Source organism: Panthera pardus, unplaced genomic scaffold, assembly GCF_024362965.1.
Source record: "Panthera pardus isolate Hobbes unplaced genomic scaffold, ASM2436296v1 HiC_scaffold_8, whole genome shotgun sequence".
Lineage (NCBI taxonomy): Eukaryota > Metazoa > Chordata > Mammalia > Carnivora > Felidae > Panthera > Panthera pardus.
In genome coordinates, this window is record NW_026527013.1 from 69,385,109 (window position 1) to 69,457,197 (window position 72,089).

The window sequence follows — 72,089 nt, forward strand, 5'->3', positions numbered from 1 at the left end:
CTAAAATTTGTCACTCAATGTCCTTCAAATACCCATGACAACAAATAGGAAAAAGTTTGCAGCAATATTGGAAACTGAGGAAAATAGTAGTCAACATATACTGAAAACTGAAGGCCATTTTATCAAATAAATCACCAGTTGGGCCAAATTTACAAACACAATTAATGGACAACATGTGCTTTCCTTCTTGGGCCAACAGAAATAAGAGAAGCCCTGACTGACCCCACTGCTCCCCATCCCCAGTTCCTGTCTGGGAAGCAGGCAACCTGGGCTTACAAAGGGCCTATTCCAGGGCCCTTGGGGCTTCTTTTTGTCTCTGCAAGCTAGTGATATGAAAAGCTTGCTGTCAGTATAGATGTAGAAGTTTTTAAATTTATGGAGCTCCCTTAAACACAAGAGCTGAAGAAATCTGAGGACTAGGCGGTGGGTCTAAGGAAAGACCCAAGATTCGATTATTGGAGCTGAACTAACTCGGAAAGTGGACAGAGGGCGTGGGAGGTAGGTGAGGGTGAGGAGGGGGGAAGATCCAGGGAAATCCTGTAAAGCTCACCGTTGCCTTTGTGAATCTGGGTGCTGGTGTGGGGGTGGCGGAGGTTAGGCTCTTGTTATCTAACCAGGATGTAGCCTGGATAACATGTTTCCCGGCCTTTTGTATCTCTGAACCATAGCCCAACTGCAGTGAACTCCCTCGTTTCTCTGCTTAGACCTGAGTGGACTTGTCTGCAAGCCTTAAGGAATCCTTTGACATTTGATTAACACTTGCCAGGGCTTGCCACACCCAAGTGGTCTGTGAGGGAGCGAAGGAAACTCAGTGTACGGTTGACTCTTAAAACAAACAAAATTGTTCAGGAAGAGTTTCTCTTCATTCTAGGATAAATAAACCTCAACAATCCACATGCATGTCTAGACCAGACTGGTATTCCTAATTGCTCCCTTCCTGCCCATGCCAAGGCTGCCAGCCCTGTATGAAAAGTCACTGTTGACAAACTCCTTGGCTCAGGAGAACTCTCCAGACTGCCTCCCACTGTGTTGCTCTTTCCTCTGGTTTCTCTGGTTTCTGCCCCATAGGCTCATAATCAGATAGTCTTCCCTCCTCACCCGTGGTATAAGGGACTGCTTCATTATTTGACTTCTCACATATTTCCTCCCAGATGGCTTCCTTTGGCTTCATGAACTACAGTCTAGAACAAGAGGGGCTTCATCTTAGAGACGCCCCCAGACTGCCTGCCTTCAGCCTCCATCCAAAGTGGGGCTCAATTTCTGGGAAGGCAGGGGCAGGACAATACAGAGCAAGTCAACGAAGAAAAGTCTGAGACACAAGAGAAGGGGGAAAGTGCTTAAGGACTTAAAGGGAAATTTTTCCTAAAATAGATTTGCTGTAGGAAATGGAAGAATATTTTAAAATATATTTGTTCCCTCCTCTTAAAAAAAGACAAATTTGAGCTGAGGCAGGGAGAGACTGCATGGAAACCAAAATCACAAGAGCCACGTTGAAATGTTTGTTGGAGAGAAAGACTGATAAACTAGATACTGCAGATTATCAGACTGTTGATACAGGGAAGACATTTGAGAAGTAATCCGGAATATGGAACAAAGGAATAGAAATGAAAGAGAATGATATTAGGGAGGGAGTGAGTTCATACAAACCCGCATTGTGATAATCAGTCTTCCTAAACTTCCTGAGCAAAAGGAACAAAATAAATAATCCAAAGGAATATAGAGGAAAGTAACTGTGTACAAGAAAAATCTTTCCCCAATATTAAAAAACGATCTGACTCTGGAGATTTAAGAAGTAGAACTCTCTTGTTATGCCTGAATGGAAGAAGACATCAATCTGGGATTCCCTATCCGATGCCTCTTCCTCCTCCCACCACTACTCCTGGCAAAACCATGTCACAAAGCCCGATTCAACTCCAACCTCTGCCAAGAAGCGATTTCCTGATTTGCTTAACTGTTACATCTCTCTCTTAAATTCCCAAAGAAGTTTTATTCTCTTGGCCTGTATAAACTATAATAATGAAAGCCCCATATGTTACTTTGGGTCCTCTAAGAAGCAGATGCTAAGAAGGAACTAAATGTGCAAGAGTTTTCTTGTGGGGCAACACCTGTGACAGAAATGAAGGAGGGGGCCGGGCAGGTGGGGAGTGTGGGCAGATCACGATGCAAGTCTTACGCGGAGGGTAAGAAGGGGTTGGAATCACCCTAAAATGCTGTGCAGTCTTTGCAAGTTTGTGTAAGGTCTTTGGGGAGTCCTAGAATCAACAGCGGTTGGCCTACACCTCCCAGGAGCCGGCCTGCCTTAGTATCCTTTCTGTACTAAGTCATTGGCTGGGGACAGCGTATGGCAGGTATGCCTCTGTGTAAACTCAGCAATGAATTTCACATCACAACCACTAAAGTCCTTGGGTCAATTATGCGTTCTGCAGTGGGTCTGTCAGACACATTCTCATGGCCATCACGGGGTCCAGTAAATACGAATTCAATGATCAATTACTGAGCAACGAGATACCACATACAGGGTCAGTGTGCAAGAAAGTCCTCATGCTTAGAATGCAAAAATGGTAAGGGCTGCCCTCATACATTTGCCAAGCTCAAAATCTAATGGGGAAGGGAAACATGGAAATATGCACGCAACATACATGGGTTAGTGCGGCATGTCCCAAATGCTCCAGGAACACGGAGGAATGAATCTACTGGCAGAGTCCGTAGAAGTGAAGTGAAGGTGAAGATATCCCGTAAGGAGTGCCTCGGGATGCACCAGGCAGGGATTCCAGTCAGAATGAAATCACCAATGAGTGACAGGCTATTATGACTTATCTCAAATACTTTCTGCCCCTCCCTAGCTCATCAACATTAGACTTGACCACATGGAATGTGAACAGAAATGGCACGCAGCACTTCTGGAGCACTTTTGCAGCCAGCCTGTGGTTTGCGATGCTTTCTATTTTCTCGGACCAGAAAGGCAATTCCATTAGCCTGCCTTCCAGAGTGAGGCTGACATAAATCAGAGCAGCAGCTGACCCATGAGGAACACGTAGCATGAGTGAGAGAGAAATAAGCCTTTGTTTTTATAACCCATTGAGATTTGTGACCACAGCAGAACCTAGCACTCCAGCCTACTCTGACTAACACGCCAGGCCGACAGAAGGCATAGACATGACAGAGTGTCAGGTTTTCAGGGAATTCCCTACCCCACACCTACGGCTGGAGGGTAGGCTCTTGGATGGGAACTGATGGAGACAGAGTAGAATCATATAGTAACAGAGGGGTTTTTTTTACATGTTAAACATATGGTAAATAGTCCACAGACAATGGAGTCCCATTGAGGGCTTTTAACTATGAAAGAGACATGAGTAAATCTGGTTTATAAAGGGTGGTTAAGAAGCCTATATAAATACTTTCCAGTCATCCAGAAAAGAGTCTCTTCGGGCTAGTTCCATGAGGCACAGTGGATAGAGGAGGGGGATGGCCTCCTGTGACCTCTCTCAGGTAAAGTGCAGGCAGGAAAGGAGGAGCTGCAAGTGAGGGAAGGGGCATCCCAATGCATGAAAGGGAGAGCAGCTCTCAAGACAGGAAATGATGTGTTTGACTTTGGGAACATTGAATTTGAAATTCCTTCAGGACATCCATGTGACGACATCCAGTAGGTTCTTGGGAATACACGTTTGGAATCAGACAGCACTGAATTGAATCTTAAACACTTTTAATCTCCTCCTCCCACTTCCCCAAATCTGGCCTCATTTATGAACTTTTTGTTAGCTTTTTCTTGAATTAATACAGATGTGAAGAGATGATTTAACATCACCATGAGGATCAATCCTTGAAAGTCCTCTTCTGTGTTTCTGAAAATTTCTTTTGTGTACATTCTCCCCTGCTAGCTGCTAGTTGCCCACAATCATTCCAACTTGTTTAATGTATACATTTTTATTTGTATGTATTCTCACAGAATGTGCATGGAGGGCCAGGGGCCCATGATTTTTTGTTTTGGAAAGCAGTATTGTGTTATATTTCACTGTGATTCACGTTTGACTCTCCCTGGCCGCAGTTCTCTTGTCTACATTTGGTGGTGTCATCCAGGTTGACTGCTATTTCTTGCCATCACAGTGATGCTGCGGTGAACATCGCCACAATTTACCTTATTCTCTTCTGCAGCAATTTTTTGGAATGTATACGTAGAAGCATATAGTAGCCATCTTAACAGTTGGCTTCAGAATGGCTGCACCAGTCCAGCTGCCAATCACTGATGCAGGACCATTTGTAATCCCCACATCTCTGAACATTGGTATTAGGAAGGTTCTAATTTCTGACACTCTAGAAAGCTTATACTAATGTCTCAATTTTTTTAAAAAAAATTTAATTCCAGTGTAGTTAACACACAGTGTTATATTTGTTTCAGGTGTACAATATAGTGATTCGACAATTCCACACATTACTCAGTGCTCATCAAGATAAGTCTATTCTCAATCCCCATCATCTATTTCAACCACCCAACACCCAGCTCCCCTCTGGTAAACATCTGTTTGTTCTATATTTCCATAGGGATTGCACTGAATCTGTAGACGACTTTAGATAGTACTGACATTCTGACAAAGTTCTTCCAATCCCATGAGCACAGAATGTCTTTCCACTTGTTTTTTGTTGTCTTCAATTTCTTTCATCAGTATTTTATGGTTTTCAGGGTACAGGTCTTTCACTTCCTTGCTTAAGTTTAGTCCTAAATATTTTATTATTTTTGGTGCAATTGTAAATGGCATTGTTTTCTTAATTTCTCTGCTACTGTTCATATCAGCGTATAAAAATGCAAGATTTCTGTAGGTTGATTTTGGATCCTACAACTTTACTGAATTCGTTCTAGTAGCTTTGTGGTGGAGTCTTATATAGTATCGTGTCATTTGCAAATAGTAAAAGTTTTACTTCTTCCTTGCCAGTTTAGATGCCTTTATTCCTTTTTTGTGTCTAATTTCTGTGACTAGAACTTCTAGTACTATGTTGAGTAAGAGTGATGAGAGTGGACATCCTTGCCTTGTTCCTGACCTTAGGGGAAAAGTTCTCAGTTTTTTCCACTGTGTATGATGTTTGCTGGGGGTTTTTCACATAAAGCCTTTTTATGTTAAGGAATGTTCCCCATAAACCTATTTTTTGAGAGGTTTTATCATAAATAGACATTGTACTTTGTCAAATGCTTTTTCTACATCTATTGAAATGATTATATGGTTTTTATCTTTTCTTTTATTGGTGTGATGCATCATGATGATTGCTTTGTGAATATTGGACCGTCCTTACATGCTGGGAATAAATCCCACTTGATCACAGAGAATGACTTTTTTAATATATTGTGGATTCAGTTTGTTAATATCTTGTTGAGGATTTTTGCATATATGTTCATCAGAGATACTGACGTGTAGTTCTCTTTTTTGTTGTGTCTTTATATGCTTTTGGAATCAAGGTAATGCTGCCTTCGTAGAATGAATGTGGAAGTTTTTCTTCCTTTTATATTTTTTTTTTTTTTGGAAAAGTTTGAGAATAGGTATTGACTCATCTTTAAATGTTTAGTAGAAGTCACCTGTGAAGCTGTCTGGTCCTGGACTTTTGTTTGTCGGGAGTTTTTGATTCCTGACTCAATTTCTTTGCTGGTAATTGGTCTGTTCAAATTTTCTATTTCTTCCTGTTTCAGTTTTGATAGGTTATATGTTCCTAAGAATTTATCCATTTCTTCTGGGTTGTCCAGTTTGATGGCATATAATTTTTCATAATATTCTTTTACAATCCTTTGTATTTATGTGGTGTTGGTTGTTGTTTCTTCTCTTTCATTTCTGCTCGTTTGTCTGAGCCCGCTCTTTCATTCTTTCTCTCTCTTTGATGAGTCAGGTTAGAGATTTATCAATTTTGTTGATCTTTTCAAAGAACCAGCTCTTGATTTCACTGATCTCTTCTATTGTTCTTGTTGCTGCTGCTGCTGCTGTTGTTGTTGTTATTTCCGTAGCATTTATTTCTGCTCCAATCTTTATTATATCCTTTCTTCTACTAGTTCGGGATTTTGTTTGTTCTTTTTCTCGCTTCTTTAGGTATAAGGTTACATTGTTTATTTTCTTCTTGAGGTAGACCTGTATTACTTCCCTCCTAGAACCACATTGGCTGCATCCCAAAGATTTTGGACCATTTTATTTTTATTTTTATTTGTCTCCATGTATTATTTTTTATATTTTCTCTTTGATTTCTTGGCTACTCCTTTTTTTGTTGTAGTTGTTATTTGGTGGTATTTTATTTAACCTCTATGTATTTGTCTCCTTCCAGATTTTTTCTTGTGGTTGATATCCAGTTTTATTGCATTGTGGTCAGAAAAGATGCATAGTATGACTTTCATCTTTTTGAAATTGTTGAGACTTCTTTTGTGGCCTAATATGTGATCTATTCTGGAGAATGTTCCACTTACACTTAAAAAGAATGTGTATTCTGCTGTTTTAAGATGGAATGTTCTGAATATATCTATTAAATCCATCTGGTCCAGTGTATCATTAAAAGCCACGGTTGCATTGTTGATTTTCTGTTTGGATGATCTGTCTATTGATGTAAGTGAGGTGTTAACATCCCCTACTATTATTGTATCACTATTAATTAGTTCTTATATATTTGTTATTATGTTTTATATATTTGAGTGCTCCCATATTGGATGAATACATATTTACAATTCATATATCTTCTTGTTGGACTGTCCTCTTAATGATTATATAGTCTCCTTCCTTGTCTCTTGTTACTGTCTTTATTTTAGAGTCAATTTTGTCTAATAAGTATTGCTACCTGAGCTTTCTTTTCACATCTATTTGCATGATAAATGTTTCTCTATTCCCTCACTTTCAATCATGTGTCTTCAGGTCTGAAATGCATCTCTTGTAGGCAGCACAGAGATAGGTCTTGCTTTTTTATCCATTCTGTCACCCTATGTCTTTTGATTAGAGATTTAGTCCATTTACATTCAAGATAATCATGAGTAGATATGTACTTATTGCCATTTGGTTATTTGTTTTATGTTTGGTTTTGTGGATTTTCTCTGTTACTTTCTTTTCTTGCTCTCCTCTCTCACCCTAAATTGGCTTTCTTTAGTGATATAATTGGATTTGTTTCTCTTTATTTTTCGCATTTCTATTACTGGTGTTTGACTTGCAGTTACCATTAGGTTTGTTTATAACATCTTCTGTATATGTCAGTCTATCTGAAGTTAATGGTCATTGAAGTTTGAACCCAGTCTTTACTTCTCCCCCTCCCCATGTTTTAAGTATGTGGTATTGCATTTTACTTCCTTTTATTATGTGAGTCCCTTGACAGATTTCTACAGATATACTTATTTTTACTGCTTTTGTGCTTCTTATCTTTCTTACTCTTATTTATGGTCTTTCCTTCCCACTAAAAAAGCCCCCTTTATCATTTTTTGTATGGCTGGTTTAGTGGTCATGAACTCCTTTAACTTTTGTTTGGGAATCTCTTCATTTCTCCTTCTGCTCTGAATGATAGCCTTGCTGGATAGAGCATTCTTAAGGGTAGATTTTTTTTTCCTTTCAGCACTTTGAATATATCATGCCACTCTTTTCTGGCCTAGAAATTTCTGCTGAAAAATCTGCTGATAGCCTTATGGAGGTTTTCTTGTACATAATTGTTTCCTTTTCTCTTGTTGCTTTTAAAATTCTTTCTTTGGGATGCCTGGGGGGCTCAATTGGTTAAACATCGGACTCTTGATTTCAGCTTTGTCATGATTTCATGGTTTGTGAGTTTGAGCCCCACATTCAGCTCTGCACTATCACAGCTTGGGATTCTCTCTCTCTTTCTCTGTCTCTCTGCCCCTCCCTCACTCACACTGTCCCTCTCAAAATAAATACATTTCAAAAAAAATAAAAATATTAGTAGAATTTTTTCTTTATCATGCTTTTTTGCCATTTTAATTACTATGTGTCTTGATGTGGACCTCCTTAGGTTGATTTTGTTGAGGGATCTCTGTGCCTCATGGATTTGAATTTCTGTTTCTTTCCCCAAATTCAAGAAGTTTTCAGCTATTATTTCTTCAAATACATTTTCTGACCCCTCCCCCTTTTCTCCCTTCTTCTTCTGGGATCCCTATAATGTAATTGTTATTATACCTGATGGAATCATTGAGTTTCTCAGTCTATTCTCAATTTGCATAATTTTTTCTCTCAACTATTTAGCTTGATAACCTTCCATTACTTTGTCCTCCAGGTCACTGATTTGTTCTGTTTCTTCTAGCCTGCTATTTCTTCCATCTAGTGTATTTTTTTAATGTTTATTTATTTTTGAGAAAGAGAGGCAGAGTGAGTGGAGGAGAGCACAGAGAGAGCGAGACACAAAATCCAAAGCAGTCTCCAGGCTCCGAGCCGTCAGCACAGAGCCCGACGCAGGGCTCAAACTCACTGAACCAAAGTCAGACGCTCAACCGACTGAGCCATCCAGGCGCCCCCCCCATCAAGTGTGTTTTTTATCTCAATTATTGTCTTCTTCATCTTGGATTATTTTTTTATCTCTATGTTAAGGACCTCACTGATGTCCTCCATTCTTTTTTCACATCAAGTGAATATCTTTATGATAATTACTTTAAATTCTCTACCAAGCATATTACTCACCTCCATTTTGCTTAGGTCCCTCTCTCTTTTCTTTTAATATATACATTTTTTTTTTTATTTTTAAGTAATCTCTCCACCCAACATAGGGCTTGAACTCACAACCCTGAGATCAAGAGCTGCATGCCCTTCTGACTGAGGCAGTCAAGTGTCCTTTGCTTAGGTCTCTTGCTGTGATTTTGTCCTATTCTTTCATTTGGGACATACTCTTCCGTCTCTTCACGTTGCTTAACTCTTCGTGTATGTTCCTGTGTGCTAGGAAAGTCAGCTATGCCTCTTGCTCTTGAAAGTAGTGTGCAGGGCATGCACTTATAACAAGGTGGCTTTTGTCCTCTGCCACAGGTAATGTGCAGTCACTGCAGAGAACAGAGCATACAGAGCCACTCCACAAAGTGCATGCAGGTGAGTGTGTGGTGCCTGCAAACTGTGAGCACCAGGCTGCTTCTACTGGGGACGCATGGCCACTGTGGAGACCAGGGTAACCAGGGCCACTCCACACGGCAAGCTTGGGCAGGGGATGCAGTTTTAACAAGGTGCATGTGTCTTTTGCAATAGTTGACAGCATCCACCCCTGGACTGAAGCCCTGCAAAATGAGCACTTGTGAGATGGAGTGTTGGCAAGGTTTGCACCAGTGTTCTGGGAGAGAGGCCCTGCAGTGCCAGGACTGAGGCAAGGCCAGTGGGAGGGGGCAGGGTGTGGTGTTAGCACACTAGGTAGTGAGTGCCTGCACTGTGTTTATGCTGATGGGCAGGGGAGAGAAATGGCAACTCCCAGCTCCATTGTTCTTGGAAAAGTCCCTCAAGAAACTCTGAGATTAGTAACTACCTCTCTCTCCTGTAAGCCCCAGGCAGTTTTCAAACCGCCACTTCTTTTTTTTTTTTTAATTTTTTTTTTTTTTAACGTTTATTTATTTTTGAGACAGAGAGAGACAGAGCATGAACAGGGGAGGGTCAGAGAGAGGGAGACACAGAACCTGAAACAGGCTCCAGGCTCTGAGCTGTCAGCACAGAGCCCGACACGGGGCTCGAACTCACGGACCGTGAGATCATGACCTGAGCCGAAGTCGGACGCTTAACCGACTGAACCACCCAGGCGCCCCTCAAACCACCACTTCTAAGCTGTGCCTCCTATAGGGTTTTGTTATGTGTTCTCTTTAAGGGCAGGGACTCAGCTTCCTATCACCCTCTCAGCTTTCCCAGAGCAGAGTCCACTGACTTTTAAAGTTCAAGGCTTTAAGTCCTGCAGGCTGTAAGAACTCTTGAAATTTTGTTCCTCTGATTTTCAAAGCCAAGTGCTGCGGGGATTCATCTTCCCTGTGCAGTCTCCCTGGCTTGATAGTTTTTCTCAAGCCTCTGTGTCTGTGGCTCCCTCCCTCTGGTGGCCATATGCACATATGGGGTTTAGCTTCCCACTGTGTCTTCACCCTTCCTACCTTTGTTGATGTGGCCTTTTCTCTACGTATAGTTGTAGTCTTTGGGTAATTTTCCAGGTTACTTACATTGATGTGAACCTATATAGTATCCATGATGCAAGGTGAGTTTAGGCTCCATCTTTCTCACTCATTCCCAATGTCTCCATTTTTTAAATCTCTATTTTAGTGATTACTACTGAGGTTTGAACATCTCTTTGTGTACTTAATTGGTTTTGTTTTCTTCTTCCTCCATTTCCAGTTCCTAGAATTTAATGGTTTCTTGAACATAGAGATTCGTATTTTGTTATTATTGTTGTTTTTACTAATTGACAGGATTTTCTTTTGTATTCTAGATAACAGTTGCGGCTCACTTTTACATATTCTGTAATTTGCCCATGGTTATCTTGGATATTCTGTTCTGTGTGTGTGTGTGTGTGTGTGCCTATTTTTCAGTTGGGGAAATTTCCATTGCACTGATACTTTCCTCAGATATGTGGAGTCTATTGATGAGCCCACAAAAGACACTTTTTAATTTCTGGTACACTGTTTTTGATTCCAATATAGTTTTAATCCTTTCTAAACATTTCCATCTCTCTACTTATAAAATTCACCCATTTGTGCATGTAGACAATTTTTTTTTCGTTTAGAGCTCTTAGCATATTGATTATAAGCATTTTAAATTCTCATGAAAGAAATTGAAGGTGATGCAAAAAATGTAAATATTATCCCATGCTCAGGGATTGAAAGAATTAATATTATCAAAATGTCCATATTGCCCAAAGCATTCTAGGGATTCAATGCAATCCCTATCAAAACACCAACAGCATTTTTCACAAAACTAGAAAAAAATAATACCAAAATTTGTAGAAGACCCTGAATAGCCAAAGAAGTTCTGAGAAACAAAATCAAAGCTGGAGGTATCACAAATCCAGATTTCGAGATATTGTAATAATCAAACAGTATAGTACTGACATAAAAATAGACACATATATCAAAAGAACAGAATAGAAAGTCTAAACCCACAATTATATGGTCAATCAAAGAAAGCAAAAATATAGAATGGGAAAAAGACAGTCTTTAAATATATGGTATTAGAAAAACTGGACAGTTACGCATAAAAGAATGAAACTGGACCACTTTCTAACACTATACACAAAAATAAACTCAAAATGGATTAAAGACCTAAATACAACACTTGAAACCATAAAAATCCTAGGAGAGAACACAAGCAGTAATTTCTCTGACATTGGCTATAGCAACATTTTCTAACTATGTCTAACTAGGTCAAGAGAAACAAAAGCAAAAAAAATAAACCATTGGGACTACATCAAAATAAAAAGCTTTTGCACAGCAAAGGAAATCATCAAGGAAACAAAAAGACAACCTACTGAATGGAAGAAGATATTGGCAAATTATGTATCTGTTAAGGGATTAATATCCAAAATATATAAAGAACTTACACAACTCAACATGAAAAAACACACACTATCTGATTACAAAATTAGCAGAGGGGGGCACCTGGGTGGCTCAGTTGGTTGAGCCTCTGACTTCAGCTCAGGTCATGATCTCACGGTCCGTGAGTTCGAGCCCCGCGTCGGGCTCTGTGCTGACAGCTCAGAGCCTGGAGCCTGTTTCAGATTCTATGCCTCCCTCTTCCTCTGACCCTCCCCTGTTCATGCTCTCTCTCTCTCTGTCTCAAAAATAAATAAATGTTAAAAAAATTTTTTTTTAAATAAAAAATGAGCAGAGGACCTGAACAGACAATTTTCCAAAGAAGATCTGCAGATTGCCAAAAGATACATGAAAAGATGATCAACATAAAAAATCCTCAGGAAATATGAATCAAAACTACAGTCAGAATGGCTAAAAAATAAAAAACACAAAAAACAACAAGTGTTGATGAGGATATAGAGAAAAAGGAACCCTCATGTACTCTTGGTGGGAAACTAAATTGATACAGCCACTGTGGAAAACAGCATGATGGTTCCTCAAAAAATTTTTAAAAGCTAGAAATACCATATGATCCAATAATTCCATTATTGGGTATTTACCCAAGGAAAATGCAAACATTAATTCAAAAAGATATATGCATCCCTATGTTTATTGCAACATTACTTATTAATTTTTTAACATTTATTTATTTTTGAGAAACAAAGAAAGACAAAATGCAATGGGGAGGAGCAGAGAGAAAGGGAGACACAGAATCTGAAAGAGCCTCCAGGCTCTGAGCTGTCAGCACAGAGCCCAATGCAGGGCTTGAACTCATGAACCATAAGATTATGACCTGAGCTAAAGTTGGACGCTTAACTGACTGAACAACCCAAGCTCCCCTGCAGCATTATTTACGGTAATCAAGACATGTAAGCAACCTACATGTCCATCAGTAGACAAATGGATAAGAAAAATATGGTGTATATATATTTAATGGGATATCACACAGCCATAAAAAGGATGAGATCGTGCCATTTGAGACAACATGGATGGATCTAGAGGACATTTTGCTAAATGAAATAAGTCGGACTGAGAAAGACAAATACCATATGAGTCCACTCATAAATGAAACATAAAAAGAATGAATAAATGAACAAAAAGCAGAATCAGAACTAAAGATACAGAGAACAAATTGATTGTTGCTGGGTAAGGAGAGGTGGTGGAGTAAAATGGATGAAAGGGAGATACAAGTCTCCAGATATGGAATAAGTGAGCCATGAGAATAAAAAGCAGAGCGTAAGAAATACCAATCAAAGCTACTGAGATAGCAATGTAATGATACAGATGGTACCTCTATTTGTGATGAACATAGCATCATGCATAAACTTGTCGAATTGCTAAGTTGCACACCTGAAACTAATATAACATTGCGTCTCAACTATACTCAAATAAGATAAACAAAAGAATAAACAAATAAATTCTCAGTCTGATAATTCTAAACTCCCTGCCATGCCTAAGTCTGGTTCAGATGCTTACTTTGTCTCTTTGATCTGTGTTTTTTGCCTTTTAGCATGCTGTGTGATTTTTTTGTTGTTGTTGAAAGCTGGACATAAAGAAAGCTGGGTAAAAGGAACTAAGGTATATAGGCCTGCAGGGTGAAGTTTTATATTTGTCTAGGAGTTGTGCTGTGTTTATTGTTTGCTATCGCTGTAGAAGCTAGAGGCTCCAACGTGTTTGCTTTTGTCTCCCCCTTTTGTCTTTGGGTTTTCCTAGAGATTCCTTCTTAAATGGAATTGGAGTCTTGCGGTTGTTTCAGGAATCCCGTTTTATTATGGTAGCATGGTGTAGAGAGAAGAGAAGCATTCTATAACTGTATTATATTTTCATCTTTTAATAAACCTGTGCTCCTGAGCTGTGTCTTTCACCAATGTTTCTCCGTTTCTTTTCCCCTACTGCCCTTAAGACCTTATGTAAGACAGGAAGGCTAGAGGATGGAATTGGGTATTTTCCTCCCCCCAAACACTGGTTAGGCTCTAGTAAAACCCATGTTGTTTAGGCTTGGTCAAAATAGTTTTCCTTGAGGATATGTTTTTGCCAAGGAGAACAGTGTGTTTCAAAATACTAACTCCTCCCCACCCCTGTACCCCCACTGCCAGAAGCATAAGGGGGATTTTTCTCCTATCTTTACTGAGAACTGCTAGGGGTTTCTGGAAGCAAACTTAAGTCTGGGTTTCCAGGTGTTCTCGCTCTCAAGCTGTCTTGTACTCATGTCCTGGTCTGCACTGCAGCCTTTGCTCCCAGTAGGCTGTTAAGTGTGCATCTGTCTAGATATCTCCCCAGTTTGCGGAAACTAGTTTACCCTGCGACCTCAATTCTCTGAAATATCTAAGAAAAGCTGTTGCTTTTTTGTTTGTTCTGCTCTTTTTCTTATTCTGAGGACACAAGTTATATCTTCTTTATATGTTGGGCTAGAAATCAGAAGTTACATGTCACTTAGATATCATACATATCTTTTCTCATGTTTCAATTACCCATAGTTACCCTTCATGGAACAGAAATTCTTAATTTGTCTATTAAAGCATCACTGGTTTTTCTTTTGGCTTTGTCCTTTTAAATTTTTGTTCAAAAAGACTTTTTCTGTCCCTAGTTAAAAAGATATTCTTCTATTCTTTTTTCTATTTTTCTATTGACTTTTTATTTTATTTTTTTTTTTTAATTTTTTTTTTTTCAACGTTTTTTATTTTTTTGGGGACAGAGAGAGACAGACAGAGCATGAACGGGGGAGGGGCAGAGAGAGGGAGACACAGAATCGGAAACAGGCTCCAGGCTCTGAGCCATCAGCCCAGAGCCTGACGCGGGGCTCGAACTCACGGACCGCGAGATCGTGACCTGGCTGAAGTCGGACGCTTAACCGACTGCGCCACCCAGGCACCCCTCTATTGACTTTTTAATTTCACCTTTACCACTTGGATCTTTAATTCATCTGGATTTGCCTTTTCATATGGTGTTAAGGAATGATTAAGTTTTATTTTTCTTCATATAACAAGCCAGTTTTCCCAATAGAATCTACGAAACAACTCATTCTTTTCCATTTGATTTATGTTATATTAAGTTCCCATTTATACAACCTCCTTTCTCCTAGGTCTTTATTCAATTCCATTGGTCTGCTTGTCTGTTCTTGTGCCAGTACAGCAGTGCTTTAATACTATGTCAATATCTAGTAGAACAAATCCTTTTTCTTTCTTCTTCTTCTTCTTTTTTAAGTTGAATACGTTATTCAAAAATGTACCCTTGAAGTGAATTTCTTCTGGGTTTATCTTTGTGCCTTGTTTCTCCCATCTTTAATACAGAAAGAACACAAAGACACCTCTAAAGTAGTGTTTCCAACAAACAAACAAACAGACCCTTTCCTTTGTACTTAAGCTATTAATCGTGATGTTGTTAGGACCTTTTCTGCATTATCAGACTGTCACTCCCTCTCCTCTGGCTCCCCTCATAGCCAGGGGTGTGCACTCTTGACAGAGCTAACTGACGTGGCTGATACTAAAAAGGACCTTCTTTGGGGGACCACATCTTGGATTCATAGGCACCAGTCTTTACAAAAAGCCAGCCAGCCTAAAAACACTACTCAGAGAAGCCATCTAGTGTAGCCAGCTTGTTTTCTAGATGAAGATACTGAGGGCCAATGAGGGGAGGTTGTTCACCATAACCTAGCAGCACCCTCTTCACAGACCAAGAACCAGACCTTCTCCTTGATGCTTAGTTCATTGTTTCATTTGCTACACCACATGGCTTCCTTCAGCCAACAGGGCAGATAGAGTTTCAATGTGGTAAGTTCTGACAAAGATCTAAAAATAAGTGTACTGTTCATTTTATATATGTCTGATGGGTGGATGGGAATGCAACACATTCTTTGAGTGAGTCTTCAAAAATCAATCAGGACCGGTCACAAGCTGGAATTTCTTTTCTTGTTTACTGACAAATTCAGGCATCTTGGGTTTCAGCAATTCAGATTTTTTTTTAAAGGTAGATTTCAAAGCCTACTGCAAATATTTTGAGGACAGCAAATCTCTGACAGCAGGAAAGGGACTGAATTAGAAGCTACAGTGAACTAGCTGCCTTACCATTGACAAATGACTAATCAATTCTGTATACACAGCTGCTAGAACTGAGGCATGGGGCCATGGCTGGCCCATATTGCTAATATAAACCACATATCATTAAAAGTTAATGTGTGATTTCCTTTAAACTAAGATGCTACTCTTGGATGACAGAGATATTTACCAACTGGCAGTTGCAACAGGAAATAGAGACTATCACATAGGTTTCTATTAGGAAAGAAAAGTAGTTTACTAAGAATTAACAGCACATCAAGATAATGTCTATTATGAGAAGTAATATTAGACCATTTTAAAGTTTTATGATTCCTCTACCTTAAGAAATAGCCATCTATATCTTTCAATCTTTCCTTACTGTAGGAATACATATTTTAGACGGTATCAAACAATATTGTAAGCAAATATATTGTTTTATGATTTAATTTTAGATTTGTGTGTGTGTGTTCGAATGCCACTTCAAGTGTCCTGAGATAATTCTTTTACAACCACATTAGACATAACCAGTATCACAGACAGGACTGTAGAGTTGACTTTGGCTGGACAAGGAAGTCTTGGCCTCAGGCAACCTTCCCTTTCAGGCAGACAACTTTCAAGCTAGCGGACACAAAATCGGTGCATTTCACTTTGTTGGTTCAGATGACGTGAAATTACACAGAGAGACTATGTTGAGACTCTGTAAGGCAGTGTGTAGAGAGCAGCGTGAAGATTTTTTATCAGTCTAAATCTGCTCCATGAGAAAAGTCTTCAAATTTAAATTCTGATCTCAAGGATGTAGCAAGATCTGTGTACCAAAATCTTCATGACAGCATCATTTATAGGAAAGAATCATTGAAGACAACTTAAATATCCAGCCATCAGAACATATTATTACATCAATATGATATTTTAAGCAGCTACATAAAAGGCTGTTCTTAAATACAAACAATGACATATGGAAGGAAATATTTCTATGGAAAAAGTGAAGACATTTGGATATAAAGCTCCATAACTAAGAAAAGATTATATTACATGGCAGATTCAATATACAACACATTTTTATTGTGGAAGAGGTGGCCAATGTGTTTATGCTTTATATGTATAGGTACAGGAAAATAATCCTTAAAAGAAAATACCTGAAGTTTCACGTCGTCTGGATTGTGAATTTGTGAACTATTTTAACTTGTTTCTCTCTATATGTTTGTGAAATTCAAGGCTAATTACGATTGGTATGTGTTACTTTTACAACTAAAATAAAAAAGAGAGAGATGTTTAAGATGCCTTTTCAGGCCTTTTCTGCTAAAGGTGAGTAGGATAAGTTAGTCCAGTAAACGTGTTTCTTTATAAGCAGGGTCCAGTTTCACTAGAAAGGCTCACAGTAGAGACGAGCTCCACCAACGTGGTTCCTGCTCAGTACAATGACTGCAGCTGACAAACTCAAGCGGCAACGTTTATTTTACTTTGAGATTTATTTTTGTCGGATTATGGGATCACCTATAACAAGGCCTGGGGCAAAAGTCACATGGAGCAGCACATGGCATGCGTCTTAATGCTTTAAAGTGATGAATCAAGCTAACAATTAAATACCATATGTTCTATTCTCCTATATATTCACAGCCGTATCTCCCTAGTTATCTGAAGGCCAGGATAGAATTGAGAATTTGAGAATTCCTCAGGATCCTGAGCTTGCATGGGAATTGGCAGCATAGGAAGAAACGGGCCTTGGTCTGTGACCTATCCTCCACTCACCCCAGCCCCTTCCTCCAGACTCATAAACAAGCCTTGCTACACTATGGGGACAGCAAGCCTGAAGTTCCAAGCTCTGTGCCTGTCCCTGTACGTGGTCACTCTTGGCAAACCCTGGCCCTAAGGGTGCACAACTATTGGGGGGTGGGCCCGCGATGGACCTGCCCACGCCCTGGAATTGGTATCCTGGGTACCTAGGGCCTTAGCTTCTCAAGAATAGTCTGGAAGGTAAGCATGCCTTCTTAGCCCTATCTATCCCTGATCCCAATATAGAGAAATGCTGGAAGAGAAATGCTCACGTCGGCCATCACAGAAACTCCATCCATCTTTAACTATCCAATTTAATGACTGGATAATATCTCAAACATTATTCTCCAACAAGCATCATAATGCTCACAGACCTCCTCATGCACTATAAGGTTTTGTTGCTTGCCTTCATTCATGATACCTACCCTGCCTTTTGCCTCATCTCCTTTCTCCACTCTCCCTAGCACATTCTCCAAAAGTGATAAAATTTCAAACAAACTTTTATTTTCATGACTTTAGCAAATGTATTTATTATTTCCCAAAGCAAAATATTAGATACAGTCCAGTACCAGGATTTAATGAATCTGCGATCATGGACCCAGACACCTTCTGTCTTTCCTCCACTGTTTTGGCTCTATATTCCCTCAAGGTTATAAACCAGCTCTAGCAGCTGCAGGCAGCTTACGCAGACATGATTGCACCAGGATCAGCAGAAGGAATTTCTTCCCATGCACCTCTTTGTATTTTGAAGAATGTGTTTCTTCTGTTGTATCAGTTAGTCACTGTAAAAAATTTACATGCAATAAAACTGCTATTTTGGGTATACATTTGTATAGGTTGACACAAATGTATAGTCATACGATCGCTATCACTATCAAGATAGCTCCATTACCCCCCAAACTCCCCACGTGCTGCCCCTTCATAATTGACCTCCAGCCAAACTCCTAGCAATCCCTTACCAATCTGTTTTCTGTTTCTATACTTTTTATTTTTCCAAAATGCCATATAAATGGAGTTGTAATTTGTAGCTTTTTAAGTCTGGCTTCTTTAACTTTGTACAAATCATTTGAGATTCACCCCTTTGTTTTGTGTCGCAGTGATTCATTCCTTTTTTCTGTTTTGTTTTGTTTTTTTCTTGTTGTTGGTAAATAGTATTCTATTGTAAAGATGCAACAATTTCTTTATTCAATCAATGATTTCATTTAATTCTATGATTTATTTTAAGTTAATTTCTAAATAAGGTTGAAGTACTTTTTTTCCCTTGAATTGTTTCCGTACTTGGCTTAGCAGTCAATTGATTCTGTTCCACTGATCTATGTGTCTACCCTTTTGTCAGTAGCCCTCTGTACTGATTATTTGTAGGTTTATAGTACTCCCTGAAATCAGGTACAGTGAATCCTCAAACTCTGTTCTTTTTCAAAACAATTTTGGTTATTTTAGTTCCTTTTACTTGTCAAGTAAATTTTAGAATAAGCTTTTCAATAGCTACAAAAAATTCTTGCTATAATTTTGATTGTAATAATGTGGAGTCTAAAGGTCAGTTTGAGTAAAATTGACATCACAAAAAATATTGATTCTTCCAATACATAACAATCGCACATCTATCCACTTATTTACATTTTTTTAAATTTTTTCCATCAGTGCACAAAGATTCCGCACATTTTGTTACATTTATAACCTAAGTATTTAAACAATTTTGTTTCTATTTGAAAAGAGGCCTTTAAGATTTTTCAATTCATTGTTTTCCATTGTTACTTGTGGCTTTAAAATATTCCAATGAGAGGGGGGTCAAGATGGTGGAGGAGTAGGGCAACCCTAAGCTTGTCTGCTTCTTAGAACACAGCAAGATAAATATCAAATCACTCTGAACATCCAAGAAATTAATCTGAGGACTGAGAGAACAAAGCTACACATCTACAAGCAGATAAAATGACCACCTTGTGGAAGGTAGGAGCTGCATAGAGTTGATTTGGGGGAGAAAAGAACCACAGGCACTGTGGAAAAGAGGGAGCCCTGATCATGGAGAGAGGAGTGAGAGAGAAAGAGTGAAAAAAAGAGTAAAAATACATGCAGGGGATTTCCACAAGAAAACTTCCCCAAAACCATTGAGTGGGGAAAGAAGGGGGTTTAAATACTGCAAGTTTTTAATATAAACAGCAGAGCACAGAGTCTGAAGATTTGGAGGTCAGTGCATTCACCAAGGTCACACCTGGCAACATTAGTGGTTCCCCGGTGGGGAAGGAAGGCGAAGACCCAGGAGCGGGCAATATTGTTTGAGGATCCCCTGGGTTGCATGGGGAGAAATAGTTCCCCTGCTTGGAGTTCACTTGGTAGAAGTGATACAGCCTTTATGGAGGCAGAAGACCTTGCGGGCACCATTGAGCTGCCCTGTTCACTAGCATAGGAACAAAGACACCAGCTGAGGGCAGCTAACCTTGGTGCTGGTTTTTTGTTGCACTCTACCATAAACTCTGAAACACTGGGTGGTCGCCCAACCATTTTCTGGGACAAGAAAACAGCTGCACCAGCAACAGTGCCGTGAGAATCTCCCTAGAGGATTAGAGTGAGTCTGTGTTGTGGGGGTCTCTGAAGTCTGGAGTTTTAAAACTCAGCCACATCTGAGATAAAACACAGGAAGTCTGTGCCATCTGACAGGCAGACAGCTCGGACACAGATAGGGTATAACAGGGATCTGACAGAAGTCAGGGACACAGAAAGGGTGATTGCTGGTCTGAGAGGGCTTCCTGAGGAGTGGCGGGCTCAGGCTGTCCACTCCAGAGACCAGAGAGTGTAGGGCGAAGCCATACTCCCCCACCACCTATCAACTCTGATGAAGTTCAGTGAGCAAAACAATACCACGAAGTGGAAGCCAGAGCTACTTTACCAAGCCCTCACAAAGTAGGGATAGATGGAACATGCCTCAACATTATCAAGACTGTATATGAAAGACCAACAGCTAATATCATCCTCAATGGGGAAAAACTGAGAGCCTTTCCTCTATGGTCAGGTAGAAGACAAGGATGTCTTCTCTCACTATTACTATATAGCATAGTACTGGAAGTCTTAGCCTCAGCAGACAACAAAAAGAAACAAAAGGCATGACATTCTAGGTAGAAAACCCGAAAGACTCCTCCAAAAAACTGCTAGGACTAATACATGATTTCAGCAAAGTCAAAGGACATAAAATCCTCACACAGAAATCTGTTGTATTTCTACACACCAGCAATGAAGCAGCAGAAAAATAATTCAAGGAATTGATCCCAATTGCAATGGCATCAAAAACAACAAGATACCTAGGAATAAATGTAACCAAAGAAGTAAAAGATCTATACTCTGAAAACTATAGAACACTAATGAAAGGAGTTGAAGAGGACACAAAGAAATGGGAAAACATGCCATTCACATGGATTGGAAGAGAAAACATTGTTAAAATGTCTATACTACCCAAAGCAATCCAAACATTCAATGCAGTCCATATCAAAATACCACCTGCATTTTTTGCAGAGCTAGAACAAACAATCCTAAAATTTGTATGGAACAACAAAAGATCCTGAATAGCCAAAGTAATCCTGAAAGAGAAAAGCAAAGCTGGAGGCATAATGATTCCAGAGTTCAAGCTACTTGCAAAGCTGTAGTCATCAAGACAGTATGGTACTGGCACAAAAACAGACACAAAGACCAATGGAACAGAAGAGAAAACCCAGAAATGGACCAACTCTATGGTCAACTAATCTTTGTCAAAGCAGGGAAGAATGTCCAAGGAAAGATACACATGGTGTTGGGAAAACTGAACAGCAACATGCAGAACAAAACTGGACCACTTTCTATAGCATACAAGCCTCTTTCCAATCTTTATTGCACTCCTCATCTCTGATTCTTTTGAATCAGATTCTCTTGAATCCCACCGCACTGGGACTGAGGCAAGCTTGACTGAGAGACACAGTCTTGCCAGATTGCAGGGGCTTGGGGTTTCGTGTAAGCGAGTTAGGCAGCCAGTGTTGGTGCTGTGCTGCTTCCCACAGATGGCTCTATTTAAAAAAAAAAAAAAAGATTTTATTTTTAAGTATTCACTACACCCAGTGCGGAGCTCAAACTCACAACCCCAAGATCAAGATCAAGTTCCATGCTCCAACGACTGAGCGAGCAATGTGCTTCAGGTAGTTCTGTGTTTATGCTGAGGGGCTGGAGAGGGAAATGGTACCAGCCAACTCCTTTCTTCCCAGAGATGCATCTCCCTGAATTCTGCCTTTCAGGAAAGCACTCTGAGAAGAGTGAATAATCTCACCACTGTGTTCCCCAGGTGTTTTTCAGATCTAAGTCTCCTTGCTCTCCACCCTTGGGTTGTGTGCCTGCCTTCTCTCCAGGAGCAGGGCTGTGCCCTCAGGGTTCTATCCCAGTCAAACCTGCTGCCCTTTAAATTCCAGGTATTAAGCCTTGCCGGTTGCAAGAATTCAGGAAATTCAGCCCTTCTCATTTTTCCAAGCCAATGACTCTGGAGACTCCTTCTCCTTGGGCATTCTCCTGTGTGCTCTTCTCTCTTGACCTTCTCTGTGACCCTGGCTCCCTCCCATCCATAGCACCCATGATCGATTTTTCCTCTAAACCACATTTCTGTACTTCCTACCTTCTTCCATGTGGCCTCTTCTCTCCCACTACTTATGGACTTGTTCTGTCAGTCTTCAGGTTGATTTCTGGGGTAATTAGGGTAATTTGATTGGTATCTAGTTGTGTTCAGGAGACAAGATGAGTGTAGGGCCCTCATCCTACTCTACCATCTTCATATATCTCAATACTATTTACTTTTGTGTTTACCATTCTACACACAACGTTAATCATCCACTCAAAAATTATGAGGTACATCAAATGCAAATAAAACAATTTGTTCTTAAGAGGAAAAAGAACTAAGAGAATCAGAACCACAAATGACCTAGATGTTGTAAGTTCCAGGTAGAACTTTCAAAAAACTCTGACATACGTGCTAAAGGATCTAACTGAAAAGATAGATAACAAAGAGAAAATAGGAAAAATTTTAGAGAATAAATAGAAATTATAAAGAATTCAAATATAAGTGGTAGAAATAAAAAATACATTCATAAATTTTTTTAAATGAAGGATCCCTTTAATGGGCTTATCAGCAGATAAGACACAGCTCAAGTAAGAATCTGTGAACAAACTAAGCCAATGGCAACTATCCAAACTGGAACAGAAAATGAAGAGTGAGAAATTATCCAAACTTAAACACACACATACAAAAAAAAAATGAGTGTAAAAATAGAAAGAGTATCCAAAGGTTGCGAGACAATATCAAACTGTCTAAAACACAATGAATTTACATCTTCAAAAGAGAAGAGAAAATATTGCAAAGGAGATATTTTAATAAATAATGGACAAAGATTTTCTAAAATTAAAGAATAAAACATGTAAATTCAAGACATCCAGAGAACACTAGTTTGGATACACACACACGCACATACACACATGTACATCATAGTCAAATTGCTGAAAACAAGAGATAAAGAATGAATCTTGAAGATATGAGAGAAAAAAGTCACAATACATTGAGAAAATCAAATACAAGGATGACAGCAGACATTCAAAAAAAATGCAACCCAGAAGACAGTGGACCAACAACTTTTTCTGAAAAGTGCTTTCTTTATTTTAAAAAGCATGCACAATTTCCTACAAAAGACCTATTACCTTTTATAGCTTATTTTTATTTTTTAAAAATTTTTTTAACGTTTATTTTTGAGACAGAGAGAGACAGAGCATGAGTGGGGGAGGGTCAGAGAGAGGGAGACACAGAATCTGAAGCAGGCTCCAGGCTCTGAGCTGTCAGCACAGAGCCCGACGCGGGGCTCGAACTCACGGACCGCGAGATCATGACCTGAGCTGAAGTCGGCCGCTTAACCGACTGAGCCACCCAGACACCCCTATAGTTTATTTTTAAAGGAGCTTTAGATTTGGTATAAAACTGGGAGGGAGATTTAGAGATTTCCCATATACCCACTACTCCTACACATGCATAGCCTCCCCTATCATCACCATCATTCACCAGAATGGTACTTAAAAAAAAAAAAAAAAAAAAAAAAAAACCAAGAATGGACCTACCCTGATGCATCAGAAGCATCTGAAGTCCATAGTTTACCTAAAGGGTTCTCTTGGTTTTGTACATTCAACGGGTTTAGGCAAAAATATGTTTTTTTTAAATATACTTTTAAAAATTAAATTTATAATTTAAAAAATATAGTTTTATTTTCTCTGTTCTTTGTACTATATTTGTGGGAGCTCTCAGTACTTGGCCTGACTTTGGGGAATCAAGAGAAAACATACAATCTTAAGAATTCTCCAATTGGAACAAGACATGTGGACTGTGTGCATCCATAGAAAAGGTCTGAGAAACTCTCAGAGTTCTTAGCCAGGCTTACTGGTGAATATGTTTTTCTCCTGAAGCTAGTCAGTAAAAACTGGAAGAAGGAACTTTCTCGTCAAATGTGAAGACAGCAAGACCAGATTTCAAGGAAGATGAAAAAATCAAACAAGACAATAATATTCCAATAACCAACCCAAAGAAATGAATATCTATGAATGGTTTGACAAAGAATGCCAGTGAATTCTTTTAAGGAAGCTCAGTGACCCACAAGAGAGCAAAAAATCAGAACAAATTCTCAACAAGATACTAGTAAATCAGATCCAACAGTTCTTTAAAAAACTTATTCACCATGATCAAGTGGGATTTATTCCTGAACTACAGGGCTGGTTCAGTATTCATAACTCAATCAATCTGATACACCACACTAATAAAAGAAAGGATAAGAACCATACGATGCTCTCAACAGATGCAGAAAAATCATTTGACAGAATATAGCATCCTTTCTTGATAAAAACTCTCAAGAAAGTAGGGATAGAAGGAACATAACTCAACATCATAACAGCTATATATGAAAGACCCACAGCTAATCATTCTCAGTGGAGAAAAACTGAGAACTTTGCCCTAAGGTCAGGAGCACTACAGGGATGTCCACTCTCACCGCTGTTGTTCAACACAGTGCTGGAAGTCCTAGCCTCAGCAATCAGACAAAAAAAGAAATCGAAGGCATACAAATTATCAAGAAAGAAGTCAAACTTTCACTCTTTGCAGATGACATGATACCCTATGTGGAAAACCTAAAAGACTCCACCCAAAAACTGCTAGAACTGATACATGAATTCAGCAAAGCTGCAGGATATAAGATTAATGTAGAGAAATAGTTTGCATTTCTACACACCAGAAATGGAGAAGAAGAAAAAGAAATCAAGGAGGGGCTCCTGGGTGGCTCAGTCAGCTAAGCATCTGACTCTTGGTTTCAGCTCAGGTCATGATCTCATGGTTTCATGAGTTTATCACATAAAAAAGGGAAGACAAAAGAGTGGAAGAAGAAAAAATTACAAAACAGCCATTAAAAAATGAACAAAATGGCTAGAGTAGTCCATACTTATCAGTAATTACTTTAAATGTAAATGATTAAATTCTCCTACCAAAGTGTGATAACAGCTAATTTGAGTTGGTGCTTAAGTGTTTTATAGTATGACATCTCTACTCCCACCCAGAGGCTAGACATTTAAATAAGGACCTGAGCTTAGGATTCCTGCCCCAAGTTCCCACTTTGCTTTCTTTAGGCACTTGTTACAATAACCACTTAGAGTTGAGCCCGTGAAAATTTAGTGACCTCCACCTAACCACCTTATGAGTAATAGGTGCTTGCTACCCTGTTCTCTATGTCCTGCACACTCGTAATCTGGGACAGAGGACTGTCCTTCCTCCCATTCATTGCACACTTTCCCCAACTCCCATTCTGGGATTATTAAGCAATAATAAATCTAGTGGCTTTACTTTACTTCCTTTGTATTAAATGTATTAAAATGTATTAAAACTCTGCCTTCAAACAAAATAATATCAGGGTTTTCACATCCCCAAATTGGGAGCGTGGATGTAGAGGGAGCTACCTGCCACCCCCATGTTGTGGTTTCTGCCTCTCCATTCAGCGTTTCATAAATTGTAAATTCTTAATTCAACATACTAGCTACATGTCCCCCAACACACAGACATAGAGTGGTGAACTGGGTTCGAAAACCCAAGACTCAGGGCATCTGGGTGGCTCAGTCGGGTAAGCATCTGACTTCAGCTCAGGTCATGATCTCATGGTTCCTGAGTTCTAGTCCCCCATCGGGCTCTGGGCTGACAGCTCAGAGCCTGGAGCCTGCTTTGGATTCTGTGTGTGTGTCTCTCTCTCTGCCCCAGCCCTGCTCATGCTCTGTCTCTCTCTCTCTCTCAAAAATAAATATTAAAAAAAAAAAAAACAAGATTCAACTATCCACAGCCCACATGAGGCTCACTTCAACTTTGAGAATTCACATAAACTGAAAGTGAAGGGATGGAAAAAGATCACCACGCAAATGAAAACCAAAGAGAGGAAGAGTAGCTCTACTTATAGGAGACAAAATAGACTTTAAGTCACAATTTGTCACAAAAAGACAAAGAAAATCATTATTTAATGATAAAGGAGTCCATTGCTTTCAAGAAAACTTAGCAATTGTAGGTATTTATGCACTAAAATTGGACTATCTAAATATAAACAGCAAAACCTATAGATCTGAAGAGAGAAATTCAAAGTACTATAAAAATAGTATGGGACTCCAATACCTCATGTTCAACAATCAGTATACAATCCAGACAGAAAATCAATAATAAAATTGTGGACTTGAACTATACACATTAGACCAAATAAAATAATAGACATATACAGAACATCCCATCTAATAGCAGCCATATACAAATCTTTCTAAAGTGTGCTCAGAAAATTCTCCAGGATAGATTATATGTCAAGCTACAGTACAAATCTTAACAAATATAAGAAGGTTGAGATCATATAAAACATTTTTTCCAGCCACAATGGTATGAAATTAGAAGTCAATAGCAGAAGAAAAACTGAAAATTCACAAATATATGGTAACCAAATAATATGCTCTTGAACAACTAATGGTCAATATGATCAAAGAAATAAGAAAGGAAATTTAAAAAATCTTGAAATAAACAGAATGAGAACATACCAACACTTATGGGAGGCAGTAAAAGAAAAAAAAAGTTGTAGGAAAAAAGTTTAGAGTGGTAGCATTTGGGTGGCTCATTGAGTGTCAGACTTCAGCTCAGGTCATGATCTCACAGTTCATGAATTCGAGGACCACATCAGGCTGTCTGCTGTCAGGGCAGAACCCACTCCAGATCGTCTGTCTCCTTCTATCTCTCTGCTTGTACTCTCTCTCCCTCTCTCAAAAATAAATAAATATTTTTAAAGAAAAGTTTAGAGTGATAAATGCATCATTAGAAAAAAAAAAGATCTAAAATAAGCAACCTAGGTTTATAATTCTAGAAAAGGAACAAACTAAGGCTAAAGGTAGTATAAAAAAGAAAATAATCAGAGAAGAAGTAGGTGATATGGAAACTAGAAAGATAAAAGTTCAAAGAAATTAAGAGTTGATTTATTAAGAAGATAAATCGGCAAAGCTATAGTAAGACTGGAAAAAATAAGAGAGGACTCAAAATCAAAATTGAAAGAGGAGAATACAACTGATACCACAGAAATAAAAATAATCAGAAAAGACTACTGTGAGCAATTATACAGCAACACAATGAATAACCTAGAAGAAACAGATAAATTTCTAAGAACATACAACCTACCAAGAGTGAATCATGATGAAATAGAAAACCTGAACAGGCAATAACAAGAGAGGCAATTGAATTACAAGACCGAAAAATCTCCCGAAAAGAAAAATCAAGAACATGATGGCATCACTCATGAGTTCTATCAGACATTTAAAGAATGAATCCTCTCAAACTGTCCAAAAAAAAAAAAAAAATAGGAAAGGAGGGAACACTTCTAAACTCACATTACAAGGTTAGCATTAACCTGATACCAAGACCAGGTAGTGACACTAGAAGAAAAGAAAATTACAGGTCGTTGCGCCTGGGTGGCTCAGTAAGTTAAGTGTCCGACTCCAGATCAGGTCATGATCTTTCTGAGCTCCACATTGGGCTCTGTGCTGACAACTCAGAGCCTGAAGCTTGTTTCAGATTCTGTGTCTCCCTCTCTCTCTGCCCCTCCCCTGCTCACATTCTGTCTCTTTGTCTGAAAAATAAATATCAAAGAAAAAAAAAGAAAATTAAAAAAAAAGAAAATTACAGGTCAATATCCCTGATAAACTTAGATGTAAAAATTATCAAAAAATACTAGCAAACCAAATTCAACAGCACATTAAAAAGATCATATACCGTGATCAAATTGGACTTTTCTCTGGGACATAATGGTTCAATATATGCAAATCAAACAATGTGATACACCACATTAACAAAGTGAAAGGTAAAAATCACATGATCCTCTCAATGGATGTAGAAAAAGCATTGACAAAATGTAACATCTTTTCATGATGAAAGCTCTCAACAAATTGAGTATAAAAGGAAGTACTTCAACATAATAAAGGCTTTATATAACACTCCCACAGCTAATATTACACTCAACCGTGAAAAACTGAAAGCTGTTCCTCTAAAACCAAGGAAAAGACATTCTTGGTATTAGAGGATTGCCTATTCTCATCACTTTTATTTAGTATAGTGCTGAACGTGCCAACCAGAGAAATTAGTCATAAACACATACATACATACGCACATACATACATACACACATACATACAAATTGGAAAGAAAGAAGTAAAATTGCCTCTATTTGCAGATGACATCTTAAATATAGATGAACCTTGAGATCATGACCTGAGCTGAAGTTGGAAGCTTAACCGACTGCGCCTCTTAATGTTTTATATTTAGATACCTGGGTTTGCAACACAATCTATTGAAAACCTTTTTCCCTATTGAATTGTTTTGGCATACTTGTTGAAAATCAATTAATGTAAGGGTTATTCTCAATTCTAGTCCATGGATCTATATTTTTATCCTTATGCTAATACCACACTGTTTCATTTAATTTGTACTGAGTGTTAAAACTGAGAAATTTGGGGACCTCCAGTTTTGTTCCTTTTCAAGATAATTTGGATAATCTGGGCCCATCAAATTTCCATATTGATTTGAATATCATCTTATCAATTGATGCATAAACAGGCAGCTATGACTTTAATAAAGATTGTAGTCCATCTGTGCATCAATTTGGGGAACATTGTGGTCTTAACAATATTAATATTCTCACCTATAATTATGGTATGGCTCACCATTAACTTAGGTCCTCCTTAATTTCTTTTGAAGATGTTTTGTGTTGTTAAGTATAAAAACCTTAGAGTATTATGGTAATTTTATTCTTAAGTATTTGATTTGATGCTCCTGCCAATGGAATTGTTTTCTTAATTTCATTTTCCAATCGTTCTGCTGTGTAGAAATACAAGTGATTTCTGCATATAGATCATGTACACTTAACCTTCCTGTTTAAACTCTTTGTCAGGTTTACAAAGTCCTCTCAGATTTTTAGTTTGTTGAGTGCTTTTTGTCATGAAAGTGTGTTGTATTTTCTTAAATGATTTTGTTTTATCTGTTGAGATGAGCCTGTGGGTTTTGTTGTCCTTTATTTTATTGATATGGTTTTATTAATTGATTTTGGGCTATTAAAAAAACTTTGTATTCTGGTGACAAATGTATACCTGATCATAGTAAATAATCCTTTTTATAAGTTGCTTGAACTCAGTTTGCTGGTATTTTGTTAAAAACTTTTTGCCCAGGGGCCCCTGGGTGGCTCAGTTCATTAAGTACCTGACTCTTGGTTTTGGCTTAAGTCATGATCTCGCAGTTCGTGATTTCAAGCCCCAAGTCAGGCTCCGTTCTGACAGAATGGAGCCTGCTTGGGATTGTCTCTCTCCCTGTCTCTGGCACTGCCCCCCCCAACTCTCTCTTTCTCAAAATAAATAAATTAACTTAAAAAGTGTTGCACAGATGTTCATCAGAAATATGTATTTGTAATTTTCTTTTCTGTCATGTCTTAGTCTGGTTTCACTACCACAGTACTATTGACATCATGGAAGGAGTTTCCAAGCGTTCCCTCTTCTTCTGTTTTTCAAAACATGAAGAATTGATACTGATTCTTCTTTCGGTGTTTGGTAGAATTTACCCTTGAAATCATCTGATCTTGGACTTGATTTTTGGGAAATTTTTAGATTACTCTTTCAATCTCTTTACCTGTTATAGCTCTATTTACATGTTCTTTTCTTAAGACAGTTTTGATAGTTTGTGTCTTTTTGGAGTTATTCTATTTCATCTAAATTATCTAATTTTTTGGCATAGAGTTGTTCATAATATTCCCTCTTATCTTTTTTATTTCCATAAGGCTGGTAGTAATTTCTTCTCTTACATCCTTGATTTTAGTAACTTCTTTTTTCTTTGGCCAGTCTAACTACTGATTTGTCATTAGTGTTGATCTTTTCAATGAATCTATTTTGCTTTTTAAAATATTCTCTATGGCTTTCTATTTTCTAAATAATAAATTTCAATCCTAATTTTTAAAAATTCCCTTTCCTTCTTCTTCCATTGGGTTTAGATCGCTCTTCTTTTTCCTGTTTTCAAGGTGGAAGATAGGTTATTGACTTGAAACCTTTCTTTTTGACGTAGTAATTTATAGGTATAAATTTTGCTGTAAGTACTGTTGTAGTTATATTTCATTGTTATGGTATTTTGAGTCTTCATTTTCAATCATCTCCAAATATTTTTAAATTTCCTTTGTTTTTTTTTGATTCATTGTTTATTTGGAGTGTGTTGATTAATATCCACATATTTATGAATTTTCCAAATTTCTTCCCATTCTTGATTTTTTTTTTTAGTAAGAAAACATACTTGTTTTATTTCAGTCTTTTTATTTTATTGAGGCTTGTTTTATGGGCTAGAATGTCTGTCTGTCATGGAGAACATTCCAGGTACGCTTAAGAAATATCTGTATTCTGTTATTGTTAGGTCTTCTACAGATGCCTCTTTGGTCTAGCTGATTTGACTTGAAATATATATTTTCTTGCCGTTCTTTTACTTAGTTCTATCATTATTAAGAGTGGAGTATTGGGGCAATTAGGAGGCTCAGTCTATTAAGCATCAGACTCCTTTTTTTTGGCTCAGGTCATGATCTCGCAGTTCATGAATTCAAGTCGTGCATTGGGCTCTGTGCTGACAGCTCAGAGCATGCTTAGGATTCTCTCTTTCTCTCTCTCTCTTCCCCTCCCCTACTCATGCTGTCTCTGTCTCTCTCAAAATAAAAAAAATAAACTTAAAAAAAAGAGTGGACTATTAAAGTCTCAAATTATTATTGAATTGTTGATTTCTCCCATCAGTTTGGTTATTAATTTTGTTTTATATATTTTTGCACTCTATTGTTAGATGCACATGTGTTTATAGCTGTTATATCTTCTTGTTGGATTAGCCTCTCTTTATGTCTAGTAATATTTTTTGTTGTTTTAAAGTCTATTTTTCTTAACCACTCCAACTTTCTTAAGGTTGCTGTTATAAATGTTTTCCTACTTTTTTACCGTCATATAATTTCATCTTTGAATCTAAAATATGTTTCCTGGATACAGAATAAAATTTAATATTTTTTCTTTTTTTTAATTTTTTTTAATGTTTATTCACTTTTGAGAGACAGAGAGTGAGTGGGGGAGGGGCAGAGAGAGAGGGAAACACAGGATCCAAAGCAGGCACCAGGCTCTGAGCTGTCAGCACAGAGCCCAATGTGGGGCTTGAACTCACAAGCTATGAGATCATGACCTGAGCCGAAGTTGGACGCCCAACCAACTGAGCCACCCAGGTGCCCCTAATATTGTTTCTTTATCCAGATTTCCAGTCTCTGCCTTTTGAGTGCATTGTTTAATCTATTTATATTTAATGTTATTATTGATATAGTTACATTTATATCTGGCATTTCACTTTTTCTTTTCTATACATATCTTGCCATTTTTGCTCTGCTGTTTCTTATTTATTGCTTTTTGGTTTTTTTGCATTAATGTAAATTTTTTTGCATTAATGTATCTTTTAATTCCTTTTTCTAATGTTTATTTATTTTGAGAGTGTCAGAGAGAGAGGGAGAGAGAGAATCCCAAGCAGGCTCTGTGCTGTCAGTGCAGAGCCTAAGGTGGGGCTCAATCTCATGAAACATGAGATCATGACCTGAGCTGAAATTTAGTCAGACACTTAACCAACTGAGCCACCCAGGCACCCCATAATGTATCTTTTAATCCCCTTAACGAACCTGTGTAATCTTTAATTCCTTTTTATAATATTTTTATTTAGTTATTTTATGTACGTTGGGCTTACCACATATTTCTTAAGTTGTCAGAACGTACTTCAGATGTATACTAACTTAATTCTAGTGGGATATGGAAGGATATTTCTGTTTACCTTTTCCTCTTCCTTTTTTTGTGCCATTATTACTTCTATAGACGCTATAGACTTTGCATTACATTGTTATAATTAAATTAATTTGAATTACCCTCTGCTGTCATTTCCTTACACCAGCATAGCTTTGCTTCCATCGATCTCTTTTCTGCTAATATTGTCAAATATATTACATTTTTATGTTTTATGTCCACAATACAATACATGCACATTGTTTTATATAGCTGATTTTATATGAGTTAAGAGAGGAAAAGAAAAGAAATATGTATTTAAACTATCACAGTTGCATTGTTATCTTTACTGGTGTCCTTGTTTTTTGGTATAAATTTTAGTTACCATCTGAAGTCACTTGCTTTAGTTCTGAAGAGCTTCTCTTAATATTTCTTATGAGTCAGTTCTGCTAGCAATAAATTTTTCCCTTGTATATCTTGGAATATCTTTATTTCATCTTCATTTATGAAACATAGTTTTGGTGAGCAACAGACACTTGATTGGCAATTTAGAACTCTGAATATGTCATGTCACTTTCTTCTGGCCTCCATTGTTTCTAATGAGAATTCAGCTATTAATCTTATTGAGGTTCCCGAAAATATGGATCTTGCTACTTTTAAGAGTTTTTCTTTGTCCTGGCATTTAAGATTTTTGCTATGATGTGTTCGGGTGTAGAACTCTGCGTTTTCCTACTTTCAGTTGATTGGGCTTCCTGGATTTGTAAATTAACGTTTGTCATCAAATTTTGGGAGCTTTCAGCCATTACTTCTTTGAAAGTTTTTTCTGCTCCATTCTCTCTTTCCTCTCGGTTATCCCATTACACATATGGTGGTGTAGTTAATGGTATCTCACTTTTTTGTGAAGTGCTTTTTGTTTCATTCTGTTCTTTCTTTCTTTCTTTCTTTCTTTCTTTCTTTCTTCAGATTACAAAATCTATCACTCTATCTTAAATTCAACATTTCTTTGTTCTGCCAGCTCACATCTATTATTGAGTCCATTTAATGATTTCTTCATTTTGATTATTGTGGTTTTCAAGTTCAGAATTTCCCTTTGATTCTTTTAAAAATAGTCTGTACCTCTTACTTGATATGCTGTATTTTATTATACATTGTCATTATACCTTCCTTTATTCTCTAAGTATTGTTTACTTTCTTTAGTTGAACATATTTGTAATAACTTATTTGAAATCTTTGTCTGCTAACTTTGAAATCAGGGCTCTCTCAAAGGCAGTTCCTGTTGCCTGCTTTTTAAAATTATATATGGGTCACAGTTTCCTTTTTCTTTGCAAACCTTGTAAATATTTCGTTCAAAACTAGTCATTTTAGACATATCATTGTAAAATAGTGGATATTGATACCTGTCCCCAGCACACACACATGCGTGCACGTTCACACACACACACACACACACACACACACACACACACACTTTATAGGCCTTCTTGTTGCTTGTTGCTTTGTTTTATTTTTATTTTTTTTATTTCACTTTTTTGAAATGTTTAATAAAGTCTGCCATGTGCAACTTCTGTTGAAACTCTTCATAAGGTAGAGTCTTGGGCATGACAGTGAGTTTACCAGCATTCTCTTTAACTTTCTCTTTCCCTGTGTTTATGTTAAAAAATGTCTGCCAACCTTGTATCACATCCAGCTGTTGGCCTCTATTACTTGCTGATTGATGGCTTTATTATTTTCAAAAATGCCCTGGGGCATACACTGTTACCTAGTCTGATCCAAATCCTTGAGGTCATTTGTTCAGATTTGTTCTAGCCACAGGAGGGCTCTTTTTAGCAGCCTCTTTCCTTAGTTTTCTCTGATAAGCTTTTAGCTTGTTTACACTGTAGCTTATTGGCCTCTTGGAGCTACCAGCCTCCTCTTAACTGCTTATCTTCATTATTTATTTCTATTGTTTTCCAGAGCACACTTGGACTTGAATTTTCCCACACTCTGTTCCAAATAGTTCCCTTGGGTAGAGTTTTGAAGCTCTATGTTCTTATGACCTACATATCCTGCTAGGCAAAACCTCTGTGCTATTGCTCTGTAGGTGAGGACTGGGGCAGTGGCCCATTTTCTTAGAATGACACTTCTGCTCCACAAACTGGGCACTGGATTTGGGCAGCAGCCTCTGATCTTCTTGTCTTGCCTCCCGTGGTGTAGAGCCTCTGGTTTATGAGCTGCAGGTGATTGGGGCCCCAGTATTCTTGGCCTTCTATGCTTGGGGTAGAATTTCTGCTCTATGAGTAGGGTTTAGGTGGAGGAAGAGGTCCCCAGAGATCTATTGCTCTTGCTTTGAATACAGCCTCTGCAACACTAGGGCCTTCTTTTCCTACAGAGATAACATAACCCTTGGCTGGGAGCAGATAGGAAAGGGGGCTTTATGTTCTTGGCTACATCTATGTAGACTGAAGCTTCCATTTTTGCTGAGCTAGAGTAGGGAAAGAATAAGTCATAGTTCAAATGCCACAGACTCTTACCATTCTTACCAAGATTTAGTTGATTTCCTTAAATAACTCTTCTTTCCTATATGTTCTTAGAATTATTTTCAAAGATTTAAAATTTTTGAGTTTCTTTTCTAACTTTTACCAGGTAGTTTACTTCAGCGGAGAGAGGGTCCACAGAGGTCCTTATGACACTGTTCTGGAAATTGCCTCCCAATGTCATACAATTTTAAATAAAAAACTTCAAAATCAATCAATCAATCAAAAGACATATATATTTCTCTCAATAAAAAACATAGATATGCAATAATAGCTCTGGGAAGTAGTATTCGTTACCTATTGGTGCATTAAAATCACAACTTAATGCCTTATAACAATGTTCATTCTGCTTATGAATCTGCAACTTGGGAGGGCCCCATAGGGACTCATCTTTGTGTTATTCCATGTCAACCAGGGTTACTTGAAAGTTGGGAACTGGAATAATCTAAGGGTAACTCATTCATATTTCTGATGGACGGTGTTGGGTTGGGGTTCCTTGGGTTTCTATAACTTTTTGTGGCCTATTCATATATGCTTCAGTCTGCTACAGAGTAGCAGACCTTTTAAATGTCACCTAAGAATTTCCAAGACAGATGTCTTAAAAGAGAAAGCAAGGTGAAAGCTCTATGGCCTTCTATGATCAAGCCTTGAAAGTCATGCATGTTATTTACGCTATGGGCAGAGACTCACCACATTCAATAAGGAAAAACCTAGATTTCTCTTCTCCTGGTAGGAGTGTCAGAAATACCACTGAAGAAGAATGCATGGGATGGAATGTATTGGGGTGGCTACTGCTGGAAAAAAACTAACTACAACAAAAGTAAAAGCTAAAATGTTGCTACTTATTGTTAGGAAATACAAAAAGTTTAAATAATTTAAAATACAATTTAGTTTGCTTTTTTCAATTCTATGTATGTTTTATAATTGTATAATTCAGCAGAATATGCACGTAGTTTATAAATAAACAGTGATGTATTGGGATTGTGTTTAAATTGGTTCTAATAATGACTTGTATAATCAAAAAATTATAAAATTCGGGTATAGACGGGCTCCTGTGTGGCTCAGTCGGTTTAGCGTCTGACTTCGGCTCAGGTCATGAGCTCACAGTTTGTGGATTCAGGCCCCACTTCGGGATCTGTGCTGACAGCTCGGAGCCTGCAGCTTGCTTCGGATTCTGTGTCTCATTCGCTCTCTGCCCCTCTCCCACTTGTGCTCTGTCTCTCTCTGTCTCTCTAAAATAAATAAAATGTAAAAAAAATTAAAATTCTGGTATAGAAATTAAAAATCAGGTTGACTGATTTTCTCAGGATTACACCAATATTTGTATTGTGATAAAATTATCTTGTGATGACTTCCAAATGAGTATAAAACACAAACTTTTGGAAGAGAATTATACTAATTAGCGTATGTTAACATTCTATGTCTTACTATATTTTGAATAATGCCACCATAAACATTGGTGTAGAAATATCTCTTTGAGTATCTACTTTCAATTCTCCTGAATACATAACCAGAAGTGGAAATGCAGGATCCCATTTTAATTCCATGCTTAATTTTTGTTTGAGTTTTTTTTTTTATTTTTTTGTTTGTTTTTTTTTTTGTTGTTGTTGTTTTTTGAAGAAGCACCTTACTGTTTTCTATAGCTCTGTTCTTTAATTTTCATCTGTTTGTTTCAGTTTTCCGTCACTCTATGTTCTGCCATTATTCTGGGAAACTTCGCCACTCTAACATCTCCTTGGCTCCCATCCATGCTGTGATAATACCTTATAGTTCATCCATTAATTTCTCAAACTTTTACTATTCTTTCTGTGACTATGAACTTGATTTACCAAGCACAGCAGTGGCAGAGCAGTGATTGAAAAATAACTCTGATAATATTCCAAAAAAGTCATTGTGATAACAGATTAACATTTTGATATAAAAACAAATTTATACCTTATGAACAAGAAACAAACCTTCCTTTCCAGAGACAGACCGTGAGCCAGCAGGAAACACAAATCACAGTACAAATTAGAAATCACAATAATGCTCCGTGATGTGTACACTTCACCAGCAGGAGATGCAAAGTTTCAAGGGAAGCTAAAAGATGGGGCAATTTACCCACAGAGATAACATAACCCTTGGCTAGGAGCAGATAGGAAAGGGGGCTTTATGTTCTTGGCTACATCTATGTAGACTGAAGCTTCACCATAGAGGTCTCCTTAGAGACCTCCCTGAGAGGTAACATTTGAATTGAGCCTTATTAGATCTTCAGTGATAGTTTGTAACTAAAGAAGGGAGATGAGAGCAACTCAGGCCCGTAGAACAAAGCTGAGGGGCATGGAACTGGTGGACTGGGTGGGGAGGTTCAGGGAAGGTTGGGCATTAATGTATAACTGTGGGGTACAATGCAGCAGGTGTAGAAGAGGTGAATGTAGTATCAGGAGACGAGCTTGAGCCTAGGTTGTGCATGATTTTGAACGACGTACAAAGGAGTTGTTACCACTGATGAAGAGTCGCAGTAGTTTGTAAGTAGAGGAATGACATAGTAAATTCTGCATTTAGAAAACCCACTTCATTGATTATATAGAGAATTAACTGAAGAGATTCATGACTGGGGAATAAGACACCAGATAGGAGAATAATATAATCGTGCTCTGATGCTGAGAATGACATTGGAGGGATCCTTTGGTGTTTTTATTTCAATCTCGTTCTTGTAAATTTGTCATCTGAAAGACTGATACAGAAAGTCTCACGCAACAGAAAATATCTAAGTAGAGGTGTCAACTTTTATCAAATGACATTTTAGCAAAATTTTAGGAGTAACTTTTCTAGCATTAAGGAAAGAAGGAAATCCCCATTTAGGATTTACATGGCTTTTATTCGATTCCTTTTATGCTTTTGCTGTAATAGGATTTGTCTCTGTGGAGCAAATGTGTCTCTGTGTTTCTGTGACCCAGTGGTGTCTCCAAACTTCTGTTTTATAGCTTTTACATTGAGGCCAACACATCTTTAGTATGATATTTTCTATATTCACAGTATCTTGTTTACAGAATGTTTGTTATCAGAACCAAAGACAATGTCCGTCAGCCAGTGTTAGGAAAGACAAAGCTCATACAAGCCACCTTGCTTATGCTACCCTGATCACATTAAAATTTGGAACTAACAGCCAGGATTCAAATCAGCGCAGGTATTTCCTTAATATATCTTTTGGGATGGAATTTTTAATAGGGTCTATTCCTTGTCTGAAACCTTCAAACACATGTTACTATTAGTGCTGTCAATGGCATGAATTGCAAATAGAGATAAATGGTGATGAACAAAATACTTCTTTTTGTGAATCTTTTGCTTTTACCTCTAAAAATGAAAATAGTCTCATACTATAATCTGATCATAGTCACTGAGCAAAGTTACAATAAGAACATTAATAGTATTAGTTGCAACTTGAGATAAGTAAACTTCAAATAAATCCTCTCAAGTGGAAAAATATTCGCTGTGGGTGTCTTTCATTTTCAGTCATTAAAAACAAAGTTCTGGGGCCAAGTACCACATTTGTTGTTTAGTTCCTTTATGCACTCAAAAGATTCAAAAAGAACTTGACATTAGCATTCTAATCACCCTCTTTCAGTAAAGGCTGACACACACAATCTATTTTGAATAGGCCTAAACGTCAATCACTGCGACAGCAATGCAAAGGGAGAAACAGGTTTGGAGGGAAAACAATGAGTTGCAATTCCAACAAGTTGAGCGCAGATTCCTGTAGGGCATTCAAGTGAAGATGAGCATCACACAGTTGAATAAATGGTTCTAAAAGGTCAGAAGAAAATTCTGGGCTGGAAATACAAATGCAACTGGAAAATATGCCTAAAAATTAAGGTTGCATCCTCCCTCTCTATACAAATACATTAAATTCTTTCAAATGTACCCAAGGGTCTCCTCTCTTTGTCACTCACTGCCACATGCCCAAAAAGTGAGTCTATTGAGTGAAAACAGAAACAAGAGTCTGACTGAGATGCATAACTGGAGAGTAAAGTTTCTTCTCAGTGTCAGAGATGAGATCAAAGCCAGAGGAGAGAGATAAAAGAGGGAATCAGAGACTATGAAGGTTATGGGAATAAAGGAATGGAGACACCTTCAGTGTTGGAATTTGGTCAAGAACATTTATTAGAAGGGCACAGGGGAAAACTCAGTGCTTAGTTACCATTCTTCTCACCATCTTGGAGGACTATCAGCAACTCAATCACTGATCCACTGAGCATCTCGTTTGGAGTTACACTGGTCAGTGTTTGGGAGACAGCACAACCTCCTCTCCTGTAGATAAACACAAGCCAAGTATTGACTCTTAGACCCAAACTCAAGACTCCTGGACTACTTGGAAGGTGGTAGTGTTGAGCCTGCACCCTTGGGCCAAAGGAGGAATCAATTGAATAATTTCATCATTGTCTAACTTACATAATTTATGTCTACTATTTTTGGGAATTTATCTGAGATACTGTTAGATTCAGGGTCTCAGTCTTGGATTGTTTTTGCAAACACAACAGTGACACTAGATGAAGCCAAGTATCTCTTTCAAGAATTACAAAAAGGTCTGAGAATTTGCCCTGCTTGCAGACTAATAAATTATCTAGCCACAGTTGCATGGATGCTGGCAGAGGACATGAGACTCTTGGGTCAGAGACAACTTTATTACTCAGGGCACAGCAGCACCATGAGCTTCATGTTTGCATCAGTTCCCCTTGTTCCCCAAGTCCCACCGGGTAAGGAAGAGGGAGTCAGGAGGATGTTGTATTTGCTGTGAGTTTGTATCATTGCCAAAGAACCCCAAGCTTAGGATATCCCAATCTTTTATAAGGGGCTGCAGGCAAACCTGTCTGCCTTTTTCCCCCCCAGGGGGACATTACTATATTGGATGGTAAACAAATATGCCCTTTGCTCCAGAGAGAGATAATATCTCTACCCAGTCTGGCTGTTTGCTATACAAATATTCTTGAGAAAATAGTTGAGGGCTAGAATGATCCCCAAGTGCCAACAGGAATACATCTGATTTGTACTAACTAGCTATTGTAACCAAATTACAATCTGTGGGGTCATTCATCAACCGAATAATATCTCTCATGCAAGTTTATGTGAACCACAAGAAATTATTTCCTATAAAAGTTAAACCGTCACCTTTGACTAGATGGGACTAAAGAATCATTCTATATGCTCATTTTATACCTGTTGCACAGACTTTGACATGTAGCCAGTGGTTGAAACCATACACTTGGGTGAGGTTACCCATGGGGTGTAAGTAAAGACTGAAGAAAGGAAGGCCAAGATGGGAAACTAACTGCATAAATTTCAGGCACTTATCCATATCCTGGCTCATCATCCTGAAATTGTGGCCAGTATTACACTTATACATTTAATAAAGATTTCTTAGTGACAAGATCTGACTGAGCTTGAAACTAGTTCTACACCCCAGTGTTTAAGTTTTATACACCAGTAAATTACTCCTTTTCTTTCCTGTTTTAGCAACACTTTTCTGAAGTACAACATACATTCAGAAAAGAAAATTATATATGTGCACAGGTTGATAAAATTGGCATAAAAGAACACATCATGAAATCAGAACCCAGGTCAAGAGTTAGGACATGCCAGAATCTCAGGTGTCCCTTGACCCCTTGCAATCAGTACTTCTATACTCGTTTCCAAAGGTGTCTACTATTCTGATTTCTGATATTAGATTAGGTTTATACGTATTTGAATTTCATGTAATGGCATCATATAGTATACATTTCTTGCATCTAGCTTCTTTCTCTCAACATCATGTTTACAAGATCTATAGTATTATAATGTGTATAGCCACAATTAGTTCATCCTAATTACTGGATAGTATTCTACTGTATGAATGTATCGCAACTTACTTATTCATTATTATGTTCATGAAATTTTTCTTTTCAGTTTTTGGCCATTAAGTTAATATTGCTATAAACATTCTTGCACACAATTTTGACATATGTATACATTTCTGCTGGGTTTAAATCTAGAAGTGGAATTGCAGAGATTCAGGATATGCATACCTTCAACTCTAATAGATGGTGGAAAACAGTTTTCCAAAGTGACTGTACCTGTTTGTACTCCAACCTCAGTGTAGGAGAGTTCCACATTCTTAGAAGCACTTAGTATTGTCAACCTATTTAATCCTAGCCATTCTGGTGGGTGTATAGCTGAATCTCAACACAGTTTTCATTTGGATTTCCCTGATGACTGATGAGTGTGAGTACTTTTTCATACGTTTACTGGTCAGTTGTATACCCTTTAAGTGAAGTTGGTATTAAAGTCTCTTGCCCATTCTCCTACCTGGTCATTTGTCATTTTCTTGATTTTTAGGGTTTTTTTTGTTGTGGTGGTTGTGGTTGTTTGATACACTTTTCAGTCATACATTTCACAAATATTCTCTTAGATACAATGGCTTGCATCTCACTCGCTTAATATCACTCTCTTAATACAAGCTTTAATGTATTCTTTCCATAACCTTGTTTTTCTTATTGGTTAATAGTTCTGATATTTAAGAAAACTTCCCCTACTCCTAAAGACACATGCATCCTTCTGTTATCTCCTTAGACATTTTATTGATTTACTTTTCACAATTAGATCTATAGTCTTCTTGGATTTCATTTTTGTGTAGAGTGTATGTCTATAGGAAAAAAAAACTCACTGTATTTTCTTTTACTCTAACACTTGCAATACTTCTGACACCAGATGCATGACACCAAGCAATTCTCCAACACCAGAGGGCTATCTCACAATTCAGTTCAACTCTGACACTAACTGGAGTTTGTGCAGACCCCACAACTTAAGGGCTTAGTCCCACAAGACTGCCCTCTTCCTCAGACGCCAGATGCAAGTAGTAGGTGCCTAGATTACCTCACAACTTCTATCTAATCTGGTTACAAATTAGAGGATCCCACCACCTCCTCCACAAGTTGCATTATTTTTCAGAATGGTTCACAGAACTCAGGGAAATGCTTACTTATGTTTACCAGTTCATTATACACAGAAACACCCAGATGAAGCGATACATAGGCAAGATCTGGAAGGGTCTTGAGCAGAAGAACTTCTGCCCCTGTGGAGTTGGGGTATACCACCCTCTTGGCATGTAGATATGTTTACCAATCCAGAAGTACCAGGAACTGCATGCCGTTGATATTTCACAGAAGCTTAATCACATAAACATGATCAATTATTTATTCCAATTCCAGCCCCTCTCTTCTCCCTGGAGGATGAGATCCATTGTTTGGTCTCTCCTCCAGCTGGGAGCCCACGAAGAGTTATCTCATTAGAACAAAAGATGTTCCTTTCAACCCAGGAAAATCTAAGGGATTTAGGAGCGCTGTGTTAGGAACCAGTGTCAAATGCCAAGTATTAGAACAAAAATGCTCCTGGTGGAGCATTATAAGGGTTTTAGAAGGTCTGGGCTGGGAACCAGAGGCAGACACACACATGCGTACACATGCGCACACGCACACACACACGCACACACACACACAAACACACACACACACACTCTATTATTTCACAGTGTGAGTTACAGATTAAGATTAAATTTTTTCTCATAGATATTCAGTTAATTCGGCACCATTTATTAATTGTCCTTTCCCAACTGCTCTTCAATAGTATCTTTGTCATGAATCAGGTGAGTGTATATATTGTGTTTGCTTCTGTGCTTTACATTCTGTTCACCTGGTTGATCTTTTTTTTTTTCTTTGAGGGGTGTAGGGGCAGAGGGAGAGGGCAAGAGAATCTTAATCAGGCTCCACGCAGCGCAGGGCTGGAACTCACAGGGCTCGATCTCACGACTGCAAGATCATGACCTGAGCTGAAACCAAGAGTCAGATGCTCAACCACCTGAGCCACCCAGGCACCCCGATCTATCTTTGTACCAATGGCATAATCTTAATTACTCTAGCTTAATTATAAGCCTTGATATCTAGAGTATAAGTCCTTTAACTTTTGAAATTCTTCTTCTAGTTTATCTTGGGACTAAAATTCTGCATCAATTTTTAAATTAGCCATTCAGTTTATACATATGCATATACAAAGCTGCTGGGGTTTTTTTTTTATTTTATTTTTTAATTTTTAAAATTTACATCCAAATTAGTTCGCATATAGTGCAACAGTGATTTCAGGGGTGGGTTCCTTAATGCCCCTTACCCAAAGCTGCTGGTTTTTAAAAAATACTGATTTTATCAATTTACAAAAAGAAATTGGCATCTTAATATAATGACATTCAGTATTCTAATCCAAGAAGAAGATATATAGCTTTGCTTATTTATGTCTTCTTTAATTTCTCTCAGTGCTGTTTCAAAGTTGTCAGCGTAGAAGGCTTGTTTCTTTTATGTTAGATTTATTCCTAGGCACTTGATGTCATTGTGAGTTAGCTTCACCTTTAACTTTATTTTTTGGTTGTTGATGGTATATAGGAGTAAAATTGTGCTTTGTATATTTAATTCTATCCAGCAATTTCACTACATTCACTCATTAGTTCTAATAGTTTATATAGTTTTTAGGTTTTCTACATCCATACACCTGTTGTCTGCAAATAATGACAATTTTACTTCTTCTCTTCCAATTTCTGTATATTTTATGTCTTTATTGTGCCTTATTTTCCTAGCTAAGGACCTCTAGTAATGGGCATCCAATTTAAAGGGAGAAACTTCCATAATTTTACCAATAAATATGTTCATTGCTATAGGTTCTATTTTATTCCTAGTTTGCTAAGGAATATTGAATTTTATCACATGATATTTCTTCTTCATTTATTGAGATGATCATGTGATTTTATTTTGTCGTAATTTAAATTTGTTTGTTTTTTGAACTTCATATACATAGAACAATTTAAATGTATTCTTTGTGTTTGATTTCTTTTGATCAATATTAAGTTTGCCCTTTCATGTTATTGCATGTAGTTGGGGTTGCTCATTTTCTTTCTTTTTTAAAAAATTTTTTAACATTTATTTATTTTTGAGAGAGAGAGAGAGAGACAGGGTGTGAACAGGGAAGAGGCAGAGAGAGAGGGAGACACAGAATCCAAAGCAAGCTCCAGGCTCCGAGCTGTCAGCACAGAGCCCAGTGTGGGGCTCGAACCCATTAACTGCGAGATCATGAGCAGAGCTGAAGTCGGATGCTCAACAAACAGACTGTGCCACCTAGGCGCCCCAGGGTTGTTCACTTTCAGTGCTGAAGAGAATTCCATTATATGATTATACCACCAGTTATTCATCCATTTGACATTTGTTGGGTATTTGGTGTGTTTTCTTGTTTGGATAAAATAAAGTAACATCCTAGAAATCTATGCACCTACCTCACTCCTCAGAACATATCCTTGTCCTCAAGGCACCTAAATTACACTGCAGCATTCTGCTAATTATTGTCATTAGTGTGGTGATAGCCACTGTGTCTCTGATGGCCAAGTGCCACCTCCTGACACTACCATTCCACAGTCCCATCATCCCCATCGATACTATAAGCCTCTGTCTATGGCAGTATATACTTACCATAAATTCCAAAGAACAATCATCACAGGAGTTCCTAAAGATGCTCTTGCCTTCCCCTGGCAGTATATTCCTTACTGCCTCAGTGATCTGAACATCCTCAGGGCACCCCTGGGAAGCCTAGTGAGATCCTATGTCTTCTGGTTTCACATAATAGATACATTTTATCATTTCCACCTCCCTGAGATGTTTGATCCCTTCTTCAATACCATGCTGAAGCCGTGTGGAAGCTCCATCTCACTTGCCATATCCAAGCTTCAGGAACCATTCTGGGGGTGTATTCAGAATGACTCTGGTTGTCCTTAGAAGGTTGTTACACTCAAGTCATGGTTGAGTTGCTGCCATGCAAGTGAATTTTCCCCCAGTGAGTCTGTGTTCCCATTTGACTCTCTCAAAATCCACTCTAACATGTGCTAGATGATATTCCCTATCATGTGCTTAAAATTGATAATGTCCCTGTTCTAGCCAGTTTATGTAACTCAGGGGCAGGTTTTTTTGTTTGTTTGTTTACAAGTTATTTCCTCCTCGAGCAGAGATTGGATTTTCTTGCTTAGACCGTGCTGAGATTTGGTTGTAATTATCAGCGGCAATGAGGGTGTTGGGAGTGGATCCAAAATAGGACAAATGTCCTCTAGTGAGGCACCTCTCAGGTGAGGTCTTTGCAGGGTCTGTCTGCAAGCAAAGGGAGTCAGTGCTTCTAGAAAGAGGGAGGATGCTGCTTCTGTTGGCCCAGAGGGTTCAGGGGTCAATGTTCTGAGCGCATCCATGTACATATCTCCATTCCAGGTGTCAGATTCCATTATTTTCCTATCAGGGCCCTCGCTGTAGGAGATCTGGTAAGTCTGTGTGTTCATTTATTCTCCTTTGCAGCTCTGCAAATGTAGCAGTTAGATGCTGGGCCCTTGTGCCTGTAGGAGATGAGGGGCTGCACAAACACTGCCTTAAGTGACCCTCTGAATTTCATAGAGTGCTTAGAATTGATAAGCTGTACAAACATGTCATGGTATTGTTTTTGAGGCTTTCAAAGCAGTTCGCAAAAGCCAGATTTTAATTACCTTTTTTCCCCATACCATTTAAAGGCCACAGCAAGCATATAACCCACTACTTTCCTTTTCAGTGATACCTCAACCCCACCTTTTCTGCTTCCGTGACAGCACTAATTGTAATGTGACTCCATGCCAGGGCAATCACTGCTCCATTCACTACCAGAAATGGTGTCCTTATTTCTGTCTGACCAGTAACTGATCCCGCTGTACAATCCCACCCTGAGGATGTGTTTTCTGAGGTTCTTTTTGTATTAGTTTGGGTTCTTTCCAAAGCAGAACATGAGACTAAAGCTTTCATAGGCTAGCGCTTTATTTGGAAAGTGATCCCAGGAAATAGGAGTGAGGGATAGGAGGAGTGAACCAAGGAAAGAGGGCAAGCCAGTGCAAGGAAGAAGCTATGTCAAGTTGGCACCAGATACGGACTTTTGGCACGTAGGCCCATCAGATCTCCAAAGGAGCTTTATGAAATGCATTCCCGAGGGAAGAAAGTGGGGTCGGTATCCATTTCCATCACCCACGTCCAAAGGGGATTCTCGCAGGTATTAACTCCTTACGATTCTGAATTGCGCGTGGTGACTAGTGGCTTGGGTTGGGCATCCCATGCCAGTGGAGAAGCAGTGGAGAAGCCCAGGTGGGAGGTGAGAAGAATTTCGTGGTGCAAAGCTGGTGTGGTAGCCCACGTGGGACTGACTGCTCTGTCTGCGGCTCAAGTAAGAGGTGAGCCTGGGAAAAATTTGAGCGACATAAAAGAAATATCCAATCAGTATCCAATCAGGGTACCTGGGTGGCTCAGTCGGTTGAGCGTCTGACTGTTGATTTCAGCTCAGGTTATGATCCAAGGTCATGGGATTAAGCCCTGCATCAAGCTCTCAGCATGGAGCCTGCTTAAGATTCTCTCTCTTCCTCTGTCTGTCTTCCCAGCTTGCTATCTCTCTCTTTCTCTCCCTCTCCCTCTCTCTTTCTCTCTGTCTCAAATTTTATTTTTTTTTAACGTTTATTTATTTTTGAGACCGAGAGAGACAGAACATGAACGGGGGAGGGGCAGAGAGAGAGGGAGACACAGAATCGGAAGCAGGCTCCAGGCTCTGAGCCATCAGCCCAGAACCCGACGCGGGGCTCGAACTCACGGACCGCTAGATCGTGACCTGAGCTGAAGTCGGACGCTTAACCAACTGAGCCACCCAGGCGCCCCATCTCTGTCTCAAATTTAAAAAAAAAAAAGTGTCCAATACATTGTGTTTGGGCAATTGTTTGTAGAAATAAGGCCAGAGTCAGGATAATTTACATTTTTTTTACAAGATGGCTGGGGAGGGGCAGGCACAAGCATCTGATGACCTTGATTCATTGTCAATAATTAAGGTGATTCTCAGCTGAACTTCAGTCCCTAGTAAGTACTATAGACTTTTCGTTCACTGCTTGGGAGCAGCTTTTCAGGGTCCCAGTTAAAGTGATGGAGATTTACCAGATTCACCCTTCCCCTCAATAGATGTCGAATCCCCTGTCTTCATGACTTTCCCAAATGACAGTTCAACCTCTCAGTTCCCCCATGAAACCAGCAAAAGATTCCTGAGATAAAGACCCTTAAATCCCCGCTTACCTCACTTCCCCCCTGGCTCCTGGCTCAGTGGTTCACTGAAATATTAGCTCTCTGATACTACTACCTACCAGATATTTTGCGAGGTTTCCTGGCTGCTGTTAGTGAATAAGTTGGTCCACATTACTCACCTGTCCATTTTACCTAAACAAAGTCACCTTTCAAAAAAAGTCATGAGCTACTCATACACAACATAAAATAAATTATAAACAGTTAATATCTAGCATTTGAAAGATATCAGCTTCCTAATTATAAAAAAATTCCAATTAAAAATGAGATTATTTCAAATGTTAAAGCACGAAGATTGAAGAAATGAGGAATATAGATAGAGGTTATTGAGCCACTCAGATACAACTAGTGAAAGTGAACTTGAAACTTTCTGAAAAGAATTTTGGTGGTATTAACAAGAGTGGCTTCATTTTTCAATACATAGGGACACATTATTTTTTAATGAAGTAAACATTAAAACTTTCCTATAATATGATCATAGACAATTCATATCGATAAAATAGATACTATACAACTTTATAAAAATTTTTAAGTTTATTAACTTATTTTGAGAAAGACAGAGACAGCACAAGCAGGGGAGGTGCAGAGAGAGAGAGAGAGAGAGAGAGAGAGAGAGAGAGAAACCCAAGCAGGCTCCTTGCTGTCAGCTTAGAGCCTGATGTGGGGCTCAAACTCACAAAACGTGCGATCATGACATGAGCTGAAACAGAGAGTCGGATGCTCAACCGACAGAGCCACCCAGGGGTCCCAGATATTATACAACTTTAAACTTACACTTATCAACCATCTCTCTCTGCCAGGGGAAAATGCTTTTAAATAACACTAAATCTCAAAATCAAAATTTGAAGTATTCTCGTATGAATTCGATCGCTCTAAAAAATGCATAGGGAAAACTTTTGCAATTGGTTTCCTAGGTGTGGAGTTATAGATACCTTTTCTCTGTATTGTTACAGTTTCAGCTGCTTCCCAAATTTTCTACTGAGTATGCAACTCTTTTATAATCAGAAATAACCAGTAAAATGAAAGGATGCAGCTTTTATATTAGAATTAGTAGTAGTAAATTATTTATCTAGAATAAGACAGAGAATGCTGGTTAGTTTAATTTTCAGATAATTAAATATTTATGATATGGTATATACTCCACATAGAGAGCCTGTCAGGAATACATAATGAAATGAACCTAACAAAAACTACACAAACAGAAATCAGCTTTTCTCTTACAATTTACAAGGCATTTCAACTGTCATACCTTTTGAGGATCACAATTACCAACACCAATGATCTTCCATCAAAATGTTTTAATCTCTTAATCTCTTAATTAACTTTCTCTTCTTTTCCTAAGGGAGTTTCTGCCTGTTCCTTCCGCCCCCAAGAGTTTACATCGGATTTTTCTCATCAGTGTTCTCCACACTGCACTTAAGGCTAACATTATTTTCTGTGCTTTACAAATGTGTCGCAGCTTCACAGAAAAGCACGCCGCTTTGCCAAATTTTGCATCAACCCTTAGAACTGAGCCTTGAACCCCAGTCTGCAATCGGGTTCCCCCCTCGCCCGCTCCCCAGCTGCCTCTCCAGCTTCCAGCACTGGGCACTGCAAATACAGAGGACCGGTAATTATTTGTTGGTTTAATATAATTTGTTTAGTCCCTGGAGGACGACTGATTTGCATTTTCTCTTTTTTATATTGATCCGTAACGCAGTCTGTCTTCTCCCCAATGGGTATTTGGGCACGAACTTGTTAGTGTCACTTTCCTGTGCTTTCAGGCAGGATTTCGCCCCGCAGGGTTCTCTGGCAGCCAGCTCCCATCACTATGGTGTCCTCGCTTCAGTTTTGACACGACATCATTAGCAGCTGCACCGCAGTCCTTGTTCGGGCTCAATGAGAGCGCACAAACGGACTTGGCACTGGGCACAGCCAGGAGGGACCCACGGTGGAGCCGCCTAACGGACCAGCTCTCTTCCGAGCCCTGGACTTGATTTCTTATTTCACTGTGGAAGAGAAACAAAACAAAACAAAACACCCATCAGCACACACTGGTGTAGCGGTGTCTCCTGATATCTTGGAAACATTTCAGCAGGATTTACGGTCTTTCCTTTCCAGGGCCAGGCCCGGAGCACCGACTGGGATTAAAACCCCGCGGGGGCTTGAGGGGGTGAGGGAGTGGGGGGGGGGGGTGTCTCATAACTCCATCAGATCAGTATAGCATGGAACGCAGCACTGCAATATTATGGGTTTTAAAATCATACAGGAACATGTAAATAGGTGCTTATGATGTGCAAATTCGGAAACTAAGGTATAAAATTATACGCACACACCGAATACCCCTAAATGCAAATAAGAGTTAAAAATGTTCACCAACAGGATTAATGGGGGCTGTATGTTAGGTGGTAGAGAGGGGCAGATTATTTAGTATTGCACTTAAGCTGCGTACGATATTTTTAAAAACATATATTACAATTTTTATAAAATTGCAGTAGGCTGTCTTCAGAAAGAAAAGAAATATTTCTTTTAAGGCAATAAATAAAGGAGATGGAAAAATGTTCACTCGTTGCATTATGAAGCATACGATCGTATTTCAAAACAAAATACCTTTGCATTATTGTTTGCACAAGAAAAGCATGTTTCATTTCCTTTAAGAGTGAATGTTCCTCACTAGGCACCTCATCCTCCCCCTCACTCCCAGGCAGCCTCAGTCCACAGATGATGTATACTGGAGCCCAAGCTGGTCACTGCACAAACCAGGTCCATAACAAAGGTCCGTACCATTGTTTTCTCTTGTCATAGGAACCCTTCTTTGCATCTATCTTACAGAAGATATTTTTTAAATCATATCTTATAAATCTTCCAACTAAAATTTATATATATCATTACATAGAAAGAAAAGGGAAATAGCCTTTCACAACTATTGACTACCATTCAACAAACTTCAATACATATTCTCTCATCTAATCCTCACAGCAATCCTCATGAGGTAGATACTATTATCCTTATTTTACAGTTCAACACAAGACCAGAGAGGTGAAATAACTTGCCCAAAGTCACACAGCCTCTGCGGGGTGGATTCATGTCCTTGACAGGACTCTGGCTCCCTTCTCTTCATCCTCTTTCATCCTTCTACACACACACACACACACACACACACACACACACGTTTTTTCTATATAAATGTGCTTCTGCAATACTTACCATTTTTATTGTTTTGCAGATTTTCTTTTTTATCTTTCATTCTCTTTTATTTTTTTACTTAAGAGATTTATCTGAGCCTAGAAGAACGCTGACTATCCAAGCAGTTACCCAGTCCCCAGATCTGAGTGCGCCCTGTTGAGACTGAGCATGCCCTGTCCTGGTTCTGACGTGCACACATGACCTGAGTTGGCCCAGGCATACTGAAAGGAAAAACTTAGATGCCGTGGTCAAGGGGGGAGGTTTATGCCTTCCTCACAGTGGACGGTCCGTCGCATAATCAAAAGGGAAACCAGCCTTAAGATGAAGTAAATTCTATAAACAATAGAACAATGAAAGGAACTTGGGTCATTAATGACACCATCGTGAGCCACGGAGTCAATCAATTCATGCCTGCTTCTGAACTCCTATTATGTGAAATAATAAATGTCCTTACAATGTAAGTCGATTTGATTTGGGAATTCTGTTACTTTCAATGGATGGCTGAGAAGTTCTATAGGATGCATTAATATGAATAGAGTTATTTATTTATTTATTTAAAATGTTTATATATTTTTGAGAGAGAAAAAACATGAGTGGAGGAGGGGACAGAGAATTTGAAGCCAGTTCTGTGCCTGACGCGGGGCTTGAACTCACAAACCATGAGATCATGGCCTGAACCAAAGTCGGACGCTTAACCAACTGAGCCACCCAGGTGCCTCAAATAGAGTTGTGTTTTTTAAAGGGCAGTGTGCTCATAAATAATTAACTATTTCACAGGGGCAGAGGTGCCATGGGGGAAATACTGAAGGGGAATTCCTAATTTGTAGCATTTGTTTAATTTCTGTAATGTAACTATACTCACCACAGCTGTTTTCATGCTACCAACATGGTGTCACGAAAGACAGCTGGGGAGAGTTTGATTTCATTTGATTAATTTTGATTCACATTTTAGTTGAATCAATTTTGTCATTTTACTTCCTCTCGGTTTATTTTTGTTTTTCTTTTGATACTTATTTTCTAAATTATTGTTTTCTTAAAAATACATATATGGCAATAAATTTTTCTCTGAGTATAGCTTAAAATATATTTTATAGGTTTTGGCTATGAAGTTTCCATGTTTGTTTATTCTTAGTTTCCAACTTCTGTTTGATTTCCTCTTTAAACTGAGTCAATATACCATATTTTAATCTCCAGTTGGGCAGATTTTTGTTACTGTTCATATTATATATACAGTTCAGTTTAGGTAATACGGTCTCTATTATTTATATATCTTTTTATGTATATGGAAATTATACATAGCCTAATACAGGATCCATATTATGAAGTGATCCATTGGCATTTTTTACAAAATAGTTTTTTATATAAAGTTTGTTATAAATCTATAAAAATTAAATTTGTTAATGATGTTGCTCCGATCCCTTTGGATTTCTATTTTTATACTCCAACTGTCAGTTTCTGAGTCTTTCTCTCCACTCCGTGGATTTTTAAAAATTCCTTGTGTTGCTAATAGTTTTTCTCTGTAAATATTAATCTTATTCTGAGGGAATAAAGGTTGATTACTATCATCTTTTTGATAAATTGCCTCTTATTAAATGGTATCTCACTTTTTTATTTTTTATATTTTATGCTTTTTGTCTTGAATCATCCTACTAATATTGGCACTCGTTTTATTTTTGTTACACTTTACCTCATATACCACCATCCTTTCTGGTTCTTTTTATTTTTTTCAAGATTAACTTTCTGTAAAGAGTGTTTCTCTGACATTAGCTTTTTCAATTTTTTTAAACTCAGTCTGACAGTCTCTGCATTTTACATACGAAACCCATTAACATACGTTGTGTTCATTTGTGTATTTGAAATTGTTCCTGACCAATTTGTATTCCGTTGTTTCTCTTCTCTTCTAACCTCTCTCGTGTCCCTGTTTTCAGTCATTCTTTTGAACTGATGTATTGATTCTATCTCAGCTTTCAACCTAGTGTCCTTTTTTAAAAGTTTCCTCTTGCATTCTCTTCTGAGCTCTGTAAGTTCATTTTTCAAATTTTATGAAAGATCTCAGATAAACAAAAATATATTGAAAATACTATAGGGGTGCCTGGGTGGCTCAGTCGGTTGAGTGTCCGACTTCAGGTCAGGTCATGATCTCACAATTCGTGGGTTCAAGCCCTGCATCAAGCTCTGTGCTGACAGCTCAGAGCCTGAAGCCTGCTTGGGATTCTGTGTCTCCCTCTCTCTCTCTGGTCATCCCCTGCTAGCACTCTGTCTCTCTGTCTCTCAGAAATAAGTAAATGTTAAAAAAATAAAAAATAAAAAAATAAATACGATGAATCAGAGCTATATACCTACCACCTAACTTGAGAAATGAGGAATCTGAAGAATAAGAACTAACACCCCTGCTCCCTGCTCAATCTCAAGACTTTGTTCTACAAGGAACCATTACCTTGAATTTGGTGTTTACCCCTTTTTGAAAGGCTTTGATCCATTGCTCCCAAGACACTACACTTTCTTAGGGTCCTCCTGTCTCAGTCAGCTCTGGCAGCTGCCTTGGGCATACCAAAAATAGCATAGGCTGGGTGGCTTAAAAGAGCAGAAATTTATTTCTCCATAGTTTTGGAGGCTGAAAGTTCAAGATCAAGGTGCCAGTATGGTCGGGTGCTGGTAAGAGTTCCCTTCCTGGCTTGCAGGTGGCACCTTCTTGCTGTGTCCTCCTCACGTGGCCTTTCTTTAGTGTGCATGTGAAGGGAGAGAAAGGGAGAGAGAAAGAGAGGGAAGCAGAGAGAGATCTTCCTGTTCTTATAGTACCAACAATCCTATCGGATTAGGTTCTCGCCCTTATGATCTCATTGAACCGTGGTTACTTACGTGAATAGAGTCATGTTGGGGGTTAGACTTCAATACATAAATTTGAGGGGGGACACAGTTCAGTCCATAGTCACTGCCTCTTTTATTTGTCCCTTTTTATGCCACCAAACTTTCAATATTGGGCTCAACCTTTAAACCTGTTTGTTCTTTACCTGCATTCTATTTCATCTCTTGCTTCTAATACCACTGATGACCTCATTGCCAACTTCTGTCTTTGACCTCAAACCTGATTCATGCACAGTCTTGTCCAACATAGGTAACAGCAACTCTAGTTCTCCAGTCACTCTAGCAAGTTACTCTTTTTTTTTTAATTTTTTTTATGTTTATTTATTTTTGACAGAGAGAGAGAGAGACAGAGCATGAGAGGGGGAGGGGCAGAGAGAGGGGGAGATACAGAATCTGAAACAGTCTCCGTGCTCTGAGCTGTCAGCACAGAGCCTGACGCGGGGCTCGAACCCACAAACCGGGAGATCATGACCTGAGCCGAAGTCGGACGCTTAACCAACTGAGCCACCCAGGTGCCCCTCTCTCAAGTTACTCTTGACTCCTCTCTTTTTAAAACATCGTATATCCAAACTTTCAAAATTATATTCAAAATTTCTCCACTGGATTCGTTCAATAGCTCCTAATGTTTCACTTTTCCATTTTTGTCACTTACATTCTGTTCTTAGCTCATCAGTCCAGAGGGATCCTGTTAAAACACAAGCCATTTGAATATGTTTATGTTATAAAAGACAAAGAGAAGCTGTGGAAATGTTCTATATTAAATGAGACTAAAGATACAGGACAATTAAATGCAGTAGCTGACCTTACAGTGAATCCTGTACTGACAGAAAATAAATGCTATAGAGAACATTATTGGGTCAATCGAAAAGTTTAAGATGTTGTATCAATGTTATAGTTACTGAAATTAACAAATGTAATCTTCTTAGGAAATAGACACTAGTGATTTAGGGATATAGAGTCCTGATGTATATAACATATTCTCAGTATCCAGGAAAAAAAATCCATATGTGAATTTTCTTTACTCAACGTCAACACTTGCTATCATCAGATCTATTTTTTTCCATACTGACAGTAGTTAAATTGAACCATATCTTTATTTAATTTATATTTTCTTTATTATGAGAGAAGCTGGGCATTCCAGCCCATGTTTACGCTCTCTTGTTTTTTAAGACCAGCCTCCGACTCGGTCATGATCTCGCCGTTTGTGAGTCAAGCCTTGAGTTGGGCTCTTCCCTAACAGTGCAGAGCCTGCTTGAGATTCTCTCTCCCTGCCCCTTCCCTTCTCATGCTCTCTCTCTCTCTCTCTCTCAAAATAAATGGATAAACTTTAAAGTAAAAATAAAAGCAGCATTTTAAATACACATCTCCTTTTCCTTTATTTTTTAGAAAGTGTGTGTGTGCAGAAAGATTGTGCAAATGATAAAGCTAATGAGGTAAAATACCAACAGTAGATAAAGATGGCTGGTCTTCAGATAACTGATGTTTTTTTATACTGGTCTTATTCTTGCATCTATTCTATAGATGCTTGAAGATATTCTATAGATTCTATATGTTTGAAATTCTTTGCAAACAAAACTTGTATAAATCAGATTGTGTTATCCCTTTGCACACAATCTTCTAATGCTTGACTTTCAGGTCCTTACAAGGCCAAACTAAGATCCCTACAAGGCCTCCCATGGTCTGCAAAGCCTGCCCACCGGGTCCACCCTCCCCAGCACCTGTCCCACTTGATCCCAGGACACTCCACACCATTTGTGCCCCTCCTGCTGCATTGAGTGCCTCTATTTCCTGACCAGCCTGGTGGCTTCCTTCTGCTAAAGATCTGTACTTTTTATACCTTTTGTGAGGAACACTCTCCCCACAGGTATCTGCCTAGCCAGCTTGCTCACTTACTTGAGGTCTTTGCTCAAATGTCACTTCTCAGGGAGGCCTACCCTGGCCACCTATTGAAAATGGCCACACTCCCAGCTCTCTGTATCTTCCTGTTCTGCTTGTTTTTTTTTTTTTTTTTTCTCAATATTACTCATTTTCTTCACGCAGGCTGTATCGTTCACTTACATATTTTGGTTATTGTCTGTTGTCCTCTCCTAAAATGGAAGGTCTGTGCGGGATGATATTGTTTTGTGTCATGTTTATTGTTATATCCCCAGTGCCTCAAACAAACACTCTGTTTACTTGCTAAATGAATATACCATTTTTTTGCAAGTGTACAAATCTATGTGCACTTAAAAAAATGTTTATTTTGAGAGAGAGCGAGAGAGCACACATGTGGGGGTGGGGGGAGGGTCAGATTGAGAGAGAGAGAGAGAGAGAGAGAGAGAGAGAGAATCCAAAGCAGGCTCCAGGCTGCCAGTACAAAACCTGACTCAGGACTCAAACTCACACACCATGAGATCATGATCTGAGCCAAGATGGAGAGTCAGAAATTTTAACTGACTGAGCCACCCAGGTGCTCCTATGTGTACCTTTTTAATGCAATGTCGTGTCTATGATATTTACATTGATACAAACACTTCCAGTTTCTTTCACTTTCAACCGCTCTACATAATTTCATTTTAAGATACACCACAATTTATTTTTCCTTTCTCCTAATCATGAGCCCTGGGTTATTTATAGTTTTCCACTATCACAGTGTTGTCATTAACTTCCACATACACACTTATATATGAGCATGTATTCTCTGCACACCTCAGTGAGAGTTTCTGCAGAGTATATGCCTGGGAATGGAATTTCGGGATCTTAAATTTTGCCTTTTCACCTTGACCGGGCTCCTCCCTGAAGTGACTGTGCCAGTTTCCTCTCCCATTAAGGTGCAACATAAGGTTTCTCTGCTCCCGGGGAGAACATTCAACACTGCCAGAGGTTTAATTCTTGCCAGATCTGATTGTGACATGTGCCTCCTCTGTGTTTTCACATTTTCCCGGCCAGCTCACTTGTATCCCCTCTTAGCTGTTGCATAGGCTCTACTTTGAATATGTAGATCTCCTTTCTTCCTTCTCTCTTCCTGTAGTTTTTCGGGATCACATATGAGTTTTTTCACTCAGGAGAATGTTTCCTCTTCCATAAGATAATTTTTCATGTGATGTATGATCTTCGCATGCCTTCTGTCTATGCCCCTTGCCTCCTCTTGTTTGCAGCGTCTCTGCACAGGTGCTCGCTTGTCGGTCTCTCCCCTTACAGAAACACAGCAAACACATTGGGCAGAATATCAAACCCTGCAAATCAGTTCCAAGGGCCCTGAAGAAGTGGCTCTGAAGGTGGTCATGGTCGCACGGACAGCAGGGGGCAGATTCTCGCCTAGCATCCATGCCCTGACAGCCCATCCTTCTTGGCTCAACTTTCCCTTGGGTTACTATAAGGTGCAGGGCCCATACGCACCCCCCCCCCCCCCACAAAGGGCAGGATTCTAAGAGCAGAGCTCACTGGTCCCTCGGTCTTACGTTCTGGGAATCGATGACTTACTCATCTTGACTCTTTTGGCACATCTTTCACTGATTCGGAATTATTCCCTCAGAGCTTATAGTAGAAAGATGCTGAATATCCTAGCGCAAGCCAAACTTTGTCACTTTTCTTCTAGAAACATCCCAACCAAAAGGTCAGCATGGAGGCCTTTACCAACACGAAAGCCACGAGGACGGACCACTCCTTCCAGATCTGGGTTTGGGCTATGACACCGGCAACCAACTTTAGGATATTATTTCTTGGTTTCCCTATTAAAAATGGGTGATAGCAGTAATTGCTTTGTGGCTTAGTAAATTAATTTTGGGGTGATTTTCAAATGTTCAAAGCCAATAGCCTTGGTATTAACACAGACATTTTGAGTGTGAAAAGTCTTTCTCAGAAATACACAAGACCAAGAGCCCTCCTAAAATAATCCCCCGCTTCCAACAGTGAGACGCAGGGAACCAGATCAGCAAGTGACACGGTCACTGTCACTTCCTTTTTATGTGGCCCCCTCCCTGATGGGGCTGTGTATCCTTAGCTATGGCTGGAAGCGGAGGGGGGTGGAGGGGGGAGCTGGGACAAATCTGGAGCTTTGAGTCCAGCTTGAGTCTGGAACTGATTCTCATCAAGTCTGTTATCTCCTTTCCCTTTGAGTACATCTCCTTCAAGTTGGGTGTTTACACCGCTGGCAGGTCATAACAGAATAATTGTTTCCTTTTTCTCTCGAATCCCGAATCCCCTCCCTGCCCACGCCAGCCCTGGGCTATGACAACTGGTGACAAACAATAAAAATAAGATGTCAGTTTGGTTCTACTCTCAGCATCGGGACCAGTGCTATTTCTGTAGGATGCTTCTTCACCTTCCATGGCCTGCTCATGTCCGCCAATCTCTGTCTAAGCAAAAGACCATGGGCTAAGCCTTTCTAGATGGTACTCTTAAAAGAAACTGCTCCCTGCCTCATGGCTGAGTCAGTTGGTGCCAGCTTACAGCTCTTTGTGTTCTCTGATTTCATATTATTTAGCATCATAATTTGTGTTTGAGGTAGCTACTTCTTTGTTTTAAAAAAATTACGGTTTTTCCCCTGTATTTTCATTCTTTGTAATTTCCTTTGATTTTACAAATGGGATAGAACAAAAATAATTTGGATTATATGGATATTTAAATAGTCTTTAATTAGATTTTTTTAAGGCTGGGGATAATAAAAACAAAATGCAAGGCAGTGGTCACCTCCACATGGCGTTAGGGGAATGGAATGGCGGAAGAGAATGAAAAAGTGTAAGTAGTTTCTAAGTGAGTGGCTGGGCTCCTAGCTTTTCATCTTGTTGTGATGCATTACTTACTTTATTCTGCATGCATTTTTGTTCTTATCAACTATTGTACGAGAAAGAATTAATAATGCGTGACCCACCCCTTCTAGAATAAAGAGTTAGACTGAGATTCACTGTTGAACAAAGAGGAAGAGCCATTATCATCTGAAGGTAACTGGATACAGTGGTTAAAATACTGACGCTCATGAGGACAGAAGACAGAAGACCAGTTGATGAAGATAGAGGAGGGAATAGGGAAGGGCGATAGCCACTGTCCCTTCCTGGGTGGCGTTTATGGAACTCAGCCTTACAGCGAATGCAAGACAGTCTTAGAAATTGTATAAAGATACAGTAATGAGGTAGAATGGTTGCAATTGGGGAACAACAAGGAATATCAAGCATTACATAAAGACAAATGGGAATTATAGACTCAAGTACTGCTGTTGAAACCAAAATAACTTCTTATGTTTTTGTGACTGAACATTAATCCTCTTTTTTTAATGTTTTTTTTCAATTCTTTATTTTTGAGGGAGAGAGAGAATGAGTGGGGGAGGGGCAGAAAGAGAGAGAGACACAGAATCCAAAGCAGGTTTCTAGTTCTGAGCTGTCAGCACAGAGCTTAACGTGGGGCTCGAACTCATGAACCGTGAGATCATGACCTGAACTGAAGGCAGACGCTCAACCGACTGAGCCACCCAAGAGCCCCAGAGCTTTAATCTTCTTAAGAGCAAAAAAAGAAGGTTCCTTTTTTTTCTTTTACTTTTTTCTTTTTGCTGAATTGAGCCTTTTCTCTGTGACTTTGTTTCCTCCAATGACTTTTGTAGTTTTAATGCTCTTTCTCCTCTCCTAATAGGTAACCTCAACCTCTAAGTAAATATATCTCTTTCTGTCAACGTTGGAAATTAACCAATATCTAAGGTGAGAATTTTTGCAGTTTTACTTTCTGGCTCTCCTCTAAAACTAATCACAACTTGTCAAAATCATGTGAAATTTTAGTTTCATTTTTTACATTGCATCTTTTTCCATTTGTAACAATCTGTTCTCCGTGATTGTATAAAACGTTCCAACCTAATTATCAATAGTCACTTGTACTTTACATTTTACTGGTTTCTTCTCTCAGGTCTTTCTCATGTATCTGACTTGTCTGTCGAGATTATTTTATTATTTTGCTAAGATATAACCCTGAGTGATTTTTTGTTTCTTTCTCTGAGAGGAGTAGGTGAGTGCTTCGTGTTTGACATAACTGTGATCACAAGCATTGCATAGGGTTTCAGATGAGTAAAAATCTCCGTTCTTAAGAACTTTGAAAACACTGTGTGCTGTCATCCTCTGAGGTCTCTGACAGCAATCTCATCCTATTCTTCAATAGGATGAAGAATTTATTCTCTCTGAAAACTATTACATTTTCTCTTTATCACTGAAGATCAGAAATACCATCAGGATTTGCCTGGATTGTTCCTCAGTATTTCAGAACCAGTGCCAGTTGATGACATATCTGTTTTTGGTCCAGGAATTTTTATTTTATTACTTCCTGGATTAGTTCTTTCTCCCTGTTTTATTTCAAACTATTAGCAGATATTAGGTCTCCTAAAGCTGTCCTGCTCCCTTACCATTTCTCTAATCTTTTGAGGTTGACTCTTTAATCCACATTTAAGGAGACTTCATGTACTTTAACTTCAGTTTACTAATGTGACTGTCAATTACCCACCCGTACCACAGAATATTTTATTTTGGCAATCATGCTTATTTTTTTTATTACCAAGAATTCTCTTTGCTCCATTTTCAGTGAAACTTGTTTTTGTGTTACAAATTACTTTATTAAGCCTGAGATTATTTCTACGGACCTTACTGGAACTTGTTTTTAAGTTCTTGTCCCTTTTTCCCATTATGTCTGTTTCCTCTACACTAATCTTCTTCCTTTTCTGACTCATCTTGCTTATTTTTTCTCTTGCTCCCTTAATTGTTAAACAAAATATATATGCATGTATTTTAAGGAATCAAATAGTTATATAATGCTTGTTAGGAAAAACAGTGCACTCCAATACCTTATTCCCTAGATACAATTACTTTAAATTCTCTAATGGTTCATTTCGGTTTTTACTTTCATATTGCCAAATACATATTGTGGTTTTTAATTTTTTTTAATGTTTTTAGTTTTAGGCATTTTTATTGACATCCCATTGTGGAAGAGTAAGATATAGCTCTTTCATGCATACGCCTGTGCAACCAGTTTACTCACTTCCTGTCCTCTGTTCTCCCCAATATAGTTACATAAGATAGTTTGGGTTAGGTCAATATTTAGTGTTTATATTGCTATTATTATGTAAATGATATCAACAGCTGTCTTATAATTAGGTTGCTTTTCCTTTGGTATGAAATTTTATTTTCCTGGGAGTTAATGTCTTTCTTAAATTTTCTTAGTTTTCTATATATATAATTCTCATCAATTTATTTCTCAATCTAGCCCCTGATATACAGTGTTCTATCTCTATTTATCTATCTATTTATCATCTATCATTTGTCTATTCATCATCTATTATCTATATCTACCTATTCTTTTATTTTTAATTTTTAATGTTTATTATTTTTGAGAGAGAGCCAGAGAAAGACAGAGCATGGAGGAGGGGCAGAGAGAGAGGAAGACACAGAATCCAAAGCAGGATCCAGGCTATGAGTTGTCAGCACAGAGCCCCACGCGGGGCTTGAACCCATGAGCAGTGATATCATGACCTGAGCCAAAGTTGGACGCTTAACTGACTGAGCCATCCAGGTGTCCCTATATCTACCTATTTTTAAGCAGACGTAAGTATTGTACTTACTATGTGCCAGGCACTACTCTATGCATTTATAGATTCACTTAAAGTTCACAAGAGCGCTGACAGGTTTTTCATTAACCCCATATTCAATGGGAGGCATAAAGAAAGCAAGTTCACAGCTGGTAAATGAAAGAGCCTATTCAAACCTGTATGATCTGACCACAGAGTCTGTGCTCCTACCTCCCATCTTACATGACTCCTCATTACATACTTTATCAATTCCACCTCCTTGCAGTCTTTTTTTGAGCCTCCGCCCCAGTCCATTCGGCCGTAGTTGAGTTGGCTCTCGTCTGGTTGTTCAGCAATCATCTAAGCCTCTCCATCATCCTCATGGGAACTTCTTTTACTTTAATGTTCATTTGTCTATTTCCTGGGTCCTAGGACTTCATCTTCCTTGGTTATCTCCTTGTTTTGGCAGAGCACATCCTCTGCTCACTTCCTCAAAAGGGTGCATGGAACCAATTTTTTTTAAAGACCTTGTCTGTCTAAATATGTCTTTAGTCTGTGTCCACACATGTCAGTGTGAACTAATTGAGATTCTGGCTTTACAAAATTCATCTTGGAAAACACTGCCCTCAGATTTGCTCTAGATATTTCTCCATTATCTTCTGTCCTCAGGTGTTGTTATTGACAAGTTCAATGCCATTTTGATTCTTCATTCTTTGTTTGGAACCTGTTTCTTCCCTTCCTTGACACCAATTAACATCTTTCACATTGTTCTTAGCATTCTCAAGTTTTGCAACATGCAGGTTGGTGCTGGACTGGTGCCCAGGTGTGCCATTAGCCTGGAAACTCATGTCCCTTGGTTTCAAGAAATTTCTTGAATCATTACCTTCATTATTTCCTCTTTTTTGTTCACTGTATTTTTTCCTTTTTGAAATTTCTCTTATTCATCTGTTAAGTATCTCAGAAAAGACTTCCAAATTTCTGGTCTCTTACATTTCCCTTTATAGTCCACTCTTTTGGGGAGTTCCCCTTTCTATCTTTCAGTCTTTGTATCTTTTCATTATTGTTGTCCCATGTTTAACTTCTAAGAGGTCTTTTTGTACTTTGAATTTCCTCTATCTTTTTCATCTTTATATTTAAATAGTATCTGTTTGTGTGTTTCATGCATCCAGCAATCTTCTTATGTCTCAAAATAATACTAATGATAATTGCCTTTGAGGTTTCCTTCCATCTGACTAGAATCTCTGTGGCTTGTGCATTGTCTGTGGGTTCACTTTAGGCTGTCTTGGCCAGGCCACTGCCTATGGACAGCAGTTCTCCAATGTTTTGGTACAAGAATCTCTTTACCTTTACAAAAATAATTATCAGATATTTTAAAAAGAATAGGGAGTGAAGGAGAAAAAATAAATTGTTTCAGCAAAAGACTAGACTCAAGAGGAATCCCAGCCTAGTGTAAGAGCTGAAAGTACAGTATAAGATAGGGAATGTCAGAAAATTGGAGAGATTGGCATGGACCACATATTGCTAGATATTGCAATGCAGGTGAAGGAACCAAGATCTCAGGAGGAACCATGCAAGGGTTTCCATCCACAAAGTGATATGATAAAAAGTAGCCTTTGGGAAGTCTATTCTGGCTGTCATCTGGAAATGGAATAAAAAAAAAGGAACAAGCCTGGAGGCAGCAAGATTAAATTGGGGCATCTTGAAGTAGACGGGGGAAGACATCACATAACCTTGAACAGAGCAGCAGGTAAAGGGGTTGGAGAAACGTGAACAGGTTTGAGAGACGTTGAGAAAATGGAATCACCACACCTAGTAACCGATTGGATGGAGGGGGGGTGGAGCAAGTGAGACTCTGGGATGAGTCAAGGACAATCCTCAGATTCTTGCCTTGAGCGAATGAGTAAGTTATGACTTTTTCACTGAAATATGGAAGTTATAGGTTTGCTTATTTATACAGGAGCCTGTTAATTACATCAAATTATCTGAGCCAAATTACTCTGGATTCCAAATCTCTATCATTACTTAAGAAATAATAATTAGCATTTATCATACCCTCATACTCATATATATATATATATATATTCATGTATATACATACTAATGTATGTGTATATATATGTATATATATATACATATATACATATATATATACACACACACACTCAGTTTTTCCTCACAACAACGTTATGAATGAGGGACTGTTATTACTCCTCCTTTATATTTAAAAAGCAGAAGCACAAACTGGTTAAGTAAACTGTCCAAAGACCCACCGCTAAGAATTGGTGCAAGGATGTGAAGAATTTGACCCTGTAGACTGCCCTGATAACCACTTGGCTGTACTGTTCAGTTGCGTGTATGTATATGTGTTTTTCTTGCAAGCCTTGGGTTTAGGTACAAATAAATCGTGGAATTCGTTTCCTCTACTGATAATTTAGTATTTTCTATTTCCATTTATTTAACCATCAACTACTTACTGAGTAACCTTGTATTTATCAGGCTTTGCATTAGATAAAAATTCAATTTTGAAAAATTTAATTCATGCCCTCAAGTTTATCAGGCTAGTGGAGATCAGAGATAGGGAGAAAACAAGGACAATGCAGTGTGACAAGGTAGCTACAGTGGAGTGCAGAGGGAGAACATTTAAACTAGACCAGATAGGGGGAGCTCAGATCTAGAGGAGACAAAGGCTTCCTAGAGGAGACAAAGCAGGAGTTATGTTTTAATGGATAAGTAAGAGTCACATAAGACACGTGACACAGAGAGCCACGTCCATAGAGCAAAATAAAGGCAACTGAAAATCAAGTAGATTTAGAAAATGCTTAGTTGTGCTTTTTAGACCTTCCCAACTTCCTCTATGTCATGGCATTTATAAAACGACTGAAGGTATTAATAATGGCACCCTAGGACATGAAGCTGCTTGCAAGTTGATAGATACATGGGTCAGAGCTCAAGACGACTCTGAGATGCATAATAATCTTGAGTGTCATAACATCTACTGTTTCAAAAGTACCAGTATGCACATTGCCAAGAGCTCAAGGAGTTGTAGAAATAAATAGGTACAAATAGCTAAGGCATTTTTTATTCAAGGCAAACCTAAACATTGGTTTTATTTGGAAAGAGGAAAAAATAGCTGGAAGGAGGATGTAGAAATGACACTTGTCATCCGTTTTGAAGTGAGACTGGTAGGAAATATTACTTACTCACATATATAAGTACAAAATTCACACTTTGCCAGGTTGGTGGATTAAAAGGAGCAGAGAATAATGATTTAATGATATTAAAAACAAGGGCTTCTGTACTGTTTTATTTTCTCTGACTATATATAATGAAGCAATTTAAATCAGTCAGTTTTTAAACAATTGACCAACTGTCTACAGCTATTTCTTATAATATTTATTTGTCATACTCCTACTTATATGTTAATCATAATAATCAAGCTTGAACAAACTCAGATTCTGAAAACTGGATGGTGGTATGGAAAAAGCGTCTAAAAATCTGGAGACGAATTTTGACCTTAACACCTCTATTCTAAACAAATTGGCAAAGTTTTAGGGCCAAGCCAAGACCAGAGAGCCCCACCTGCTCCCCCAGGGCTATAAGGCCAGGATGGAAGGCCAATTCAACTCTTTCACGTCAGGATATAAATGATGCGTCCAGAGAGGAAGAAGAAGTGTAAAAGCTTGGAAACAGGTCTCTGAGGAAGTTGCAACATCATCCCATATCTGAGGTCATCTTGTCCTCAGATCTCAAGGACATTATTCTCTCCCAGCTGAAGTCTAAGCTTCTCAAGGGAATAGCAGAGCACTAAACCATGGATATTAAGATGGTCTCATTCAGTGTCTTCATCTTACAGCTGCAAAAGAAAAAAAAATACTCATGGAGGTTGAACGAATAGCTCGAATCAGTGGCAAATCTAGACTAAGATGCATGTCTCTGCATGCATCTCTGCTTTATGAATTTGTCATCGGACAGAATAGACAATGCGACGATGCCACTCCACAACTCAATTCTCCACAGACTCCATTGACCTGAGGTAAACTGAGCTCAATAGAGCATTCAGTCCACAAGTTAAAAGATGGTGCTTGAGGATATCACAGCCAAATAAATTTGAAAATTGATGAATTAGCTGGAGGTAAACAGAGATTTGCGTGTGTGATTGGTTGTTAAGTGGGTTAGTTGGTTTTACTGAAGTCCTTCCTTAGCGTCTTTCTATCTTCATTGATCTTTAGGAAGGGCATTAAAAAACAACCTATCCTAAACATATGTGCCACAGAGCATCATTTTCATGTAAGACCCATTATCATCTTAGTTCCACGGAGATAAGCATAAGAAAAATTAATTCACAAAATAAAGTTCAAAATGCTTCATCATAACTTTTAACTTTCTCCACAATATGAATCCAAGCTATTTAAATTTTTTTAAGTTTCCTTTTTTATTTTGAGAGAGAGGCAATGAGAGAGGGAGAGAGAGAATCCCAAACAGGCTCCACACTCAGCTCAGAGCCCAGTGTGGGACTCGCTCTCACCAACATAAGATCATGACCTGGGATGAAATCAAGAGTTGGACGTTTAAGCAACCAAGCCACCCAGATGCCCCTGAATCCAACCTATTTTAATATATATACTCCAGTTATCACCTTACTCTGTTTTCAGACTTCCCGTAAAATTCACTATTTCACATATTTGTTTACGCTATTCTCTTAGACTGGAGTAACCATGCTGACACCTCTGTTATGCAGAACTTCACAACACTTCTTTCTGGAATGTTTTTCTAATCCTTTCTGTTAGAATTCATTTATGTTCCTCTTTTTATCTTTTAGTAATCCTTTCTTTTATTTGACAAACATTTGGGAAGTGCCTACTATGTGCCAGATACTAGGTGCTGGGAATATAACTGAGCAAAACAAAACAAAACTCACTGTCCCACGGAGCTTACATTCTTGTGTTGTAGAGGTAAAGAAAGAGAACATTTTAAAAATTAAATGCACCTGTAATACAACATTGTATCTCTTCTATGGTGTTTTTATGATAGCTTACAGAGTTTAACCATTTGTCTCCTCTTATACTTATTGAGGATAATGCTGCATTAATCTGTTTGGGTGCCTATAACAAAATAACATAAGCTGGGGGGCTTAAACAATAGAAGTTTATTTCTCACAGTCCTGGAGGCTGAAGTCCAAGTTCGGGATGCTGGCAAGATAAGTTTCCTTCTGAGGCTTCTTCTCCTGCCTTGTAGGTGGCTGCCATCTCTCTGCTCATGTGATCTCTCCTTTGTGTTGTCCAGAAGAAAGAAATTTCTGGTCTCCCTTTTCCTATAAGGACACTAATCCCATCATGGGGCCCAATTCTAATGACCTCATTTAAATCTAATTACTTCCCAAAGACCTCACCTCCAAACACTATCTCACTGCAGGTATGCGGAGGGGGTATGTCTTCAAAGTACAAATTTGGTGGTGGAGGGGATACAATCAGTCCATAGCGATACTGTTCGTCAATTATTTTCATATCTCTCAGAGCTCAGCAGGTGCTTCCCATACAGTGAGTCTTCAATAAATATGACTGAATTTAGTGTCTCAAAAAGATCTATTTTAGAGCATCTAGAGTGGATTAGTAGGACATACCCTAGTGCACAAAAGAAGCATAGCTTGTGAGAAACCATCTGGTGGTATTCTGTGCATGGGGCTTTTTTGAGAGGTGGGGAAGGGGGTGGAGGTCCTGTATTGACTTTGTCGGGATGCTCTAATGTCCCATATACAGGTTTTGTCAGTAAATTACAGAAAAGTAAGCAGTTGGAGCTACTTTTCAAACTTAATTGGGCATCTTGTATTTTTATTTCCTAAATATGGCCACTTTGTCTTTCGGATATATCAAAAGGACTGAAATATTTATTTCTGTATGACTCATCCAGGTAGAAACAGAAGTCCCAGGAAAAGCCAACAAAATCCTATTCTAGTTAGGCATTTGCACACAAACAGTGATAGAAAAAGAAACTGTCTCGTTTCCTATGTGAAAAAGTAAGTGTTCCTTGGCTAAATGGGAAGAATGAAGGTAATTTTTACTTCCTCTCTGGCATTAGGTACCAGCTCAATAGATGTTTCTTCCCAAAGCTATATGAGCAGGAAGGATATCCTCTATAAGCCTTGTAGCACATTATGATTCACCAGGCATTGACTCAACCAGCATCCAACAAGCTTCCGGGGAAAGCTCGGCTCTCCCTGCAGGTGCCAAGTGCACAAAAATGAATATAACATCTAGGATAACATACAGTTTATTTTGTTTTCTGCTTGATTATTATTCATTTATTTAATTATACATACATGGTTTTCAGACTTGTTTCAAAATGTACATGAGGCATTTGATATACATGATGAAACACATTCCAAAGTAAGTGAGGAATATACAACTCTAAACTAACATCTAAGTAGACTGAAAACTTTGAGAGAAAAAATAAGCATGTTAGGAGAAACTTTAGGGAATTTATCTGTTTATTTACTTACTTATTGATTAATAGTTATATGTAGCGGTATATCATTTATATCTTATGTATATGATAAAAATCCATCCACAAAATTAAAAGACATCAACAGGGGAAACCATATGCAATCCGTATAAAATACAAACGGTTAACATTCCTTGTAGATAAAAGACTGATAAATAGTAAGAGAAAGGTTAAACACTCCCATGCAAACAGTGCTGAAGAACATAAGAGAAAACTGAAGAAAAGGTATGAAAGGAACCACCAAAAAATAGCCTTTGGGGTAGCCTCAAACCCTGGTGTCAGCTTTAGCATAATTTTCTGCCCTCATTTCTGCTTGCCTGCCAGGCTAGTCTTATATAATCATCTAATACTGATGACTGATTTGCGGTTATGTATTTATAGAGTGAGGAACCTCCATTCACGTCCCAGGCCATCTCTTCCAGACTGTGAGTCATTCACCGGCCATCATCATGTCATCTTACAAGGTGGCTCACACACATGCACACACGTGCGCACACAAATACACAGGCACATGTGTACACGTGTATGTGTGTGCACACTATAAATCTATCAGCACGGTATGTGGCATACATTAAAAGCTCAAAATACATGTTCTTAATTTTTTACGTTTACATATTTATTTCGAGAGAGTGGGTGAGGGGCAGAGAGGAGGAGAGACAGAATCCCAAACAGGCTCCATGCCACCAATGCAGAGCCTGGCACGGGACTCAAACTCACAAACTGTGAGATTATTATTGCCTGAGCTGAGATCACGAGTCAGCTGCTTAACCGACTGTGCCAATCAGGTGCCCCAAAAGCTCAACACAAATGTATTCCTTCTTTGAAAGCTTTGCCTTAGAGAAAAGTGTTTCAGAAAGGAGAAATCCACAAGAGCTAGATGAATGAGGAATCATCACAAGGAAGTCTGCAAAGAGTTTAAGGGCAGAAAATATAAGCAGTCTCACAGGTGATTGGAGCTGAGTACTCTCTCTAAGAAGCACCAAAGGGACAGGTTCTCTAACAAAGGGCCATGGAGGCAGGACACTTCCCAGTACTTCTTTGAAGGATGCTGCTGGTGCTAGGAAGGTACATACATCACAGTCTTGAAGACAGATGTCACAGAAAGGCCCAAGTTGTAAATTTTAGGAAATCAGTGGAACAAACTTAGACACTGGAATCAGGTGAATGTGCACCAGACGCCTGTCTTACCGCATGGATTAGCCATGTTGACTTGTCATCCCTCCAAGGTCTCAGTTGCTTCATCTGTGAGGTAGGCCTGCCTTCATCATAGGTAAGCCTCCCTCGTTGGGTAGGCTGGCGGAAAGTGCTAATGTGCCAGTAGATGGTAATTCATGATGGATTCTCAGTCAGTTTTTGGCTCCCTCCTTTATCCACTCAGAGCTTTGCGCTGTACTTAACAGATTTGCACCTACTGAATGTATTTCTGTGTCCCATACTAAAGTCATCTGTTTAGTTTCGCTTAATCTAGCAACTTCCAATTCTCCAAATTGCTTTAATTATGAAATAGAAGGACAGTTTTTTTGTTTTGTTTTGCTGTTAGAATCTCACAGAACTAGTTTTATGTAGAACATATTTTCAGAAATGCCAGACTCCAATGAGTCAAGCTCGGTTCTGAATGGAAAATATTTTTATTTTTATTTATTTTTTTGATTTATAAAGCATACCTAACATTACCATAATGAATTTAGTAAGTCTTATTCAATAGTTCACTTATATACTCAATAAATATATTTGAGGCATTCAATAATGGCTGGACATTGGGGATATAAGAACCAGGTTATGACCTCACAGAAGTTACAGCAGTTAACAGCAAACAGAAGTGTAATAATGAGGGTGTATGACATCCTATGAGAAGATGTCCAATGAATGGAAGTTAGTGCTAATGCCAAGATAACTAGGAAATTATCAAGACATTTATTGAAAATAACATATGTTCTATAGAGTTTAAAAAACATATGCACTTATATCATACAAGCACCCTATTTCTCGAAAACTATTCTACTTAAGGTCCCAAGGTAATGAAGCAAGAAAAAAGACCAATTTGGCTTCTAGAATTTGGAAGATTTTGTTTATCCTTTTGATGCCAGTAAAAATTTCCTCAGACAACTTCTACATCATCGTGCACTCATCTAACCCATAATAAAGGGAGGTGTTCGCAGAAAAAGCCAAGGGAAAGTTCTAATGAATCTTTTTTTTTCAGAAGTAGTATTCAAATATTTATCTTTCTCTTAGAACTTTTGAGATTTCATGATCCCTCAATTCACCATCTAAGCTAAGCCTTCTCAATATAAAAACATGACAATAATGAAGCTGTTAAATAAGGTATTCTCTTGATTGGGAAGATCGTAAAACAGCAGTGAGTCTAGTGCAAATCCACTCAACAGTCTCCTTTGCAAATGAGATGACTCCAAACTTTAATTCACCTGATTTATCAGTAAACACATCCTACTGATCTAGCCCCCAAGGGAATGAATTTCAGTAGTAGGAAGATACTCCTGAATTTATGTTATTTCCGAATAATGGAGTATCATTTCCTTACTCATTCACATAGAATAGCACACTAGAACAGAAGTTACACATGTGTGGTAAGTTGGGGAATAAAAGATTTGCATGACACAGTCTTGGCTTCCTCTTTGTACAAAATTAAAATGAATTCCACATGCAAAAAAGAAAACAAAAACATCTCACAAGAATCGAGATCAGGGAAAACTGTCAGAGAACAGAATGATGAGCATGTAGAGCATTTCACAACTTTAGTTAATGGCCATTTTGTCCTACCATGTATAAATTGGAACTTTCTAAATAATTAATTCAATGTGTTCCATCATCGCTTTTGGTGCGTTTCTCCATACAGACGTGTCCACCAATTAGGTCAAGTTTCCTATACTCTGCAGCTAGTTAACACATTGGTTTTGTGATCTGTACTATTTTTTTCGTTGAAAGAAATTTCTTCTTTGCCTCCATCTACAAAGAAAAAAATAGATTTTGATCAAATTTAAATAAACCTTTATGTGGAGGAAGCTGTTAGAGTGACCAGTCATAAAACCAGCAAAGAAAATGAAAGAAAATAAAGAACAGATTCTTGGTGGGAAGAGATATTTGTAAGTGTTCTTGGCATGAGACCAATGATCTGAGGTATTATGAAATTAAATGCCCCTCTTCAAATTCTGACCTGGTTTCCTCTCCACTTTATATCAACATATTTATTTTTGCATAGAAAGATTTTGTGTTTAAAAATAGGAGATCAAAGTCAATGAAAGTACTACATAACATTTGAATACAAATTTCATTAGTGGAGCAAAAAAAAATGTGAACTATAGCAGGCCTTTGGGGAGTCCAAAGACATCTGCCAGAGCTTCTATTTTTTAAATTTTCTATGTAAGGATTTTTTTTTAATTTTTTTTAACGTTTATTTATTTTTGAGACAGAGAGAGACACAGCATGAGCGGGGGAGGGGCAGAGAGAGAGGGAAACACAGAATCGGAAGCAGGCTCCAGGCTCTGAGCCATCAGCCCAGAGCCCGACGCGGGGCTCAAACTCTCCGACCGCGAGATTGTGACCTGAGCCGAAGTCGGACGCTTAACCGACTGAGCCACCCAGGCGCCCCCTATGTAAGGATTTTTAAAAGACTTTAATTTTTTCAGTTTTTTTAAAGTTTATTTATTCATTTTGAGAGGGACAGAGAGTGTGCAAGTGAGGGGCAGAGAGAAAGGGACAGAGAGAGAATTCCAAGCAGGCTCTGGTCAGGTCAGTTCGGAGCGCAATGCAGGGCTCAAATTCACAAACCATGACTTGAGCTGAAGTCAGATGCTTTACCAGCTGAGCCACCCAGACACCACAAGACCTAAATTTTTGTGTTCTTAATTGCATAATATATACAGAAAAGAGTATAATAATGTGTGTTTGTATATGTTTGTATGTGTGTGTTTGCCTGTGGCAGTTTGAACTGCAATAAAACAAACGCCATATACACATCACCCAGTTTAAGAAATAGAACATTACCAGTGCCTTGGAGATGCCTTCCTGATTTTTTATACCACTTCTCTGCACCTTCCAGAGGTGATCACCATGTTGGATCCTTCATTAATCCCTTCCTTAGCTTTATTTTTGATTTTCCTATGTACATGTCTATACATAAGCACGCCATTTAGAAGTTTCAGAGGTGCTATCTCAGGAAAAGCCAATTCTGCCACTATTAATCAAGGCTTCGGGATAAGACAGGATGATCAGCATCTCTCCCCGGGTTACCATGTGGCTTCAGTTTCCCTGAGACATCACAAAGCCCCATTTGGGAAAAGCAGTGGTCAAGTCAGAAGTAAATCCTGTGGAAAAGCTGGAGTCTGTAGAAAGGTAGTAATGCGGTCCCAGTGATATGGTTGGGGATGGAGTACAAACAGGGTATGTTTTCTTCTAAGCTTAATTAGCATAGCCAAACTCCAACTCTTGGGCTTAATTCTGAGGAAAACACTTTTACGGGGTGACCAACCTAGTGATCTCATCCAATTCAGGCCGCGGGGTGCAGAAGGTAGAGGAGGAACAACGTGGGATTCTTTGTTCGCTGAGTCTGTTTAGAGTTCAATATTGCCCTCAAAATTACTTTGGAATCCTCAGAGCTTCTCTCATCTGTTGCCTCTTCTCGTTCCTATTTCCTGTGTCTTCAGGTTATTGGATGTTTCGCTTGTTCTGGTGGAACCTGTCTTCCAGAAACTTCCTCTCCTTCTCTCTCCCCCTCACCTGCTTGCAGTTTCTCTCTCTCTTCACATAAATAAATAAATATATGAACTTAAAATTTTTTTAACTTAACATTTAAAAATAAACAACTTAATTTTTTTTAATGAGCAAAAGATTTATAAATAGACTTAATAAAAAAGATATATAGGTGGCAAATAAATACATGAAGGAAGGCTCAACATAATTTCTCATTAAGAAATGGAAACTAGGGGCACCTGGGTGGCTCTTTTGGTTAAGCTTCTGACTCTTGATTTCAGCTCAGGCCATGATCTCATGGTTCATGAGTTCGAGCTGATAGCACAGAGCCTGCTTGGGATTCTCTCTCTCTTCCTCTCTCTCTGCCCCTCCCCAGCTCACATGCACGTGCACTCTCTCTCTCACAAATGAATAAATCAACTGAAAAAAAAGATAGGGAAACTAAAACCACAATAAATACCATTATACAACTAGGAGAATTGCTTAGAAACAAAAACAAAACTGACAATACCAAATATTTTTCAAAAGTGACAAGGTCATGAAACATAAAATAACTGAGGAACTGTCACAGACTAGAGAGTAAGGAAACATGACACTAAATGCAATGTGGAATCCTCAAGTGAGTCCTAGAAAAGAAAAATGACATTAATCTAAAAAACTGATAAAATCAGAAGTTTGGAATTTGATTAATACTAAGGTACCAATATATCAGCAGACTTCACCAAAAGAACGATCCACTAAAAGGAGTTCTTGATACAGAAGAAGTATGATTCTTTTTTTTTTCAATGTTTATTTATTTATCTTGAGAGAGACAGAGACAGAGAGAGAGTGAGAAGGGGAGGGGCAGAGAGAGAGAAGGAAGAGAATCTGAAGCAGACTCCATGCTGTCAGCACAGAGCCTGATGCAGGACTCAAACTCACAAACCATGAGATCAAAATCAAGAGTCAAAATCAAAGAGTCAAAGTCAAGAGTCG

The 72,089-nt window shown here is 38.5% G+C and overlaps 1 long non-coding RNA gene across 1 annotated transcript; it reads right to left on the reverse strand.

Annotated features, from left to right (window-relative positions):
* Positions 1-47,460: 47,460 nt before the first annotated feature.
* On the reverse strand, positions 47,461-49,739 carry LOC109267895 (uncharacterized). Its single transcript, XR_002080334.2, has 2 exons — positions 49,550-49,739; positions 47,461-48,351 (listed from the first exon to the last, which is right to left on the reverse strand). It is a non-coding gene; the product is annotated as an uncharacterized LOC109267895 (long non-coding RNA).
* Between the last annotated feature and the right edge of the window lie 22,350 nt (positions 49,740-72,089).